This window comes from Apium graveolens, chromosome 4 (assembly GCF_009905375.1).
Source record: "Apium graveolens cultivar Ventura chromosome 4, ASM990537v1, whole genome shotgun sequence".
Lineage (NCBI taxonomy): Eukaryota > Viridiplantae > Streptophyta > Magnoliopsida > Apiales > Apiaceae > Apium > Apium graveolens.
Genome location: NC_133650.1, coordinates 268,074,378 through 268,146,466, shown reverse-complemented (window position 1 = coordinate 268,146,466; position 72,089 = coordinate 268,074,378). Strand labels below are relative to the sequence as shown.

Sequence of the window (72,089 nt, the reverse complement as noted above, 5' to 3'; positions counted from 1 at the left end):
CCAAGGACAAAAGCTGTTGATGTTAGGATTAGTAGCTTAGGACAATCTTGTAATGCTCTGATGTAATTTCAATTTCATGGATGTATTCTCTTAATATATTAATGGAATTTCTTATTCTTGCAAGATTCTATTTCTAAGATGTTTGCAATTTTACTGCACTATTAAATCCTGATATATCAATACTCTGATGACCATTTTACTTATTGATTTAAATTAAGTTCTGATTTTAAAATATCAGTACTTGTTTACTTGCTTTATTTTGGTCATTCTCACACTCAAAATTTTTCCAGAATATAGGTTTTGCAGTGAAAATAATTGAATAAGTGGGAACAGTTTAAATTTTGAATTAAAACTGACTTACCTCAATTAATGGGATTACTGGGTAAGTGGAACGGTTTTTCCTTGAAAAACTGCATGTGATAAGTAATGATTACTGTTTTCCCGTGCCCATTAACTATTCATTATTGCTGCATGTCTGACAGGTGTCCAACGGTTATTTTTTCTTAACCAAGTATAAGTAAGAGAAAGAGAAGATTATACAATCTTTTATTTACTTTTATACTTTATCTCTCTTTCTTTGCTTTTACTCTCTCTCATCTCCCGACGTTGGTTTTTCATACAAACATTTTATCAAACACCTAACAGGCAATCTTAATTTTCAATTTTTCTCATGACACCTAAGGATTTGATCATCGATGGAGCTAAGTTCGTTCCCAACAACTATGCTGCAATCCTAAATCATGATGAAGCTCCGTCTAAGTTGCATTTTATGCAAGATCTTCTTGCACACAGTGAAATTGTGTATGCATTGACCCAGCCTTCAGTCTTTTCAAGCCAACAAGTTCTGACGTTTTGGCGGACTGGGCATTTTGATAATGGTGGTGTTAATGGTACTCCCAGCATTGTTTTTGAAGTGGATGATTCTAAACATGTGGTAACTCCTGGAACAGTTCGTAAGGCTTTACATTTACCAGAAGGCTGCATTTTCTCAATACCAGAGGAACCAGCTCTACAGCAGCTCATGGCCAATTTGGGGTATGAGAAGAGTTTGGCCAAGCTTGGACAGTTGAAACGAGCACATATCAGAAAGGAATGGAGCTTTTTCTTCGAATGCATCACTAAAGCATTCGGCAATAAGTGTTCCAATTTTGATGCCATTACAATAATGAGTCAGCACATCGGGTATGCTATTATTAACCAAACTCATTTTGATTTTGCAAGTGCTGTGATAGGTTTTATTAGGGATAGAATGACAGAGGATAGGAATGTTGTCTACTTTGCTTGATTCTGTCAGCTTATATATAATTTCTGTTGTGTCGATGTACCCCAACCTACCACTGACTTATATCCACCTTTCGAAATTGCAAAACGAGCCTTTAATGACTTGGTAAATGCTGATCTTAAGAAAACGGTGGTTAGACCTTTACAGATTCCTCAGTTTATAAAACAGATCTTGGTAAATGCTGATCCTCAAACGTATAGATCTGTTTATCCTGATGTCCAACCTACCACCACATCTCAAACACCACACCAACCATCAGAACAAACCATAGATACATCTATACCTCAACCCTCTCTCTGAAATATATCTCAAAACATATCTCACACCTTCACAGACTGCTCAACCTTCATCCTCAGCACCTACTGTGAAGCCTTCATCTTCCAAGCCCAATAGAACAAAGACTGTTCCTCAGACACCACAGAAGAGAAGGAGGATTGTTCTGAGGGATGAGTCTGATAGTGAGGAACAGGTTTCTGCATCAGAACCTGTTGTTACAGAAGCTGAGAAGATTCCTTCTCAGAAGGATTCTGGAATTGGGGGATCTAAGCTTCTCAAAAGACTTAGAAGAATGACTTCTGCTGAACCTCCCAAGGAATTCCCACCTTCAAAGAGATACAAGAAACAGAGAGCTAAAAGGCTAGCTTCAGATGATGAGGAAGCAGCAGCTAAGGAAGGAGATCAGGAATCTCTGATCTCAAAAGAACCAGAATTTGCTGAAGCTACTGCATCACCTTCTTCATTTTCTCCAACTCAGGAAGCTGCTACAAACAAGGCAAACACACCATATGTGTCTCCTGTACATGAAACTTTATCTCCTGTAGACCCAGGCACAAGTGCTGAAATTGATATTCAAAACCTGGTTGTGCCTGAGGTTCTCTACTTAGAAGCTCCAACATAAATTAATCCATCAACAACACCTGTTACTGATGTTACTCAAACTCCAGAATTGTCTACTACACCTTCTCTGCATCTAGATGTTGATGATCAAAATATAGGTGAGCATCAGGATATGGTTGTTGATCAGAACTTGGAAACAGATCAACACTTAGATGATGATGCGGAAGCCTCGATTGCTTCTCATACTATTGTTTTATCAGAAGATACTGATTCTGTAAGTTCTGATGCTGCAAATGCTGATGATACTGGTGATGTTGCTCCTAATGCAGATGCTGATAAAGCTGGTCCTTCAGGACATGCACCTCCACAAACTGTTTCTAAATCTGAACTAATCAAGAAGTTTGTACGAGGAGAAGTACCAGTACCTTGGAGTGAAACTCCTAGAGGACAGGATTGGAATAAGGAATGGAACTCAGTTACTTTTGTTCCATCTGAAAAGATTCTTGCTGAGCACTTGGCCAAAGCTGATGAAATGTTAATTAATGATGATTTCAAGACACAGTTTCGAGTCACTGCATTGAGTACTAGACATCTGCAAGGTCTCCATTCAACTACTCATGCAGAGTTATGTCAAGTTAATGAAGAATTGCTCAAGCAAGATATGACTAGGACACTTGATGAGAAAAAAATTCTTTAAACATACCTTTGACATAGTTGCTTATATTGAGAAGACCCAAGAGAAGCAACAGTCTCAGATTGATGATATTTTGAAAAATCAAGCTTCTCAGCAATATCAAATCGATGAAATCCAAGCCTCAGTGGAATTGCTTGTCTCTCTTCTCTTACCTGCTGATGCCAAAAAAGGGGGAGAAAGTAATTAAGTCCAAATGCAAAACTGATCAGACACTGAAGGGGAAGGATGATGAAAAAGATGACCCGGGAAACTCTGGAATGGGTGGAGGTCATGGTTAAGGTAGAAGTTTTTCATCAAGAAGAGCTGAAATTACAAGTCACAGGACAAGTTCTGATGCTGGAAAAAGAATTACTTCTGCTACTGGTAAAAGGATAAGTTCTGATGAACTTTTGGATCTTGATGAAGAATTATCAAGACAGTTATTTCTAAAGGAGAATCCAGGAATGGACTTGGAAAGTTTGATGGAAGAAGAAGCTAGACTTATGTCAGAAAAAGTCAAATCTAAATCTGAAGCTTCTGTTGGTAAAAAGAAACTTCCAAAAGTCAAAGGCATTGTGATAAAGGAAAGAACAAATCCTGAAGCAACCAAGACTAAATCAAAATTGCATATAGATCCAAGGTCCAAGGGCAAAGAAAAAGTTGGTGAACCTATCAAGGTTTATGTGCCTCCTGTGAATGAAGAAATTACTGTTGAAGATGATGATCTTGCTCTGACTTCAAGAAAAATTTCTAAGACAACCTCTGACATGGCTCAAGTTGTTCAGGGTAAAGATAGAGTTAATTCTGATATCTCAAAGAAGCAAGTAACCTCTAACATAGCTCAAGTTAACTTGATATCAGAAGAGAAATCAAAGGAAACCTCTGACATTGCTCATGTTAAACCTTCAAATATACTCCTACCAGGATTCACCAAAGCCAAACAGACTCAACCTTTGAAGACTGCTGCAAGTGGTTTTGAAGCAAGAGTGGTTACTGGAAAGGAAGCAAGAGATAAAACTGGATTGGGTAGTGCTGATGAAAGAAAAATACAGAACACAACCAATGATCCAACTTCCTTAAGTGAACCAGGTATTGGAGCAACTCCTGAAAGATTGAATCAACTAGAATCTGTACAGATGGTTTACCATACCTACTTGAAAGAACACATCTTGTTGTACTTCATGATAGATGGTAGGGTTTATCATATAAGAGAAAATGCCATTCCACTGAAGTATTATGAAGAATTGGAGCATATATTATTCTTACTTCAAGTGAATGACAAAATAACAGAAAGTGCTGCAAACTATTTGAAGAATCAGATTCAGAGATAGAAAAGGCTTTATTATGTTAAGACTGATAACACATATCTTCCAAAGTACAGAGATCACAAGGGTGATATTGTTGAGATGAAGCCTAACTCTGCTAAGATTATAACTACCTTTCTGGGTTACAGGGCTGTGGAATTCAATCTTGAGTCTGACAAGGCGTATTTGATCAGACTGGATCAGGACATAAAGAAAACTAAAATTAATGATCTCAGGGCTGCAATCTTTCAAACTGGTGAAGATTCTGCAGAACTTAAAGATGCTAAAAGGAGGATGATTAATGAACTCGGATATGCTGAGAGATGTTTGTTGAAGAACTATCTAAGAACAACTCCTGAAATCAGAGAGATCAGAAGATGAAGCCTAGTCAAGATCTACAACTGCTCAAATTCTGATATGAATACAGTCTGAAGTTGTTATCAGAAGTTAAAGTTGGTAAAGCTTTAAGGACTGTAAGTTGTAGTTATCTAGTCAAATTCTCATGCATTTGTACTTAATGTTTTTGACATCATCAAATATCTGTTAACTTGTATATTATGCTAATTTACAAGTTGGGGGAGATTGTTAGATATATTTGATAATATCATGACTAATCTGATTTATGTTTAGTTTTCAGATCTTACTTAAACAGGACAAATCAGTACTTAACTGAAATCAGCACTTATACTGAAGTCAGAACTTAAGTCGTCAGTACTTAAGGTTCAGGAGATATTTATCAAAAGATAATATCAGGACTTAAAAGAAACGTTCAGATAAGGAAGACAGCTGATTGAAAGGAAAAGAAGATCGAGACAAACATATGAAGATATATGCATGAAGAAGGAATTCTATGAAGAATAGAATACTTGGAAGAAAAGATATCTGATTGATATATTTTAGGAAGCAAAATTATATTCCATATCAATTAGTGATTATCTTGTAACTGTGTAGTATATAAACACAGACATAGGGTTTACACTATTAGTGTTATCATTATCGAGAAGATTATTATTTGTAACCCTAGCAGCTCTCGTGATATTTGTTCATCACTGAGAGAGGACAGTTCCATACTGTAACAGAGTTTATTGTTTTGAATAAAGTTTGTTTTCTGTTACTTGAGTTATTAAAGTTCGATTTGATTGTGCTATACACTGTATTCACCCCCCTCTACAGTGTGTGTGACCTAACACTCTCCATACCCTAACATGTTGAAAGTCAATGAGATATCTTCTATGGCGGATTGGCGTCAACCCTTTTTGGAATATATCTTGCAGAACAAGCTGCCACAAGATAAAAATGAAGCTAGATCCATATCATACAAGGCAAAAAATTATTGTGTGCTAGAAAACAAGCTATACCGTCGGGGACTTGTAGACCCGTTACTTCTATGCATAGGCCCGAAAGACTCTCGTCTATCGATGGTTGAAGTCCATACTGGTATCTGTGGAGATCATTTAGGGGGTAAGAACCTAGCCCTCAAAATAGTGAGGCAGGGTCTTTTTTGGCCTACAATGCGAAGTGATTGTGAAAATTTTGTGCGGAAGTGTAAGTCATGTCAACTATACGGGTCAGTGTCCCATCAACCATCAGTAGAAATGATCCCAGTAACCAACCCTTGCCCTTTCTTTCAGTGGGACCTTTCCCAAAGTCTAAGAATCAAGCCCAATATATCGTCGTGGTCGTCGACTATGCAATAAAAAGGGTCGAAGCCCGACCTTTAGCTAAGATTCGCGAGAAAGAGATGATCGAGTTTTTAATGGAATACATTGTGTTCAGATTTGGGGTACCAAGAATCATTGTAACCGACAACGGAACTCAATTTGTGGGGGATAAGTTCACAGAAACACTCTCACAACTCAAAATAAAGCACATCAAATCTTCAGTTGCCTACCCCCAAGCCAACGGACAGGTTGAGGTGACCAACAGGATAATCCTACAGGGGATCAAAAAAAGGGTCGATGAGTTGCCAAGGCCGTGGGTCGAGGAACTGCCTAATGTACGCTGGTCTTATAGAACGACCCCCAGGAGCTCAACAGGAGTATCTCCCTTTAAGATGGCCTTTGGTTTAAAAGCTGTCTCACCAGTCGAAGTGTCTCTCAATTCCCCGAGGGTCGATTACTTTGACCCTGAAGCATCACAGGAAGGAATCCAACTTCACAATGTTCTTATGGAAGAAATCAGGGATGAAGCATCTAACAAAGTCCTCCAACAACAAGCGCGTATAACATCTTACTTCAATAAGAAGGTGAAGGTTAAGCAATTCTTAGTGGGAGATCTAGTCCTCCGAGAGTCAGCAACATCTCAGCCCTCCATAACAGGAAAGCTCAAAGCCCTGTGGGAAGGACCTTATCAAGTAACAGAGGTCGTTGTACCAGGAACCTATCGTCTGTTGACACTCGATGGTACTCCCATCAAGAATGCGTGGAACGCAATTCACTTGAAGAAGTTTTATCAGTAATCAGTTTGTTTGAAATGTATGAATCAAAATTACCTTTAATTATGCAAAAGCAGTTTTAGCGAAAAGAGGTTGATATGAGATCCCCGCTAAGACACCACTTTAAATTATCAATGCAATCTATTTTGTTCAAGATGTTGTGTAATTCGTAAGTATAAAAGCTCTCGTATAAAAACAAGTTTAGTTAGCTTAGGAAAGGAGATCTAAGTCCTACAAGTTCAAAGGATCAAATCCAGCAACGAGGGTTGATGCAAAAGAAAAACCATCGTATATCGAGACTATATAAAAAAACATACTTTTTAAGTAAAGTTAGAAGATCAAGATAAGGGAAAATCGATAAACAAATACACCAATGAAAAAAGAAGAGAAAAGAAAGACAAACAAGCGTAACAATACTATCACAAAATCAAACACGATTGCAAGAAAATAATGACCATTACGCAATTAAAGAACCCCTTTGTAGAACAAAATAACAAGTTTCAATATCATCAAAAACCAACATCAACAGTTAGCCTTGAGGCTAATTAAGACTGAAATCAGAATTATGCATACAAAAACAAGATAAATCGAGCATCTTCTTCAAAGGAGTTGACCAACACAAATCCATAACGTACTCAAATTGAAAAAAGACAGTTCAAAAAATACATCGATAGACGAGGCATCCCTCACCTTCAGGGGTCGGCACCTTTCTCCTTAGTCTCCTCAACAAAATCTCGGATATAATCGTCAAAACCATGGCCCTCGATGTCATAGCCAGCCATCTTCATACGGTTCAGGCATCGACCATACCCGTTACCGAGGGCCCCAACTATATCCTCCACACCCTTCTCTACCTCCAGTTTTAAGTTCAAATTTTCCGTTTCCAAAGCTTCGTTCTTCTTACGAAGAGTGGCGACTTCGACTTCTAGGGCCTCACGCTTCTTCGTCTCCTCACCAAGAGAAGTTTCAGCGCTCACCAGTCGAGACCCGACACCCTCCGATTCCTTTTTTAAGGAATCATTAGTCAACTCCAATTCACTTATCTATATTAAAAAAAATATGTAGCTATAAAATAAGCATATAATTAAAGTTAATTTAAAATAGAAAAGTATGTGATTCGCACTCCTTAGTCTGAAAAGCTGAGTTTGCCTTCGAAATCTCGGCAATGTGACTCCTGACATCAATCAAATCATTTTCAAGCTTCTTCTTCTCACCCTTCAAAATATCCCTCTCTTCTTCAAGCTTTGAAGAAGAATCTCCGCTTTCATCAGCTCTATACTCCTCAAGAAGGTGCACCATATCGGACAAAAAATGTCAAAACACAAACAAAAATAAAGGCTTCGACCAACGAGATCTATAATTACAGTATCTTAGAAATAGGTTAAATAAGCATCTAAAAAAGAAACGCATACCCTTCCAGCTCTCCCTAAACATCGATCAACGAGATCCGTTCTGGATCTCTTAGCATAAGCACTAGAATCTTGAGGCAGATTAAAAACATGAAAAGTTCGAAGAGGAACTGTCGAGCCACCAACCCATCTCTCTGTGGGGCGAATCTCAACGCGAATAACTTCCTTGCTCACCTCAGGGTCGACGGTAGGCTGTATAATTCTCCAATTCCCAATTATCGTCAAAGTCCTGTTCACGCCAGATCCCGCAACATCTTCACGAGCCTCTTTATCTGTGACATCTGGAATCTCAACAGCTACAGTTTTCGCCCTCTTCTGTGAAGGAGTCTCGACCCCCTCACAAGGGACACGTTCAGACCCCCCGACCACCTTGTTACCGTTCTCATCCAGAAGCTCAATAGAAATTGTTCTCGACGAAGTATTTTCATCAACCCTCGGTGCATCGACAGCTCCAGCCTTGGATTTCTTAACCAACATCATCATGGCCTTGTCCATTTCCACCGAAACTCCACGGTCCAAAAGCTTTCTCAAGGAACTTCCAGCAACTGAGATAAAACACACATAAAACCACATTAGCGGATGTATATAAAGAAAAAGAAAGGGAGAGGAGGAAACTTAAAAGGACAAGTAGCAAAAAGCTTACGATTATGCTCTTCAAGAAACTTAGAGTCCTTTAAATCGTTATGCGTAAAAACGGGTCTTGACCCCTGAAACCGATCGAGATATTCACTATCATACTTATCAAGATTATTCAAATACTCGACCGTTGACTGAGTTACTTTACGACAAGGCCTTACAAACTCTAAATCCTTACCTCCGATATAAACCCACTTAGGATGATATCCTAAGTTAGAGGATTTCACACTTACAATCTTGGGTCGCTTACTTTGGGTATCAAAATAGATCTGACCATTATGATATCGAACATAATAAATCGAAAAAAACAGTTTCACAGAAGGAATCATCTCCTTCTCGTTACACAAAGCTATAAAACCACTAATCTGAGCTACCGAGTTAGGCGACAACTGGGCGACCCCACATCCTATAGCCTCGTACATAGCTAGGTGGAAGGGGTGCATCGGGAGTCGAAGGCCATACTCGAACATAATTAAGGGGATACCGTGCATAACAAATTCCGGCATAACCCACATCCGTTCTTCGGGGGTCGGGATACGTAATCTATACCCATTTTTTAAATCAACCTAGGACTCTAGTTTGGTCATATTTAATCTATGGTTAGTAAAGTGACTTATATAATCAAGACTATTACCCTGGGGAAACTCAAGACGACCGAGTTCTAAGCTTTCGCGAAGAACTCTCTCTCTGTACTCCAAGGTACGAGGGCTGAGCGGGGGAGACTCTTTCGAAGCTACTTCGACACCAGAGAAGATCTCGTCTTCATTCATAAAGTCGAAGGATTTACACGAATTCAAGTTGGGAATCTCAAAATTATCTAAGTTTATGGCAGATTCTTCGTCGCCCTCATCTAAAGGGCGTTTCTCAGGATTGTGAAAGAGATTGGATGAACCAGAATTTGGGTTAGCCATGGAATTGAATAAAAAAAGGGGGGAACTGCCAAGATGTTAATGTCGACAACCAAGACTCAAACATAAAGGATACAAACCAAGAATTCGAAACTAAAACGTTAAAGATTTAATCAGAAGAAAACGTTAAGTTGCAGAAGACTTACAGGAATGGAGACGCCGGAGGAAAGATAGCCCTTTTAAAAATACTGTAGCACATGTTTGTTAAAAGAGAGGGAAGGTGAAAAGACTTCTCATACTTAAATCAATACATACTGGACTGCTAATCATTACACGTCTCCTAAACACACAACTAAATGGTGACAACAAAATAACAATAAGGAGGCATGCGAAAAAAAACATCTTAATATTTTATCTTTTAGCTTTTTTTCTATTTTTGTTTTTATTTTGTATTTTTTACAGGTCATAATAAGGAACTTTAGTAGCAAATCTAAAGATATTGCAATAATGTTCGCGGGGAGACAAATGTTGGGCCCGAGAATAAAAAAGGAGGAAGATGGACCATAGATAGCGACTTTAATATATAATTTTGTAATAAGAGCCCCAATAAGGGCCCAATTGTAAAGGAAAAAGCCCATTAAGGGTCCCCTATAAATAGAGACTAGTTGCCCTACATGAAAGGGGTTGGAAAAATAGTATCAATAAAAGAGTGTTGTTCCTCACTTAAATATGATTCAATGTTAGGATCAACTTCAATTCAATATGGTTCTTTTTTGACGTCATTTTTAATTGTATATGTCTCAAACATTGTAAAGTTTTTATAATATAAAAAATAATTACACGCACTTATATCGACTACTTTCGTCTACTACACTCATTTTATACATTAAATATTAATCGGTCCTACCACTTTACCCATTTTTTTTCTACTAAATTATAATTTTTTTAACTTCCGTGCCACAACTTCTACGTATGCTAATCAACGGGACGGAGAGAGTAGTTCTTAAAACACACTAAAAATATTTACAATATTATGCGTCATATGCAGATTGTAGTGGTAGAGCCGGCCAAACGAACGGTTTGGCTCGGCCCGATCGTAATTCGGCTCGCGTAAAATTTGTGTAACTCGGCTCGTAACGTGCCGGTTCAGAATTCGGCACAAATTGTGAATCCAGACGAACCGAACACGAACACAAATTTCTGAAACCGGAACCGGCCCGGAACCGGACCGGACCGGTCCGCCTAAATCATTAACGAATTGAAGGACTCAAACCGGAACGGCTCGGACCGCGGTTATTCGGCTCGACCGTTGAGTGTAGGCCACGCGCCTGCTATCCCGATCTTCCCTCCTGCTCAATTAATTTAATCTCCATTTCTATGGCCTGCTTTTAGTTTTATCTTTCATAAGTTGCTTGTAGTTGATGGTTGTTCAGCTATCATCATAATCATCTGGGTTTAACCGTGAAACAGGTGATTGTGCCAATGGTGTCGAGGTCTGAGAGGTAATGGTTGAATTTCTTTCTCAGCCCATTGTGTCAAGAACAATAAAGTGAACTTCATCTTCAAATGGTACTTAAAAGTGTGTGTGAATATTATTTTATTAACAATCATGTGAATCTGACTGTTAAAGTGAATTTCACAGACAAATTTACTTTATAAAATAAATAAGTTTTACTTGTAGTGTTGTATAGCCTGTGTTGGCGGCTACGCATCAAAGTAATATATTAAAAAAATATACAATTTGTGTGATCGGCTCGGCAGCCCGTCAAACTCGCCTAGCTCGTGTTATTCGCGAGCCGTCTGCGAACTCATGTTTGTTGGACCGGCCCGGAACCGGCCCGGCTCGTCCTATTACACGTGCCGTCTACGAGTTCACCATTAACCAAACCGGCTCGTCCAAAATTCGGCACGGCCCACACGGCACGCTCGTGTGGCCAGCTCTATGTAGTGGTCGATGAAAATAATGGTTGTAAATTTAAACGATATATAAATTAATAATGTTGGGGCCAATGAATTTTATTAATTTATAGAAATTATCAGATTATCGAGATTACACGTATATTATCGTTATTATATTGGGATTAAAATTTGTATTGAAAATATTAATTTATAACGGGCTATTAATTTATTGATTATTAATCAATTGAGATTCTATTATATTCAAAACGATTCAAAATTTCAAATTTCTTTCGGTTGATTTATGTCTATTATTTTGATATTTCTCATTATTTCAGTTCTTTTCAACTGTTACATCCAGACCAAATTTTTTAAATAGATTTTTATTTTTTCTTGAAATACATATTTTCTTTGAGTTAGGCAAAATACACTTGCTTAAGAAATATGAATCTCTGAAACTGAATTAAAATATTAATCTTTTATTTGATTTTATGTCTATTATTTTGATATTTCCCACTATTTTAGTTCTTTTCAACTGTTACATCCAGACCAAATTTTTTAAATAGATTTTTAATTTTTGTTGAAATACATATTATTTTTGAGTTAGGCAAAATACACTTGCTTTATTTGATTTTTGTGTGCTTTATTTTGTTTGAACTATATAGTGTGTTATGTTCTTATCAAATAAATTATGTTTCTTAATTATATACAGAATGCATTCTGAAGATATATGCATTGCTGATTGTGGTACAACTCATATGATTCTACAGAACCAAAAGTATTTTACCCAAATAACCAAAACCAAAGCTCAAGTCGGAACGATTTCCGGCGTATCTAATATAATCGAAGGTTTTGGAAAAGCTAGTTTCGTCCTACCTAACGGTACCCACATACACATTTCAAATGCATTATATTCTAGTAAGTCTACTAGAAATCTTCTTAGTTTTAAAGATATTCGACTCAATGATTTTCACATCGAAACTACCTCTGAGGCTGATAGAGAATATCTTCTTATTACTTCCGCTAATCCTAGCAACAAGAAAATATTAGAAAAGTTTCACTCACTTTCTTCAGGATTATACATGATGAAAATTAGAACTATTGAGTCACACAATGTCATTGCTTCCAAACTCATAGATCCAAAATCTTTTACTCTTTGGCATGAAAGATTAGGTCATCCTGGCGTCTCTATGATGCGTCGTATTATAGAGAATTCTACTGGCCATCCTCTTAAAGATTTTAAAGTTCTTTCCAACAATTACCTCCCATGTTCAGCATGTTCTTTAGGAAAATTGATCACTCGACCATCCCCTATTAAAGTTCAGCTTGAAAGCCCAACTTTTCTGGAAAGGATCCAAGGCGACATATGTGGACCTATACACCCATCATCTGGCCCATTTAGGTACTTCATGGTATTAATTGATGCCTCAACTAGATGGTCTCACGTTTGTCTTTTCTCAACTCGTAATGATGTTTTTGCAAAATTACTTGCCCAAATAATCAAATTACGAGCTCAATTCCCAGATCATTGCATCAAGTCAATTCGTTTAGAGAATGCCGACGAATTCACATCTGCAACTTTTGTCGACTATTGCATGTCTGTAGGAATCTCAGTTGAACACCCAATTTCTCATATACATACACAAAATGGGTTAGCCGAGTCTTTTATCAAAATACTCCAACTTATTGCAAGACCGCTGTTGTTGAAAGCAAAATTACCTACATCTATTTGGGGTCACGCAATACTTCATGCTGCTAATATTATTAGGATTAGACCAAATTCCTACAACCAATATTCTCCGCTACAACTGGTACTTGGTCAAGTTCCTAATATTTCTCACTTCAAATTTTTTGGATGTGCTGTATATGTACCGATTGCGCCACCACAAAGATCGAAGATGGGAGCTCAAAGAAGAATAGGTATCTACGTTGGTTTTGATTCCACATCTATAATTAGATATCTGGAACCTCTAACTGGAGATTTATTTACCGCAAGATATGCAGATTGTCATTTTGACGAGTCTATGTTTTCTCCCTTAGGGGGAGATAAACATTCGTATAAAGTTAATCCTGACCTATCATGAAATGCAATAGGACTATATTTTCTAGATCCACGTACCGGTCAATGCGAACTTGAAGTTAAAAGAATTATCCATATGCAAAATATTGCAAACCAAATGCCTAACGCATTTAACGATTCTAGAAATATAACTAAATCTCATATACCTGCAGTAAATACTCCAGCCAGAATAGATATACCAATTCAAAAATCAGATACTAAAGAATTGGTTACAGAATCAAAGCCACGCCTAAAGCGTGGTAGACCGGTCGGTGCAAAAGATGTTGCACCACGAAAAAGAAAAATAAAGAAAATTGTCCCTGAAGTGGCACATGCTCCAGAAGAAGCAAATACCCCTGAAGTGGTATTATCTCCTGAAGAGATTCCATCCTCTGAAGATATGGGATTAAACAATCATGAAATTTCAATAAATTATGTGCATGATATGAAATTATGGGATCGAAGTAAAGCCATAATTGATGATGTATTTGTGTATTCCGCAGCATTGGATGTAGACATAAATTCTGATCCTGAACCACAAAGTGTGGATGAATGCCGTCAAAGAAAAGACTGGCCAAAATGGAAAGACGCAATCCAAACAGAATTAAATTCATTGCGTAAAAGAGAAGTATTTGGACCTGTTGTCTAAACACCAATTGGTGTAAACCCTGTTGGGAATAAATGGGTATTTATAAGAAAACGAAATGAAAAGAATGAAATTATGAGATATAAAGCCCGACTTGTAGCACAAGGGTTTTCTCAAAGGCCTGACATTGATTATCAAGAGACATACTCGTCAGTGATGGATGAAATTACTTTTCGTTTTATATTAGGTATGACATCTAAAGAAAATTTGGAAACACGTCTTATGGACGTCGTTACTGCATACCTATATGGTTCACTCGATAGTGAAATTTTTGTGAAAATCCCAGAAGGGTTAAAAATGGATGAGTTCAAGAAACCTCGTCATATATACTCCATTAAACTTCAACGATCATTGTATGGACTGAAACAATCTGGCCGTATGTAGTATAACAGACTAAGTCGTTATTTGCAAAAGAATGGGTATATTAGTAACCAAATTTCTCCATGTGTTTTTATCAAAAAATCACAATCTGGTTTTGTGATTATTGCTATATATGTGGATGATTTAAATCTTGTAGGAACATCTACAGAGGTTAATGATGATGTCATATACCTAAAGACAGAGTTTGAAATGAAAGATCTTGGAAAGACAAAATATTATTTTGGGATACAAGTCGAGCACTTGTCAACATGAATTTTCCTCCACCAAACCACATATACAGAAAAGGTTTTGAACAGATTTTATATGAAAAAATCTCATCCATTGACTACTCCAATGGTGGCTAGATCTTTAGAGCCTAATAAAGATCCATTTCGACCACGAGAAGATGATGAAGATGTTCTTGGTCCTGAAATCCCATATCTAGGCGTGATTGGTGCGCTTATGTATCTTGCAAATAATACAAGGTCAGATATTGCATTTGCTGTGAATTTATTGGCTAGATTTAGCCCTGCTCCGATGGACAGGCATTGGAATGGGATCAAACATATATTCCGTTATCTTCGTGGAACAACAGACTTTGGATTATTCTTCCCGAAAAACTCGACATCTCAGTTAATTGGATATGCAGACGCTGGATATTTGTCAGATCCTCATTTTGGTAAATCACAAACTGGATATGTGTTTACATATTGCGGTACAGCCATTTCCTGGAAATCTACGAAGCAAACTACAATGGCAACCTCAACTAATCACTCAGAACTCATTGCAATTCATGAAGCCAGTAGAGAATGTGTTTGGTTGCGATCTATCATCAAGAATATTCAGGAATCATGTGGATTATCAGACATCTCTAGAAGTCCTACCATTATGTTTGAGGATAACACCGCATGCATTGATCAACTCAAGGAAGGATATATCAAAGGAGACAGGACGGAGCACATTTCACCAAAATTCTTCTACACTCATGAGCTTCAAAAGAATGGTGAAATTGATATATAACAAATTCGATCATGTGACAACCTTGCTGATTTATTCACGAAATCATTACCGAATTCAACATTTGGGAAGTTACGACATAACATTGGAATGCGTCGATTCAAGGATTTGTTACAACAAAATTTTGGAGAATGATTAGTTCTTCCAAGGGGAGATTATACTCTTTTTCCTTTGCCAAAGTTTTTATCCCATTGGGTTTTTCTTTGACAAGGTTTTAACGAGTCAGTATATGATCCATTCCAAAATAACAATCAAAGGGGAGTGTTGTAAATTGATTGTTATTGTCAAAGATTAAATAGTAAGGCTAGACTTAGACTTGGAAATCTTCACATTGCATTTAATTTCCTTGTCTCTTGTTTTGGCTATAAATAGCTTCGTTTGTGATGAATAAAAACACATCTCCGAGCAACAACATTCCTCGCATCTTGCATTCTTGTTTTATCAGCTATTCAACCCATTCATTTAATCCGGCTATTGTTATAATATAGTTAGTATTTTACAATAATTATAACATTATTCAACCAAAACTAACTTTCGAATTATTAAATTAAGGATCTAATTCAATAAAATAAGAAATAAAATTTTCGTTTGTTCTTAAAAAAAAATATTAATCTTAAATTCGTACTGCAATAAAAGTCTGACGATTTGTATGGAAAAAAAATTAAGGAGGGGGAGGTTTTAATAATTAAAGATCCTTGTTTCTTACATTGTTCCTTTCTGTACGTCTGCTAGATCTGCCCCTAACCAAATACGTAATTCAAGGTATGCCATTCTTGTAATCGTATATTGTTTCATAAAAATGTGTTGATTAAGTTTTTAATCATTTTGTTCCTGTTTCTAAATTTGTAAATTTATGCTTAGTTATTGTTTTCTCCTTTAACTCGCCAATTGACTGAACAGTAAGTTGATGAGAGTGAGAGAGAGATAACAGAGAGAGAGAGAGAGAGGAATTTAGTTGAGGTTTTATGAATTCCGGTAATGTTTGAAAATTTAAGTTAAAATGAGTTGTTATTGCAATTGTGAAGAAGATCTGTCGATATTTACGAAGTAGATCATATATTTCATATATTGCTCATGTTTATGGAATGTGAATACATTTTTTAGTTGTGTTTTTTTAAAAAGTAACTGTTCGATATAATAATCGAAGAAGATTGAAAAGTCTTGTTATGTGATCATGATGTTGAGCAGACTGTAAATAAATACTGCTAAGACAGCATTTACTGGTGAACCAGATGAATGACTTGCGGTGTGCATAGACATGTTTTATCCTAATGCTCGATAGATGCTAAAGGCTATGGATAAATTATCTTAGCTGTCTTCTAGTTTCCACAAACCAGAGATTAACATTTTTCAGAAAATTTGCCATTGTAATTTTGTTCATTTCCTTACATTTAGATGGTTGGGTATGTGGCGCACTTAACTTCTGCTTTGTGATTAATATGTTTTCCAGATGGTTGATCGTTATTGTGTCACTTTCTTTGTGGTGCTAGCCTGTATTCTCCGAGCATTTGATGCTAGTGCTGGTGATGCTGAACCAGCATATGCGTAAGTTCTGAGCCTCTTCTTTGTTTTAATTATATACAATATTATAGAAAGACATTTAGAGGCGATGTGGCGGTTTGAAAAGTATTAAGTTTAAAGTCTTTCTTTCTGTGTTCCATGTAGATCATTATCCCATACAACTACATGGTTGATTTGAGATGTGTTTAACAATATTTAATTTGTTCAAACTCTAAAACAAGTACTTTAGGATTCCAACAAATTAAACATTGTTAATATAATATGTATGTGTCTGTGCAGTGTATTTGTGGGTACGTGTCTGTGCAGTGTATTTGTGTGATACTGTGATGGTACACTGTTATGCTACCTTTCAACCTTAATGGCCATTACTATACAAAATTGTGTTGTTACTGATTATATACAAAGAATAATCTCTAACAGTGTGCAGAGAACTGATATTGAACACTCTTTTTCTTAATAAATGCATGATTGGATAATGGGTTGTACCATTTAGTTATGACTTGGTGATGCTTAGTGGTCATATGTTCTTTCTTACTTTGCATGGTTCTTTAAGTTTAGAATCCCTGAAGTACAGAGTATCTTTTTGTGTGGATGCATAAATGATATAAGGAGTGCGGTGTGACAAAGTTATATCTCTACAGGTCTTGTGTAAAACAATGTAAACAGACGGGATGTGTCAAGGAAGTTTGTCTTCCACAATGTAATTTATCTGCAAGTAATAACCCTCTGGATGCTAAATTGCACAAGCCAGAACCCGTGTATTTGAGGTGGAAACAATGGGATTGCCAAAGTGAGTGTCGTTACCATTGTATGCTTAACAGAGAGAAACTTAGAGCAGAATATGACCTTCCTCCTGTTAAATATCATGGTAAATGGCCGTTTACACGTGTGTATGGGATTCAGGTTTGTCTGTATGTTTTATGCTTCTATATACCTTCCAGAAAGATATTGTAGGATATTTTTGCTTTATGTTTAATGATTGTAAGCATCAAATTTTTGTGTTTTCCAGGAACCTGCTTCAGTTGTTCTCTCTTTGATGAACTTGGCAATGCATTTCCAGGGCTGGCTATCATTTCTCATCTTGTTGTACTGCAAGCTGCCCTTAAGACCACTTAAGAACCCATATTATGACTATGCAGCTCTCTGGCATATCTACGGGCTCTTAGCCTTGAACTCATGGTTTTGGAGTGCTGTTTTTCACAGCCGGTAAGCTTTTTCTGCTTCTTTAATTTCACTGGTTCATATAGCTTCAGTTATTGGTATATATTATAGTAAAGGTAACTATTTTGAGCGAATCTACTCAGAATTCATGAATTTTGTTAAGAATCACTCTACGCTGGAATTGATCAAGTCAATATAGTATTGTAGAAACTTGATTACATGGTAAGCTATTGCATGTAAGGAAGGTAAAGCCGAGGTAGAGAGAAGTGGAATAAGGTAATAGCCCATGCTTTAGAGAAAGAAGGAAGTGGGTAAAAGTGGTGTTTTCTTTTTTAGCAGTTACTATTCCACCCCAAGGTTCTTAAAAACCGGAAACTAGATGATGAAAGAAAGAGTTGATAGGTCTACACATATAATATATTCATATCATAGTACACAGTTCATACTTGTAAGGTATAAAAACGAACAAAGACGATACCGCCTAGGCGTCCATTAGGCGAATTTGGCTTTCTACTATATAGAGGTATATATTAGATATTATGTACTAATGTACATATATTTTGATTGATTTTAACAATAGGTGCATTTATGTAAAGATTAGATTATTTGATTGAAACAAATAGATTTTATTAACTTTTAATTATTTAATTTTGAGACTTTTGTTATGAGTATGATGGTTTAATGTTAGAACTTCATAAAATTAACCACATAAACACGAAAATAAGCAAAGTCAAATCACAAATTAAAAACAAAAAATTATTTTATACAACTATATATAGTTGAACGTGTAACTCACCTAATGTACGCCTAGGCATCGCCTAACTCGCCTAGGCGTTGCCTAACTCGCCTAATCACTCCCTAAATTGCCTAGGCGCCGCCTAATTCGTCTAACCTATTAAAATCAAGACGCTTTTCAATTTTTACCGTCTTTCCGCCTAGGCGACTGACTAGGTGACACCTAGGTGACGTTTTAACAAGTCTTAACTACGACACAGTTTCCCAGTTGTAGCATCTTATCCTTAATTAAGGAGAAGTAAACACCTCTCTGATGATGTAATTCCATGTTTAGGTTCTTCTATTGCTTCTTTCACCAAGCAGTATACAGCATGCAATACAGAAATAGCTTGAGAGAAGCTCCCTTGTCTATTCTCCCTCTTCTCCGAATGCAGTAATATGCATTTCCTGATTTAAGAATATTATCATTAGGGTCATCAGCACCCTTAACTTCTTTGTCTTCTTCCTCCTGGACCTCTCCTACTTCAAGTAAGCAATCTAAATCTTAATCTCTTCTTCTTCCTCGTGGATCTCCTCCACATCAACTAAGCACCTTGTAGATGATGATAATCCAGAAAAAGGCATGATTCCTCTTTTTGGTGACATTTGAGGATCAATGTGTCTGTGACCAAGAATATTATTTGAGGATCTTTTATTCTTTTAATTTTAATTCTTTCATGTCTTTATCTCAATTTGAATCTTCTTATGCACTTATAATAACCATGTCTGATACGTTTATGTGTTACTTTTTAAATTAAAACCCATCTTTTTTCTTTAACGCAACTATATGTTTTTAATCTGATTATAATAATATTAGTAATAATCTTAGTTTGAAAGGAGATTGTTCAATTTAATTATGTATATATATAATAGAAACAATTTTAGAATAAAAACTAGAAATTATTTTTTTTTTAAATTACTTCGAAATATAACACATATGGTATGCAAATCGATCGTTGAGAGATGGAGAAAAATACAGTGAAGTCGGATTTACAAAAAAAACTTACCGTTTAACGGGAAAAATTAAATTAAAAACGGAGGGGAAAAGCTGAGATTGTGTGTGGGAGTGTGCAGATTAGTTGGGTGTGGTGCTTTTAGGGGGACCATTAGATTAGATTGATCTAATGACTTAGATTAGTTTTTAGTTTTCATTTTAAGTTTAGTTTCTAATTGATCATTTGTCTATATATCTATATCCGAAAATTTATTTTTTATTATTTAAATCTGGCTGAGCCTATGATCTTATTTTCAGAAGTCCATAATTATTACTTTAATCCAGCCAGATCTATATTTTTTTTATATAACCCGAACCAATTCACTGACCTACTTCTAAGATTTTAGTTTTCATTTTTTTGAAATTAATTAATTTATTTTTTGACCAGGCCAGAATACCAACTAATTCAGAGTTTTATGTTAAAATCCAGCTGCAAGGACCGACAGACTACCAAACATGTAATAGTTCGGCTTTAATAGTGTAGTATAGATTAAAAATGTTCATGGGAATCATTGCTACCTAATTTAGTTGCTCAATGGTGACTGTTAGTCGTACTACCATTGATGATGTGGTCTGTATGATAAGTACACATAGTCAACCCTGTCATATATGATTTATGGTTCTATTCTGTAAAATAGAGGTCTTAACCTCATTAGTCTGGCATGGTTGGACTGCAAATGGAGTTCCTGTTAGGCTTTAGAAAATGAATTTTTGTCCAGGAGGTTTTAAACGGGAGGACTGTGATAACAGTAGTGCGGTGAAATTGATAGCTTAATCTGCTAAAAGGTTTAAGAATGGCCTAGTTGAGACAGGGTTCCGTAGCTAATGTTCTTGTGGAGAAAGGACTACTTAAGGAGAGGGCTTCGAACCTCATGCCTAGGGGTCTTACCTTGCTCTTGACCATGACTGTCTTGCTAGACTACATATGTGATGTGCAATGTAATCTTGATTTAATTGTCTAACTGCAGAGATGGTGATTACTAACTGGTTTTAGGGGTCGTTTGGTTCGTGGGGTTCTGGAATCAGGTATGGGTTTCGTTAATTCTAACTCCATACCTGGTGTTTGGTTGAGAAAAAATATATTTGAAACCCATTCCTCAAACCCCCAAGGTATGGGTTTTTCATACCCTAAGGAGGAGGTGGTATGAGGAATGAGTACGGGGAATGAAATTTATTTCTAGTATTCTCATTTATATTTAAGCAATTATATGTAATTCTTACTATAAAAATAAATCAATGAACAAAAAATTATTTTAATAATAATAAATTTAATATTTTTTAAATAATAATTATAAAAAAGTTTACAATAATTTAAACCATATATTATTCAAGCACTCAACCAAACACATAATATCATAAATATATCATAGATGATATTTCAACCCCATACCACCTTGACCCGATTCACGACTCTAATCCCATACCACTTTTTGAACAAAACAACCCCTAAGTAATTTAGTTGTAAGGCCGGTGTGGTGTTTAGGGGAGATTGTTGTAAATAGTACTTTGTTAGTACTAACACTTGAAAGGACAATGAACAGTGGAATACATAGGATCATTTGCCTACTTTTCCCTCCCAAATTCTCTCCTCTTTCCACAAAATCATGCAAATGTGTGAAAAGCTTAAAAGTTGTAATAAAACAAATAAATGTGTCACACATGACACAAGTAAGCCGTTATATTCTATTGGAATTAAAAAAGTTGTGGATTGCCTTTATTCCGAGATCTAGAGATTTTCTAAGACTGAATCCCCTCCCTCTCTCTACTCTTTATACGTATATACGTCGAAGTTCCTAGTACGTTTAAAATGGTTTATAAAATAATTAATTAAGTGGTTTAACCATTGTGTGGAATTGCAGAGATGTGGATTTGACCGAAAAGCTAGATTATTCATCTGCTATTGCATTGCTTGGATACTCGTTAATTTTGGCTATATTAAGAAGTTTTAATGTGAGGGTTGAGGCCGCCAGAGTAATGGTTGCTGCCCCGCTGCTTGCTTTTGTGACCACCCACATATTGTACCTCAACAATTACGAAATGAATTATGGTATTGTCTTATCCACTACATCTACTTATGTTTTACAAAAAATTCATTTACATTTAAAAATTATATAAATGAAAAACCTGGATGTACTTGTAAAGTTCTCTATCTCCACCAACGGGGAATTTCTTTGATTTAACAGGGTGGAACATGAAAGTTTGTGTTGTCATGGGTGTTGCACAACTTCTTATCTGGTCAGTATGGGCTGGTATCACTCACCACCCTTCACGTTGGAAATTGTGGTTTGTGGTCGTGGGAGGCGGCCTGGCGATGCTCCTGGAAATTTATGATTTCCCTCCATATGAAGGATATGTGGATGCTCATGCTCTTTGGCATGCCACCACAATTCCCCTCACATACATCTGGTGGAGTTTCATCAAAGACGATGCTGAGTTCCGAACATCTAAGCTCCTAGATAAGGTAAAATAAAAAAGTTTCTAAACAAATGCATCACCGAGTGAATGGGTCTCCAACGATCTCTTAGGGTCTATGAAAGTCCCAGAAGTGCATGCCTTTAACTTCAGTGTTTTTACTATCATTTAAAGAGATGCGGTAATTGGATTCTGCTGAAAGTCATTCACATATTAAAATGGGATTCCTTGAGGTTTGTAACACCACTGGTTCATTTTCTTTATAAGATGCAAGTTTGGTATCAAAGGAATCACTAGTAAGCTGTATCATGTGTGTATATTTGGCTGACAATTTTGCTGCTGAAACTTGTCAAGCACTTTTATAACACAAATAGATTCTAGATGTAATTTATATACTCCATTTGTCCACTTAATCCAGCATCTGTAGTATCTGCAATGCACTATATGTTCCAGTTTCATGTAGTTAGGAGTAAAGTTTTGGCACAATGTTTGCAAGTAGTCGACTCCATACAATTTATAATGGGTCATGATAATTTGACGTTACACTGTTTGAAATATCTTATCTAGTGGCACACCATAATGAAATACATATTACCCCCTCCGTTCTAACCATTTATTTACACTTTCTTTTTTTTGATGTCCATTCTAATTCTTTATATTTCAAAATTTTTCATAGTAAAGTTTTTATAATATAAAAAGTAAACTCATCCACTACTTATCTTCACTATATCTACTTTATAAATATAATATTAATCAGCATCACCACTTTATACACTTTTTAAAATTTTCAATCACTATTTTATCATTTTTCTTAATCTCCGTACCCAACTCAAATGTAAACAAATGGTTGGGACGGAGGGAGTATTAAATACAAAAATAATTTTAAATAGTTTTTTTTATTTATATGTTTAATATTTTTTTAAATAAAAGAACCCATCTTGCTATTATTATAGTATCTATTTATATTTGTAAAAAATAATAGTACATATTTATAAAACATTATTTTATTTTATTCTACTTGTGTCTATTATCTCAATTTTTTTTAAAAAATTGATGTAATATGAAGGAGGGGATCCAATGAGAATGACACAACGATTATAACTACGATCAAACATAACTATTAAGATAAAATAATTAGTCTGCCAAAAATGAAAATTGTGAAATCAGTGCCATGCAGAAGATATTATATTTTCAGTCTGTGTATAGTCTGAGGTCACTGCACACGGAAGGCAAATCTTGAAGAAAATTCTCATACACGTGGTTGGTTGACTGGTTGATTAGAATTGGTGAAACAGGTACAGAATTAAATATGCAAAGCTTGCTTGTTGAAGAAGCTGAGAATGTGCCTATATATTAACAAACCAAGAAGTAATTCAATGGGAAACCAGGTCCGAGAACAAGTTAACAATGGCAGAGTATGAAGAAGAAGAAGAAGAAGAAGTGAAGTTGTTTGGTTAGTGGGGAAGTCCATTCAGCAGTAGGGTCGAAATTGCTCTAAAAATGAAAGGAGTGAAATACCAACTCATAGAAGAGGATACCCGTAACAAGAGTCCTTTACTTGTCAAGTACAATCCTGTTCATAAGAAAATCCCAGTGCTCTTGCACAATGGTAAACCTATTGCAGAGTCCATTGTGATTATTGAATACATCGACGAGACATGGAAATCAGGCACCCCCATTCTGCCTCAAGATCCTCATGACAGAGGCCATGGCGCGTTTCTGGGCCAAATATCTCGATGACAAGTTGATGCCCATGTGGAAGGCTATGAGGAGCACTGGATAGGAGCAAGAGCAAGCCACTAAGGACACTGAGGAGGCCCTCAAAACACTTGAAAATCAACTCAAACACAACAAGTTCTTTGGTGGGGAGACAATTGGACTGCCTGACATTACTGCTATTTTTTTGAGACTTTGGTTTGGAGTTCTTGAAGAAGTTCTTGAGATTAAGATATTGACGCATGACAAGTATCCGAGAATACACAAATATATCAATGAGTATGTTGAATCCAGCATTATGAAGAAAAGTTTGCCTACTAGATCTAAATTACTCTCCCTTTTCCGAACTTATTTCAAACCCAATCAGTGATCACCCGCGCTACATCATCTCCACAAATTGTAGTATTGTTTCATTTGCTTTCTTATGCTTATGTACTGTTCTATGCAACACCTGCTCTGGCTCTTGTTTGATTAACAGATAATAAAGATTTTCATCGTGTGTTCAAGTATTCCTTGAAATAAATTACTAATTTGTGGTATGGATTTGTGTATCGTGTGATACATGGGAGAGAGCATGGGTCGGTTGTGGCAACTTTATTGATAAAATTTGGAACCGGAACCATGTATCATCGGTTCTAAAATCAAAACCGTAACCACAACTAAAACGCTGCCTTAGTTTCACTGTTTCAGTTTAAAAATCCGGTTGGATATACTTGATAGGTTTCGGTTACAAAATCTACCAATGTAAAAATGAGAAAATAGATACATGAGGAAAAGCAGGTAAGAACACGTTGAAATCGAGTTGAGATTCTTGGATAATTTCCTAGAAGAGGTGGCCAAACGGACAGTTGGCTCGCCCCGACTCGCCTCGGCTCACAATTTTACTCATCTCAAGTCGGCTTGTATCGGGCAGAGCACAACTCGACACAAACCGTGATACAAAACAAGGCGTTCACGAGTTCACTTAAAAAGAATCGCAAGTCGGCACGACTCGACACTTAAATCGGCTCGGCACGATGACTCGCATCGGCCCGTAACTCGCCTCGGCCCGCTCGTTCATTCGGCCAGCACAACTCGCCTAAATCGGCATTTAAGCTTGTATTATAGCAGAAATAAATTATACTGTTACGCCTAGATCTTCTTCGGACTGAATGAACGGTCTTCGGCCACTCGGGAACTGCCTTCGGCTGCTACCTAAAAGGGAAGAGAATACGAGGGATTGTCCCCCCGATTCACCTCCGATGTGAGAATAAGAATCTGGATGTAGAGTGGGTTTAAGGAATACAAGAAAATAGAGAGTATTTGAGAGAATGGGTGTGTGTAATTGTGTATTTTCTTACTTTCCTAGGGGTTTTATACCCGATTTCCTCATCAATGCTTCGTCCATTACACCTTAATGATGAAGATGAGTAAAAATGGGGCAATATGATTGTGTTATCCCAACGGTCGAAATAGAAGTGGGCCTCAATCTGCTGAGCTGAATGAGCCTTCGGTTCATGGACCTGTTGGGCCTTCGGCTCAATTGTATAATTGTCTAATGGCCCTTCTTTCGATGGGTCTTATTGGGCCCATAGCCAACATGTCCCTGTCCTTCGACTGGGCCTTCGGGCGGGCCGATGGACATCAATCTAGGACCATCTTGGGGTGAAGAAACCCTAGGACGACTGCTTCGGTCTTACCTCGATTTCTGTTCGTACATGTGGCAATGTCGTGGGTGCATTAATGTGATAGTTGTCTGTCATGTCGTTTCATAGCTCAATCTCCTCCGTTGAATTTTAACTATTTTTATCATGGTCGTCCATTTTAAAATATCCCCAAACGTCGCTTTTTTTTGCACCCAAACTCATTTAGGCGCCTATATAAAGAGTCACAGTACACCCTTGTGTTTCTTTTATCTTTTTCTAGCAACCAAACACTCACAACAGCAAAAACTCTCCAAGTTCTTTCAGTCACGGGCAGTTGCGACTCTACCTTTCCCAATCACCCCATTTTCGTCAAGCAGCATCTCCAAATTAGTAAGTATTTTCTTGCACATTTTATGTTTTCATGCAAGTTATTATGTGCTATTCTTTGCATGTGGGTTCAGATGTTGTTTTCTGGGCTCGATTTTTGTGTTTTGTGTTATTTTTTGTATAGGGTGTCCTTTCTGGGTAGGTTATAGGTCCTTTTATGGGGTTTTTGCTTTTTTAGGGGCACCCAATGGGTTTAAAGAGGGCTTGCGATTTGTTCTCAGTCAAAAACTCTCTTCGAGGGGTTTTTGATTGTAGAACAACCTTCGGAAGCCGACCCAAGGTGCTTAGTTCTTCCTTCTTCCTTGCCTGTTGAGTTTAAAGATGACATGCGAAGGGTTTTTGGGGCAAGAGCTTTCTTCGAGAAAAGTTGTCTGTAGAACATCCTTCGGGAGCCTACTCTGGGAATTTTCTTGTTCGCTCAGTTCCAGGACATGTACTCGGTCCCTTATCTTTTTATTTTCCTTTTTTCGTTTAATCCGAGTACATGGACTAATTTGTCTCTATATTTCCGAATACAGGGACATAGACCAAGCGAATCCTCCGGCTGAGACTTCTGTTCCAAGGGTGAACACTCTAGCTGAGACTTCCTCCATTTGTCTCGAAAGAACGGATCGAGCTCTCTTCGGCTCCGTGGCGTCGTATCCTGCGGCCAACAACCAATCGGAGCTGTCAAAGGACCGCTTGGGTCAGATGTACTTCGACTATTCCATCCCGCGGGGTTACTTTTGGATGTACGCCTCCAAGGACGACGAGCGGATCTATGATACTCCTGGCGTGCCGAAGGGGTATGGAGACTGCACCGTCGGAATATCCGAAGCGACGTTCAAGTGCGGCTTCAGAGTGCCGCTGTTGAAGATTCTGAGAAGGCTCTTAGCCAGATGGGAATTAATTTTGGGAAGATGGATCCGAATGGATTCATCCACATCAACTGCTTCCACAATAGGTTCCTTTAGGCTGCGGTTCAACCACTCACTCGGCTGTTCTGGTATCATTACAATTTCCGGAAGAACCCGAAGAGTCCGGGCTTCTACAATATTGCTCGACGGGCCAGCCGAGCGAATTGGACGGCCACCAACTCCAGCAACAAATCCACCCACACCCACTGGTGCTTCATCAGTGGGCCTAAGTTGGCCGAGATGTCGGTGTGGCGTGACTTCAATGCTTCGGCGCTCATAATGGCAAACTTGACAGAGGAGGAGAAGGACCTTTACGCGGCACATATTTCAAACTCGTTGGACTGGAGAGCATCAAACCGGCCCCACACTTTTTCCCGACGACTGATCTATCCACAAAAAGCTTCCACTTACCCAGGGTCCGAATGAGTTGTTCCTCTGGTGTAAGATCCTTCAGCCCGGAAAATATGTACTCAACCATGAAATCTGCTAAAGCTTGAGCTTTGATCGCCGTTCGTGGGACGAACTCGAGGTCGTATTCTCCAAACTCGATGGACCAAGCTACAATTCTACATAAAGCCTCTGGTCTTGTCAAAATTATCTTTAATGGTTGATCGGTGATAATCTGAATTTTTCGGCCTTGAAAATAGTCTCGCAATTTTCGGGAAATCATGACCAGCCCATATACGAATTTCTTGGCGTTGGGGTACCTTGTTTCTGCATCCTTGAGGATATGAGACAAGTAGAAAACAGGATGTTGGTTACCCTCATAATTTTTCACAAGTACTGCCCCCAGTGTTCTGCCGGACACATCTAAGTTGAGCTGAAGTGTTTTCTTCGGATCAGGCCTTATTAAGAGTGGTGCCTTGGTGAGATATTCTTTCACTTCCTCGAATGCCCTTTGGCATTCAGCCCCCACTCAAAATTCTTCGACCTTTTAAGCACGGAGAAGAAAGGAAGCGCCTTCTCGGCTGATCTCGAAATGAATCGCCGAAGGGCAGCCAGTCGGCCGGTCAGCTTTTGGATATCTTGATGCATTTAGGAGCCTCCATATTGATATTTTCTTCGATTTTCTCCGTATTCGCCTCTATTCCCCGGGAACTAACCATGTAGCCGAGAAACTTTCCACTTGACACTCCGAAAGTGTACTTGTTCGGATTGATCCTCATGTTATTTTTGCGAAGAGTCTCGAAGCACTCTCTTAAATCCTCGGCATGATCTTGAAATAGGGAATTTACGATCATGTCGTCCACATAATCCTCCATATTTCGATTGATCTGCTCCTTGAGCACTTTGTTCATCATTCGTTGGAATGTGGCTCTGGCGTTCTTAAGTCCAAAGGGCATTTTTATATAAGCATAAGTCCCCTTCGGAGTTATGAACGCTGTCTTGGGCACATCCTTGTCATTCATGGAAATTTGATGATATCCAGAAAAAGCATCAAGAAAATTAAGTACCTAATATCCGATCGTGGTGTCTATCAGTTGGTCGATGCTGGGTAGGGGGTAGTGGTCCTTCGGACAAGCCTTGTTGAGATCCGTGTAGTCCACACACATCCTCCACTTTCCATTGGATTTTTTAACGACCATCACGTTAGCCAACCAATCAAGGTATTCAATTTCTTCTATAAACATAGCTTCCAACAGCTTCTCCACTTCAGCCTCAATGACCTTCTTTCGTTCGGCTGCAAAAGTCCTCTTCTTCTGCTTCACCAATTTGGCCTCGGGCTGCAAATTAAGGCAATTATTAGCTGTATTGGGATCCAAACCAGGCATATCTTCTGGTCCCCAGACGAACACATCATGGCACTGCCGAATCACCGCAATAACCTTTTCCTTCAGATCTTTCTCCATATTTCTCCCTATTCGAACCATTTTGCTCGAATGGCCTGCATATAATTCAACCTCTTCGGTCTCGGCGATCGGAATTGAAAGATCCGCCCCGAACTTTTCCAACTCGATGTTCAGGGTCTCTCTGCTCCCACCGGGCTCCGCTTCGGCTCTTTTTCTCTTTCCAGTTTCATCTGGCTTCTCATAGGCCTGATCTTTCTCCAAGTCCTCCAACATTATTATCTGGGCGGTAATCTGATCGCCCCTCATCTCTTCTACCCCTTTCTCAGTTGGGAACTTAAGCTTGAGATGGGGTGTAGACTCTACTGCCTTGAAGGTTGACAGTAACGGTCTTCCCAAAATGGCATTATACGGATTCTCGATCCGAACCACGCAGAACTTCACTGGTTTTTTAACGATGTATGGAAATTTACCCAAAAGGACGGGACGAGTTATCGTACCTTTAAACTGTATTGGATGACCTCCGAAGGCGTAGAGAGGTGCTTCGTTGCAGGGCTCTAGCTGTTCTCCCGCCAAGTTCATCTTACAATAGGTTTTGTGTAACAGGATGTAGGCTGAGCTGCCAGTATCCACAAGCACCTTCCAAATTTTATTCTGCCCAATGAGAGGGTTGATGATAAGGGGGTCTTTATGTGGGCGAATGACGTCCCCATAATCCTCTGTACTAAAAGTCATAGGCATGTGGGGCTTCTCCTGGCCGAACTGATAGAGGTTGTACACTTGTCGTACGTACTTTTTCTTCGTCGTCTTACTATCTCTGTCCAGCACACTGCCCCCAGATATTGTCTTCACCTCACCCCTTATCATGTCCCTTTGTTCGAGTTCCTCAACTTCTGGTTCCTCCTGATTGTCCTTCGGCCCCAGTCTGTCCCTCAGATCTCGGACGAACTGATTGAGTTCGCCTACTTTGATCATCCGTTCAATAAGCTTCTTGAGGTGGTAGCATTCATTAGTATTATGCCCCTTATCTCTGTGATAATCACAGTACTTGTCGGGGTTATTCTTATGATTTGGGAATTTCATCTTGGCGGGCCTAATGAACCCAGTCTTGCCCTTGATCTCATGGAGAATCTTGGAGATTGGTGCATTCAGAGGAGTGAATACGGCCGAATCTCTATCTCGGCGTCGTTCGGCCCCACAATCAGTCTCTTTTCTTCCTTCTTTCCTACCATCCCTTCGGTCATTCCCAAATCTTGAGCTTTCGTATCTTTCTGCTCGCTTCGAGCGGTCATCCCTTCGGGATTCTTTGTAACCTCCAATACTTTCCATCTTTCGCCGAATGTTCTCACCCCTCATATATATATCATTTAGGGATTTGGGGGGAAAATCGTAAAGGGAGGAGCAAAGTTTTTTACCTTTGTAGGGTTCTAGCCCTGCCGTGAGGAAGCCCATAGCTTTAACTTTGCCCGGATTTGTGACCATTCCAGCTTCTTCCTTGAACAGAGCCAAATAATCCCCTAGTTCCTTGTTTTCCCCTGTCTACAGTGGACCAGGGCCTCAGTGTCCTTCGCCTTTCAACATAGATGCAAGTGGTACTTCAAGAACTTTCTCTTCAGTTGCTTATACGACCCGGTGGACCTGGGTTTGAGGGATTTGTACCACATCGAGGCTGATCCCTTCAGATAGGTCTTGAAGATTTTGTAGAGCATGATGTCATTATGCCCCATCCCAATCATCAGCAATTCATATTTTTCACAATGGTCCTCCGGATCGCCCTTCCTATTAAACTCACTCATCTTTGGGAATTGCCTTTCCTTGCCTGGGGGAGGTCGGTACTGCTCGATTTCTTCCATCACAATCGGTTCTCGATCGACCCTTCTGTCGCCGAACATAGCCTTTTCCAAGCGAGTGAGTCTGATTCGGGATCCGTCCAGTTGTTCATCTAAATCAGATGAAAAGTGTTACTTTGTTCGCTTCCTTCCGGGGTTCGAATCAGAGTCAGACTCATCTTCTTCGCCATACCCCCTGCGCTCCTTCCGTGATTTGGTGGTTTTCTCCGGCTTATCAGCTCGAAGTGCTTCATGCAGTGCTTTCTCCTATAGCTCATTTTCTTCCCTCTGGATCTGAAGGGCTTTCAGTCGTAAAGCATCGGCCTCTCTCTACTTCGCTCGGGCCACCGCTTCTTTTTCAGCTTGGTCATCTTTTGCTTTGCCCTTCTTTGCGGCTAAATTTTCTGCGCGGATCTTGAGAAGCAAATCCTCCTCTTCGGGAGTTAGCTTGATGACTCCGTAGGCATCCACCAGGAAGGACGTCTGCCCCCCATCGTGAGGAGTGAAACTAAGTAGTGGTGAGTGTTCGTGAATTGTGTTTGTCATTATCTCGTAATCTCGTTTGTGATTCTTGTATTCCCATATACGGTGCCAAATGTTATGCCCAGATCCTCTTCGGACTGAATGAACGGTCTTCGGACACTCAGGAACTGCCTTCGACTGCTACCTGAAAGGGGAAAGAATGTGAGGGATTGTCCCCCGATTCACCTCCCGTGTGAGAATAAGAATCTGGATGTAGAGTGGGTTTAAGAAATACAATAAAGTAGAGAGTATTTGAGAGAATGAGTGTGTGTAATTGTGTATTTTTTACTTTCCCAGGGGTTTTATACCCGATTTCCCTATCAATGCTTCATCCGTTACACCTTAATGATGAAGAGGAGATTGTTGGAATAGAAGTGGGCCTCAATCTGCTAAGCTGACTGGGCCTTAGGTTCATGAACCTATTGGACCTTCGGCCCAATAGTATAATTGTCTAATGGGCCTTCGTTCGATGGGCCTTATTGGGCCCATAGCCAACAAGTACTACTACTTTACTATGGCTTATATAATTTATAAATTTATTGTACAAGCAGTCAAGCATGTAACATACATAAGCATGTGGCATCTTTATGTATTTTATTTATAAAACATGCTGTATGTATCTATAATCGGCCTGCACAACTCACCTAAACCGACACTCAGCATATAAAAATAGATGCTTAAATTGTTCTTCAGACCTGCAAAATATACATAGCAGATGTATATCCCAAATAATTAGGTTAAAAAAACTGCCTCGGGTCAACAAACGTAATTATACACACATTATTTAAAAAAATGTAAATAACTCGCCTCGGCTCGCTCCAGCACTGCCAGGGTTCGCCAAGCGCATTTCACGCGCACGACTCAACTGCTATCATTTGTACCGTTGCGGTTAACTAGCGTAACTCATGTAATTCGCGGGCCATACACGAGCTCAGATTTATTGAATCGGCCCAAACTCGGCACAACTCGTCCATTAATATGTGCCATTCACGAGTTTTGAGCTAGCTAAACTGTCTCGCTGAAAAACTGGCACGGCTCGCCTGGCCCGCTCGTCTGGCCACCTCTACGTAGCAAATGCATGAATGCAGTATGCTACAATATCCGGCTCCATGCAAACTTGATATTCAGTATAGAAATACTTGTGTAGAGTGTTGCAAGTCCTCTTACCTTGTACACTGAAACTGATTTCACGGTATTAATTCAGAACTATATGAATCTCAAACAAAAGTCTTTGTGGTACATTTATTCTGAAGCAATAACAGTTTATAAATCTATTACCAGATGATTGAGGCCTTCGTAAATTAAGATATTATGTGGTTTAATAAGTTCAACGGACCAGTGACCACTGCCTGCTGCTGTGCAGGTCTGCTTTATCTGGGGTCACTAGGTTTCGAAATATATTTGTCAAACTTGACGACTGATATAAATTGTAATTTTATGACTTTCTAGTTGCGGGGTACATAAAAATTAAACCTGTTCCAGTTGCTTTTGACATGCACATCAAACCTCTTTCGAGCAAATCTTTTTCATAAACTCTAGATATTTTATTTAATTATGGTTACTCACAAAATTTTGAGTTTTATCTTGGGGACTTCCTAGTAAGGAAAAGAACCCGTGAGGAATTTAATCTTTTGTCAGCATAAACCCAAAAGATAACGCATGACCAGATAGTTGAAGTGATAACATGGACTTAACAAGAATAAGCATGTGAGCTTAATCTTCTGTATGTGCTATTCAATTTGCTCTGCACTGGAGCTGTTCGCGAGTTCGGCTCGTTAAGGGCTCGGTTCGGCTCGGTTCGTTAAGAACTCGAGCTTGAACTCGATCACAAAAAAGTATTTGTTAAAAAAATGAGCTCAACCCGAGCTTTTGGCATGTTCGGCTCGACCTCGACTCAGCTCGGTTCGGCTCAAGCTCGGCTGAAAAAATTCAAAAAAGTATTTTAATTATTATATACTTGATTATTATGAATTTTATTTATATTTTTTATAAATATTTTTCAATTATTGAACCATATGAATGTCAAAATATATATTTCAGTAATTTTTAAAAAATTGAGATATTAAAAATAATTTTTTTAATTAAATATTTTAATAATTAAAAAGTGATTTGACTACAACTTGTAACTCATATTTATTTCCTGATTGGTGTTTCGATTTTTTTTTAAAAATATTTATAAATGATCCAATCATACGGATGTTAAGATCTATATATTTTAGTAATATGACAAAAAATTTAGAAATAATATTTATTTGGTTTTTTTATTTTAACAGTCAACCGATGCTATGACCTGTATTTCTAACTAGTGTTTAGTCTCGTATTAATGTTTCAATTTTTTTAAAAATATTTATGAATAATCCAACTGTACGGATGTTAAGATTTATATATTTTAGTAATATGACAAAATTTTTAGAAAAAATAAATATATTTGGTTTGTTATTTTGATAGTCAGTCAGTGTTTTGACCTATACTTGTAACTAGTGTTTAGTCTCGTATTAATGTTTCGATTTTTTAAAAAAAATATTTATGAATAGTCCAACCGTACGGAGGTTAAGATATATATATATATATATATATATATATATATATATATATATATATATATATTAATGATACGGCAAAATTTTTAGAAAAAAATAAATATATTTGGTTTGTCGCTTGGCCGCCTACCAATGATGTCTTTCACATTTTAACAATTAACTGGTGTTTTGACCTATACTTGTAACTAGTATTTAGTCTCGTATTAATGTTTTGACTTTTTAAAAAATATTTATAAATGATCCAACCCTACATATGTTAAGATCTATATATTTTAGTGATATGACAAATATTTTAGAATAAAATAAATGTATTTGGTTTGTTATTTTAACAATCAACCAGTATTTTGACCTGTACTTGTAACTAGTGTTTAGTCTCGTATTAATGTTTCGATTTTTTTAAAAATATTTATAAATGATCTAATCCTACGGATGTTAAGATCTATATATTTTAGTGATATGACAAAAATTTTAGAAAAAAAATAAATGTATTTGGTTTCTTATTTTAACAGGCAACCGGTGTTTTGACCTATATTTGTAACTAGTGTTTAGTCTCGTATTAATGTTTCAATATTTTTAAAATATTTATAAATGATTCAACTGTACGAATGTTAATATCTATATATTTTAGTGATATTACAAAAATTCTAGAAAAAAATAAATGTATTTGGTTTGTTATTTTAACAGTCAACCGGTGTTTTGACCAATACTTGTAACTAGTGTTTAGTCTTGTATTAATGTTTTGATTTTTTTAAAAATATTTATAAATGATCCAGCCGTACAGATGTTAAGATCTATATATTTTAGTGATATGACAAAAAATTTACAAAAAAAATAAATGTATTTGGTTTGTTATTTTAACAGTCAACCGGTGTTTTGACTTGTACTTCTAATTAGTGTTTAGTCTCGTATTAATGTTTCATTTTTTTAAAAAATATTTATGAATAATCCAACAGTACAAATGTTAAGATCTATATATTTTAGTGATATGACAAAATTTTTAGAAAAAAATAAATATATTTGGTGTGTTATTTTAACAGTTAACCAGTATTTTGACCTATATTTGTAATTAGTGTTTAGTATTGTATTAATTTTTCAATTTTTTTAAAAATATTTATAAATGATCCAACCGTACGGATGTTAATATCTATATATTTTGGTGATATGACGAAATTTTTAGAAAAAAATAAATTTATTTTGTTTGTTATTTTGACAATCAACCAATGGTTTGAACAGTACTTGTAACTATTGTTTAGTCTAATATTAATATTTCAGTTTTTTTTTAAAATATTTATGAATTTTCCAACCGTACGGATGTTAAGATCTATATAGTTTAGTGATATGACAAATTTTTTAGAAAAAAAATAAAAGTATTTGATTTGTTATTTTAACAATCAACCAGTGTTTTGACCAGAATTTTTTACTTCAGCTCGTTTTGATGAAGAAAGCTCATGTTCGACTCGGTTCGACTTAGATCGATTTTGTTCGATAAAAACTCGTGTTCGGCTCATTCTTTAGCGAGCTCGAACTCGAACACGGTTTTTCGTTCGTTAAGAAAGCTCGACTCGGCTCGGTTCGTCAGAAAAAAATTAAAACTCGACTCGGTTCGATCAAAACTCAGCTCGACTCGGTTCGTGAATAGCTCTATTATGCACCATGTGAGCTTCTATACTATATTTGTAAAATTTGCTGATATTTCAATATTTATATTTGTATCGTACATTTTTTTAACGTTTATATTTTACTTCTATAAATACTGAAATTCTCAGCTCATATTATTCGTTCTTTTTTTCACGAAAAGAATTTTTTTACAAAAAGATGAATCAAAATAATATTCCATCTTTAAATTTTCAAAATTTAAATACTCAATTTTCATATCCATATTCAAATCCATATTTTTTAAACCCGCAAAATTTAAATTTTAATACTCAAACTCCAAATTCTCAATACCAATTTAGTCATTCTCAGAATTCTCAAAATCCTTTTTTATATCCTCGAAATCTTCCATACCACTTTTCATTTCCTCCATATTAAAATTCGTGATGAACGTACATATCGACAGCTATAAAATGATTTGGTTGAGCATATCTCAGTTCGACGACAATCGTTAATTTTTTATATTGTATCTTTCTAATTTAATTCTTTTCTTGTGTGATATTTTTAATGTACTATTTTTTTCATGAATCATTTTATAATAATATGATGCATTTTATATGAATGACATGCCTTTTTTACTAATAGTTTTAATATTTTTTTTAATAATTTTTAAAGATATAAATGTTGTTAAATTGAACTAAAATATCATAAACAAAAGTATATTATAAGATGAATATAATCGGTCCTAGAAATTGTGATAAATCGCTTGTTATTGGGTGGGATTGACCACTTTTTTTCACAAACCCATTTGATTTGAGGCGGCAAGTAGCGGAGCCCATAAAAAGGGGAAACCACAGTGGATGCTCTAACAACTTGATTATTTGGTTTTAACTTTATGTACTACCTAAAGAGTAGCCGAGTCGGCGGGTACTCAACTCCTGTCCAATAGGAATTCCGAATAATCGGGTTCAAATGATTTTATAAAAAACAGTGAAAACTCCGAGTAATCAAGGTCAAACGAGAGTTTGACTTTCTCCCGAAAAATACCAAACTTGAAATTATATATATTTTGTTGTGAATTGATTGTCACATGGTCAAATATGTAATAGTAGGGCTAAACTTAGGTGTAGAATTTTTACAATTTGTATTAATTGCATGTCTCCTTTCACTTGCTATAAATATAGCTTGAATCAGTGAATGAAAAATGCACCTAGCGATTCTTTCTCTGCTTCTTCTGCTTCTCATATTGCTCTCTCTCCGGTTAAATATAGTAGTTATTTAGCAGCTCTTTTATTACTATAACCAGTATTTTATAACACGTTATCAGCACGAAGCCCTGTCGAAACTGAGAAGGTATAATTTTAATTTAAATATGCATATATATGAGTAGACGTGGTTACACCCTCTACATATAATTTTTATATATCTATGACCGAAGTAGACGTGGTTATACCCTCTACTAATAATTTAAATATATATGGCCGGAGCACCGCCTATTAAAATTATTTTACGGTACCATTTAATTTTGGGTAATACCGAAGTATAGTGGGAACCTTAATTTATAAATTGCATAACTATCGGATAATAACTTTTTGCCCCTAACTAACTTATGCAGGATTGTCCATTTTAATTTATTATTGGTCGGAGATAATCTGCATACGCAGACGTCCGTATGGCGGGTGAAAATCCATTTGTCATTTTATATATAGATTTATTTATAATATCAATGATAATAATGATATATACATTGATTATTGCGTATTTATTAACGCACCCGATTAACTAGGATTTTATGTAATATTTACATTGATGAATTAAAATTTGATAATTTTTCGTGTTAATTCAGATTTAGTATGACAAATATTACAAGCTTGTCGTTCGTTGTCTTGGACATTTCTGGCGATAATTATTTATCATGGGTACAAGATATAAAGTTGCACTTGGGTTCAAAGAAATTAAGCGATATAATAAAGGCAGAAAATAAATCCACAACCGAAGAAAACTTTACCTCTATAATTTTTCTCCGACACCACATGCATGAAGATTTAAAATCTGAGTACTTAGAAGTCGAGGATCCCTTTATTTTATGGGAAAATCTAAAGGATAGGTTCGATCACCAGAAACTAGTTTATCTACCTGCAGCTGAAAATGATTGGGCTAATTTAAGACTTCAGGATTTTAAGAGTGTCCGAGCATATAGCTCTGCTTTGTTCAAAATAAGTTCTAGGCTTATTATGTGTGGTGAGAAAGTTACGGAAAAAAGAAAAATCGATAAAACACTATCAACTTTTCACCCCAACAATATCAACTTAGCAGAGATGTACAGGGAGCGCAAATTTACTAAGTTCGGGGATCTTCTATCAACTCTCCTCGTTGCTGAACAGAATCATGAATTCGTGATTAAGAATCATCAATCCCGTCCAACAGGATCTGCCCCATTACCTGAAGTAAATAACATGTCATTCCAGCAGAATGTACGTGGAAAAGGGTATAGAAGTGGACGGGGCCAAGGGCGGTACCATGGACGAGGTCGGAGCCATGGGCATTTTCGTCCATATAACAACTCTAGTCACCGGAAGTGGCAATCTGAATCACAGAGTAAAAGAAAGGCACCACGAGGAGGAAAAACTGAAAATGTTTGCTATAGGTGCGGCATGAATGGGCACTGGACACGTAATTGTCATACCCCAGATCATCTTGTTAAGTTATACCAATCTTCTCAAAACCTAACGAAACTCCCATATGGGAGGCTGAAGATTAGTTTCATATAATTATTATAGTATTGTGTATTGTGTGCTTTATTTTGTTTGAACTATGTAGTGTGTTATGTTCTTATCAAATAAATTATGTTTCTTAATTATATACAGAATGGATTCTGAAGATATATGCATTGCTGATTGTGGTACAACTCATACGATTCTACAGAACCAAAAGTATTTTACCCAAATAACCAAAACCAAAGCTCAAGTCGGAACGATTTCCGGCGTATCTAATATAATCGAAGGTTTTGGAAAAGCTAGTTTCGTCCTACCTAACGGTACCCACATACACATTTCAAATGCATTATATTCTAGTAAGTCTACTAGAAATCTTCTTAGTTTTAAAGATATCCGACTCAACAATTTTCACATTGTTAGGGCGAAATCACGCACTAATATTCACGCAAGTATACGCGTTCGCAAGTAATATAGAATACTTTCTAGTTCGTTCCCACAGAGACTCAGACTAAATTATTGTCTAATTAAACTCACTCACCAATGTATGATTACTTCTCAATATTAAGACACTAACACTTAAGATTGTTGATTAAATATTAACTATAATTAACTACTTAATTAATCACTTACTTAACACTTCAAATTATCAATAATAAAACACTCATGAGATCACAACTTCATTATTACTTCCTTCAATAGCCATTGTTATTACCATTAGCATGTGACAGTGATGATATTAATCGAATAACACGAAACTGATAAAAGCCAACTTTTATTGTACTAATACCATTCTACCAAGCATCCACAATTAAGATAGAAGTTGAATAGTCATCAATTATGTTGAGTTCCTATATGTCTACAGAAATTGACAACACAACAATTTAAGCACAAGTTATTCCTTTTGATTACATAGGGTAAATAAAACTGTTAGAGTTACCCACTAATCATGCACAACATACATGAACCTATGCTAGCATGGCAAGTTCTAAATCTCAAGATCCACCGTCGCTTCACAAGAGATTAACACCCTATCTTATATGTTCGCGACGCACATAAGACGAATACGCACAACCAATACTAGATATCATACAATCATCACACACTAAAGTATTAAACAATTAACTAAAGAATTCCATAATAAATCCGTTGCAACCCCATGATCACGATTAGCCCATAATAGCACTTATCGTCATCATGGGTTCATATGAAATCATGATAAACAAACACAAGAAAATAATAACTAAACTAATTATATTAAAATAGAGTACGTCACAAGAGTAAATAAGTTCAAAGTAAGAAAACTAGCATCCAACATTACAATGAAACAAGAATCACAAGAAAATATGCTTCCTCTTCGTTGCGGTGTGCTAAATCGGTCTTCTTCCTTATCTCCTTCGCTCCTTGCGTAAAAACACAATCTTCTTCAATCCCCACTTGTGAAAACGTCTCAAATCTACTTATATAATAGTCCCATAAAACTCAGATTACATAGAAGTGGAAACCAAACAGAAGTAGAAGTCCTGAAATAATATATTTTTTTCCCCGACCCTGCGCGGCCGCTCAGCATAGCTGAGCGGGCGCTCAGACCTCTACTGGAAAAAATCTGATTTTGCTCCGTTTCTTCGCCGTAATCTGCCCGTTTCTTTCCTCTCGCAATGGTGAACACATGCCAAGGCTTATTCTTGATGATTCCTCCCCCAAAATGCAACTAATACCCTGAAATGCATAAACACTAGAAAAACGCATCAAATACACAAAATACTTGATTTCAAGACACCAATTTAAGCCATTTTAAGACGTTCTAAGTGGTATAAAATGCCACTTATCACACCCCCAAACTTAAATCGATGCTTGTCCTCAAGCGTCACAGACTCAAAAACAAATAAAAACATGCATGAATGCAATCTATATGAAAATGCAGCGATCCCCCTTTCTTCAATTAACCAACCAAATTGCAACATCTTAACAAATGCAGTTAGACAACTAAAGATCAATAAACTCATGCAAACGGACATACAGCCAGAAACGTGGTGTGTGCAAATGCTTAACAGATGTGCTTCAGAACTAGACCAATTATTATGACTTGACTATCCTCAAGGCAATCACATGATTATACAGAGAATAAAAATTCTAGGCACAAGGTGATATTCAACACTACAAGAATTCTGGAGCTTATTACGGAATCGTGCTTTTTATTCACAACACAAATGCTTAATTGACCGTGCAATGAGTGAGGTCCACAAAAGACTTATACAATGGTTTCCATGTAACGAGCGTTAGGTTAGCGGATCCCAGAATCTAAAAGCCTTAGGTCACTAGGCACAAAGTCCCCTAAGAACTTAATAACTCGAATACCAAAGAGCCCACTCTTGATCAATTATGCATAAACTAAATATTATTATTATTATTATTATTATTATTATTATTATTATTATTTTAACTTCTGAGCAAGTGCGTTTCGCTCCATCTTGCTCAACCCTAGACTACTCGCACCATATGTGAACCGGCTACTAGCCATTTGACGCCTAGCCACAACTAGCAACGAATTCCAAATTTTTTTTTTCCTTCAATTTTTTTTTCATGCCTTTATCACTAAGAACCTATTATCAAATTCTAAGCATAATAAATAGATTGACCTCGAAAACAACTAAATCATAACAACAATCTAGCCCTTACGCATTCTCTAAGATTTAGTGGAATTACAAGTGTTTCTAGCATGCATATCAACCTACACGACTTAATATCACTTTAATGCTATCACTACACTCGCATCAATATCACAATTCAGTCGATAAATCATTGCAAAAGGGATCATGGTAAATGCATGAGCTACATGACATACATAACAAAAAAAAACTATATGGCATAAATTATGCAACTATATGAACTAAGCTATCATGAATATGCAGCTATATGACACACACACAATATTCCTTAACTACCACCCCCAAACTTAAAATCTTCACTGTCCTCAGTGAAGGTAGTAGAAAGGAACACATGGTATACCTACTCGGAGTCATCATCATCATCACCCTCAGTGGGTGGAGTATCAGGCGGCGGGTATGCAGAGTCCTCACCAAAAACTGGCCACTGGATATCAGCTCCAAGGCCCCGAAAAGCAGTCCCTAACGCAAGGGTGAGCTCCTGAGCAAATCTGCTCTGCGTCTCGTATATAGCATCCATCCGCCGTGTAAGCCTCCTATACCGGGCATCAACCATCCCAGCACCCTCCTGAGCTCTCGAAGAACTAGCCTCATCACGCCCTGGCCTAGCCATAGTAGCACCTCGTGCTGGACGCCCTCCTGGAAGATGATAACCCAGCCCATGCTCCTCAGGCTCACCACCGGTCCACTCCTGCATCCCATTCAGCGTCCCAGAATCAATCGGAGCTGCCGGCAACTGCAACTGCTCATGAGCCGGCCAGTTCACTCCCACTGCTTGACATAGCTTTGTAACCGTGGATGCATAAGGGATGTTCATATGCTTCGCTCCCCTCAAAAACTTCAGAATTCCTTGGTAGATAAACTCACCAAGGTCAACATAGTACTCCTCATTCAGAATTCCCCACAATAATTGTGCTCTCTCAACTGTGACCTCGTGTGCATGCGAAGAAGGCAAAATATTAGCACAAATAAATGCATTCCATGCACGGGCATACCTGTTCATGGCGATCGCCGGAAAGTGACGATACTCATTAGTGCCGGTCCTGAAGGTCCAAACTGTGCCCGGTCGACAGAGAGTCGCACAAATCAAATCCAAGTCAAAATCCTCAGCAGTCTTTTCATTCCAGTTCTCCTCCTCGGGTTTCCTCTCTCGCTGGCCAATCACAGGCGAATCGCCGCAGGGTGATAATCAACTGTCAGCCCTCGGACCACAGAAAACCCATTCTTTTCGGCCTTCGCGTTTGTGTAGAACTCGCGAACAACGCTCTTCGGTACCGCCTCGGGTGACTCACAAAAAGCTATCCACCCCTTCTCTACAATCATGGGCAGCAACTCACCATCCCTCCCTGATGGTAAAAACCCTCTCTCCTTCAGAATCGGCTTCCCCAACAGCCTAGTATACTCCTCCTCCGCGACTCTGTCAGTTAACCGAGGCCTTGCAGCAGTACCCCTCGATGAATCAGCAATAGGAACTGTGCTGCTGCTGTCAATAGTGCATGCTCTCTTGGGTGCCATTTGATTCGTGAATAAAAGTGTGTGAGAACTGAGTTTTGGTGCTTGGGAGAGAGTTTAAGTGTAGGAAGTTTGTGGGAGATATGTAGGATAGGTGTATGTATATATAGGGTGTGGAGTAGGTTAAATTAGATTAGGAGTGGGGTTGAGGGATAAAATCATGGGGTAATGGGAAAAGAATTCGTGGGTTTATGGGCTGTGATGGGTTTTTGTGTTTTTGTTTTTTTTTTTTCTGAACTGTAAAAAAAATTCTGGTACTCGACCCCTGAGCGGTCGCTCAGCAAAGCTGAGCGGGCGCTCAGCTTGCTGAGCGGTCGCTCAGCTTGCTGAGCGGTTGCTCAGCAATGCTGAGCGGGCTCTCAGGGGGTCACTGGAAAAAATTTTTCAGCCCCTGTTTTCTGATTTTTTTTTGTGTTTTTGGATAGGTTATTAACTTCTAAGGGTTCCTGTAACAACAATTCATGGGTTGCCTCCCACGCAGCGCTTCTTTTTCGTCATTAGCATGACGTTTCGTACCCTTCTCAAGTAGTCAACAAAATGGCACTAATCACTTCTCGGTTTGCCATGTCCCCATAGTAGTGCTTCAAACGCTGACCGTTAACCTTGAATTCTTGGTCCGGATCATTCTCAAAAATTTCCACCGCTCCATGTGGAAACACAGTTTTGACGATAAAAGGCCCAGACCACCTCGATTTCAACTTCCCTGGAAAAAGTCGGAGCCGAGAGTTGAATAAGAGAACTTGTTGCCCCGGCACAAATAACTTAGGATGTAGCTTCCTATCGTGCCACCTCTTCACCTTTTCCTTATACATTTTGTTATTCTCGTACGCTTGAAGTCGAAATTCATCAAGTTCATTAAGCTGAAGCATTCTTTTCTTACCAGCTGCATCTAAATCCAGGTTCAACTTTTTCAATGCCCAGTAAGCCTTATGCTCAAGCTCCGCAGGTAGATGACATCCCTTACCGTACACCAACTGAAACGGGGACATACCAAGTGGAGTTTTGTATGCTGTTCTGTAAGCCCAAACAGCTTCATCGAGCTTTAAAGACCAATCCTTCCTTGACGGACAAACAACCTTCTTTAGAATGCGCTTTATCTCTCTGTTAGACACTTCCGCTTGACCATTTGTTTGCGGATGATAGGCAGTAGCTACTCGATGATTCACATTATAACGCTGCATCATAGAAGTGAACTTACGGTTACAGAAATGCGATCCTTCATCACTTATGATTACCCGAGGTGTTCCAAACCTTGTGAAAATTTGCTTATGAAGAAAATTTAGCACTGCCTTTGCATCATTTGTCGGTAAAGCCTTAACTTCGACCCATTTTGAGACATAATCGACTGCCAGCAAGATGTACTGATTATTACAAGACGAGATAAAAGGCCCCATGAAATCGATTCCCCAAACATCAAAGACCTCGACTTCAAGCATCACATTTAATGGCATCTCATCCTTCCTTGTCAAATTTCCCACTCTTTGGCAACGATCACACCTTAAAACAAACTGATGAGCATCCTTGAACAAAGTAGGCCAAAAAAAACCTGCTTGCAGAATACGAGCTGCCGTCTTCTCACCACCATAGTGTCCACCATAAACCGTGGAATGGCAGTCTCGTAATATCCCCTCCGTCTCACAGAACGGGATACATCTCCTGATGATCTGGTCAGCTCCCTGTCTAAACAAATATGGTTCATCCCACATATACCACTTCACCTCATGCAGAAACTTCTTCTTTTGAGCGGATGTCAAATTAGGAGGCATTACATTGCTGACGAGATAGTTTACAATATCTGCAAACCATGGTTCTTCCTCCTGAATTACAAACAACTGCTCATCCAGAAAAGATTCATTGATTAACGTCCTATCTTGTGAAGTAGAATCGGGATTCTCCAACCCAGAGAGATGGTCAGCTACTTGATTCTCAGTACCTTTTCTATCCTTGATCTCTAACTCAAATTCCTGAAGTAAAAGCACCCAACGAATGAGTCTCGGCTTCGAATCTTTCTTGGAAACCAGATAGCGAATAGCCGCATGATCAGTGAATACTGTTACTTTCATACCAAGTAGATAAGATCGAAATTTCTTGAAACCAAAGACTATAGCCAAAAGCTCCTTCTCAGTAGTGGTGTAGTTCAATTGGGCCCCATTTAAAGTCTTACTCGCATAGTAGACCACATGGAAGAGATTTTTCTTGCGCTGTCCCAGAACTGCACCTACCGCATAATCACTCGCATCACACATCATCTCAAACGGTTCTGTCCAATCTGGTGCTGTAATAACTGGTGCAGTGATCAAACTCTTCTTGAGAGTCTCGAATGCTGCCAAACATTCATCATCAAATTTGAAAAGCACATCTTTCTCAAGCAAATTGCACAACGGCTTAGATATCTTTGAAAAGTCCTTAATGAATCGCCGATAAAAACCCGCATGACCAAGAAAACTACGGATTCCTTTCACAGAGTTAGGTGGGGGAAGATTTTCAATGACTCCCACCTTGGCCTTGTCCACCTCCAGACCCTTGTTAGAGACCTTATGCCCAAGAATAATGCCTTCACGCACCATAAAATGACATTTCTCCCAATTGAGCACCAAATTAGTTTCCACGCATCTTTTGAGTACGGCGCGCAGATTATTCAAACATTCATCATATGAATGTCCAAAGACGGAGAAGTCGTCCATGAACACTTCGACGTTATTTCCAATCATGTCAGAGAATATAGCCATCATACATCTCTGAAAAGTGGCCGGGGCGCCACATAACCCAAACGAAACTCTGCGAAAAGCAAACGTGCCAAATGGACAAGTGAAGGTAGACTTTTCCTGATCCTCTGGTATAATACAAATCTAATTATACCCTGAATAACCATCCAGAAGACAAAAATACTCATGACCCGCCAACCTGTCAAGCATCTGATCAATAAATGGAAGAGGGAAGTGATCCTTCCTTGTGGCTTTGTTCAATTTTCTATAATCCATGGATACTCTTCATCCTATAACTGTTCGAGTGGGGATGAGCTCATTCTTTTCATTTGCAACTACAGTGATACCTCCTTTCTTGGGTACACATTGTACGGGGCTCACCCACGAGCTGTCAGAAATAGGATAAATGATGCCTGCATCCAGCCATTTCATAATTTCTTTCTTCACCACCTCCTTCATGATGGGATTCAGTCTTCGCTGCTGTTCCACAGTTGGCTTACTACCTTCCTCTAGCAGAATTTTATGCATACAATATGAAGGACTTATCCCCTTGATGTCTGCTATGGTCCATCCAATAGCCGATTTGAATTCTCTCAAAATCCTTAAGAGCTTGTCTTCCTCACTACCTGAAAGGTCAGATGAAATAATAACAGGTAACGTAGATGAATCACCTAAAAAAGCATACCTCAAGTGTTCAGGTAATGGCTTGAGCTCCAAGGTAGGTGCTTCCTCTATTGATGGTTTGAGCTTTCCTTCAGCATTCTTAAGGTCAGAAGTACCAAGAGATTCAAATGGCATGTCCAGCTTTCGCTTCCAGGGAGAAGCGTTTAGATATTGTAATTGCTCGTTGCCATCTTCATCATCGCTGTCAAAATCCCCCACTAAGGCCTTTTCCAATGCATCAGACATTAACATGCGATCGAGTTCCGAAGTAATTGCAGAATCAATCACATCTACTTTTAAGCACTCCTCATCTTCTGTAGGGAATTTCATTGCCTTGAATACGTTGAAGGTCACATCCTGCTCTTGTACCCGCATAATAAGTTCACCTTTTTGCACATCTATCAAGGTACGACCAGTAGCCAAGAAAGGTCTTCCCAAGATTATGGGAATCTTCTTATCTTCCTCAAAATCCAGAATAACAAAATCTGCAGGAAAGAAGAGCTTATCCACCTTGACGAGCACATCCTCCACTATGCCCCTTGGGTAAGTAATGGAACGATCAGCCAATTGTAGAGACATGTATGTGGGTTTTGGATCAGGCAGATCCAACTTTTTAAAGATCGACAACGGCATCAGATTAATGCTTGCTCCCAAATCACAAAGGCACTTGTCAAAAGTCGGATTGCCAATGGTGCAAGGAATGGTGAAGCTTCCTGGATCTTTCAGTTTTGGTGGTAACTTTTGCTGCAGAACAGCGCTACATTCTTCCGTGAGAGCAACGGTTTCAAGGTCATCCAGTTTCACCTTCCTTGATAGAATAGTCTTCATAAACTTCGCATAACTAGGCATTTGCTCCAGAGCCTCAGCGAAAGGTATATTGATGTGAAGTTTCTTGAACACCTCCAGAAACTTCCCGAACTGTCTATCCAGCTTTTGTTGCTGCAATCTTTTAGGAAAAGGTGGTGGAGGATAGAGCTATTTCTCCCCTGTATTAGCCTCAGGCAGAGTGTGTTCAACAGTAGTCTTCCTTGGTTCCGCCGCTTTCTCCTTTTGCTTAGATTCTTCATCACTAATTTCAGCTTCTCCTTCTTTTGCCTTTTCAGCATCAACAACTTTTCCAGACCTTAAGGTAATAGCCTTGACTTGCTCTTTAGCTTCCTTCCTGCCTGGTACTTCCGTGTCACTGGGAAGAGTGCCAGGTTGACGATTGAGCACTGCATTGGCTAATTGACCGATTTGATTTTCCAAGGTCTTGATAGAAACCGCCTGACTCTTGCATAACAGCTTAAGTTCCTCAAAATCAGCACTAGTAGGTGCAGCCGTACTTCCCTGTTGAGGATATGATTGCCTTGTAGCATACTGCTGTGGTTGCTGGAATCCAGGTGGGTTAAACTGTTTACTCACTCCTTGCTGATATGGTGGCTGAATAGCATTCTGATTATTCCCCCAGCTGAAATTTGGATGATTTCTGTTGTTAGGATGATAGGTTGCTGGCACAGGCTGCTGTTGTCGCTGATAATTATTCACATACTGAACATATTCGTTGACCAGAGAACACTGATCCGTAGCATGAGAACCTGCACAAAGCTCACAAACCATAGCTATTTGATTAACTCCATATGTAGCCAAAGAATCAACCTTCATTGATAGCGCTTGGAGCTGGGCTGCAATAGCGGTGGTTGCATCAACTTCCAGAATACCTGCTACCTTGCCTGACGTCATCCTCTGAGTTGGGTTTTGATGCTCATTTGCAGCCATCGTCTCTATAAGATTATACGCCTCAGTATAGCTTTTAGCCCATAAGGCGCCTCCAGCTGCTGCATCGAGCCTGGGCCGAGATTGGGCCCCCAAACCATTATAGAAACCAGTGATCACCATCCAATCCGGCATTCCATGATGTGGACATTTTCTCAACATTTCCTTGTAGCGTTCCCAAACCTCGCACATAGATTCAGTAGGTTGCTGCGCAAACTGAGTAAGAGCACTCCTCATAGCAGCAGTCTTTGCCATCGGATAAAACTTCACCAGAAACTTTTGCGCAAGATCTTGCCACGTAGTGATGGACCCAGCTGGTTCAGAATGTAACCAGTCTTTAGCCTTGTCCCTCAGTGAGAATGGGAAAAGCCTCAACTTGATAGCCTCATCAGTCACGCCATTATACTTAAAAGTGCTGCAGATCTTGACAAAATTCCTTATGTGCATGTTGGGGTCTTCAGTTGCCGCTCCTCCAAAAGAAACAGAATTCTGCACCATCTGAATAGTGCCCGGCTTGATTTCAAAGGTGTTAGCTTGAATAGCCGGATGAAGGATGCTTGACTGAATGTCATCAATTTTAGGCCGAGAAAAATCCATAAGAGCTGGATCAGCTTGAACAATACGATCTCCCATGTTTACTGGTTCTTTCCGCTCAGTTCCTGAATCCGAATCCTCAAAATCTAACTTCTCCGTAATATCAAGAACTTCGTCTGTCTCCTCAGCTGTATCTAAAGTCCTCTTGCGAGCACGAGAACGAGTTTGCATAAACGCTTGCTAAAGTACCTGAAACACAACCGGAAACAATAAGTAACTACTACGTCCTAATCACTGAGTCCTAATGACCAATGATGGTAAGTACATAAACTAAACAAATACGCCGAGTCCCCGGCAGCGGCACCAAAAACTTGTTAGGGCGAAATCACGCACTAATATTCACGCAAGTATACGCGTTCGCAAGTAATATAGAATACTTTCTAGTTCGTTCCCACAGAGACTCAGACTAAATTATTGTCTAATTAAACTCACTCACCAATGTATGATTACTTCTCAATGTTAAGACACTAACACTTAAGATTGTTGATTAAATATTAACTATAATTAACTACTTAATTAATCACTTACTTAACACTTCAAATTATCAATAATAAAACACTCATGAGATCACAACTTCATTATTACTTCCTTCAATAGCCATTGTTATTACCTTTAGCATGTGACAGTGATGATATTAATCAATAACACGAAACTGATAAAAGCCAACTTTCATTGTACTAATACCATTCTACCAAGCATCCACAATTAAGATAGAAGTTGAATAGTCATCAATTATGTTGAGTTCCTATATGTCTACAGAAATTGACAACACAACAATTTAAGCACAAGTTATTCCTTTTGATTACATAGGGTAAATAAAACTGTTAGAGTTACCCACTAATCATGCACAACATACATGAACCTATGCTAGCATGGCAAGTTCTAAATCTCAAGATCCACCGTCGCTTCACAAGAGATTAACACCCTATCTTATATGTTCGTGACGCACATAAGACGAATACGCACAACCAATACTAGATATCATACAATCATCACACATTAAAGTATTAAGCAATTAACTAAAGAATTCCATAATAAATCCGTTGCAACCCCATGATCACGATTAGCCCATAATAGCACTTATCGTCATCATGGGTTCATATGAAATCATGATAAACAAACACAAGAAAATAATAACTAAACTAATTATATTAAAATAGAGTACGTCACAAGAGTAAATAAGTTCAAAATAAGAAAACTAGCATCCAAAGTTACAACGAAACAAGAATCACAAGAAAATATGCTTCCTCTTCGTTGCGGTATCCTAAATCGGTCTTCTTCCTTATCTCCTTCACTCCTTGCGTAAAAACACAATCTTCTTCAATCCTCACTTGTGAAAACGTCTCAAATCTACTTATATAATAGTCCCATAAAACTCAGATTACATAGAAGTGGAAACCAAACAGAAGTAGAAGTCCTGAAATAATATATTTTTTTCCCCGACCCTGCGCGGCCGCTCAGCATAGCTGAGCGGGCGCTCAGCTTGCTGCGCGGCCGCTCAGCAATGCTGAGCGGGCACTCAGACCTCTACTGGAAAAAATCTGATTTTGCTCCATTTCTTCGCCGTAATCTGCCTGTTTCTTTCCTCTCGCAATGTGAACACATGCCAAGGCTTATTCTTGATGATTCCTCCCCCGAAATGCAACTAATACCCTGAAATGCATAAACACTAGAAAAACGCATCAAATACACAAAATACTTGATTTCAAGACACCAATTTAAGCCATTTTAAGACGTTCTAAGTGGTATAAAATGCCACTTATCACACATCGAAACTACCTCTGAGGCTGATAAAGAATATCTTCTTATTACTTCCGCTAATCCTAACAACAAGAAAATCTTAGAAACGTTTCACTCACTTTCCTCAGGATTATATATAATGAAATTTAGAACTATTGAGTCACACAATGTCGTTGCTTCCAAACTCGTAGATCCAAAATCTTTTACACTTTGGCATGAAAGATTAGGTCATCCTGGCGTCTCTATGATGCGTCGTATTATACAGAATTCTACTGGTCATCCTCTTAAAGATTTTAAAGTTCTTTCCAACAATGACCTTCCATGTTCAGCATGTTCTTTTGGAAAATTGATTACTCGACCATCCCCTACTAAAGTTCAGCTTGAAAGCCCAATTTTTTTAGAAAGGATCCAAGGGGACATATGTGGACCTATACACCCATCATCTGGCTCATTTAGGTACTTCATGGTATTAATCGATGCCTCAACTAGATGGTCTCATGTTTGTCTTCTCTCAACTCGTAATGATGCTTTTGCAAAACTACTTGCCCAAATAATCAAATTACGAGCTCAATTCCCAGATCATTGTATTAAGTCAATCCGTTTAGATAATGTCGGCGAATCCACATCTGTAACTTTTGTCGACTATTGCATGTCTGTAGGAATCTCAGTTGAACACCCAGTTCCTCATGTACATACACAAAATGGGTTAGCCGAGTTCTTTATCAAAAGACTCCAACTTATTGCAAGACCGCTGTTGTTGAAAGCAAAATTACCTACATCTATTTGGGGTCACGCAATACTTCATGCTGCTAATATTATTAAGATTAGACCAACTTCCTACAACCAACATTCTACGCTACAACTGGTACTTGGTCAAGTTCCTAATATTTCTCACTTCAAAATTTTCGGAAGTGCTGTATATGTGCCGATTGCTCCACCACAAAGATCGAAGATGGGAGCTCACAGAAGAATATGTATCTACGTTGGTTTTGATTCCACATCTATAATTAGATATCTGGAGCCTCTAACCGGAGATTTATTTACCGCAAGATATGCAGATTGTCATTTTGACGAGTCTATGTTTCCTCCTTTAGGGGGATATAAACATTCAAACAAGGTTAATCCTGACATAACATGGAATGCATCAGGATTATATTTTCTAGATCCACGTACCGGTCAATGCGAACTTGAAGTTAAAAGAATTATTCATATGCAAAATATCGCAAACCAAATGCCTGACGTATTTAACGATTCTAGAAATATAACTAAATCTCAAATACCTGCAGTAAATACTCCAGCTAGAATAGATATACCAATTCAAAAATCAGATACAAAAGAATTGGTTACATAATCAAAGGCACGCCTGAAGCGTGGTAGACCGATCGGTGCAAAAGATGTTGCACCACGAAAAAGAAAAATAAAGAAAATTGCCCCTGAAGTGGCACATGCTCCAAAAGAAGCAAATACCCCTAAAGTGGTATTATCTCCTGAAGAGATTCCAGTCCCCGAAGATACGGGATTAAACAATCATGAAATTTCAATAAATTATGTGCATGATATGAAATTATGGGATCGAAGTAAAGCCATAATCGATGATGTATTTGTGTATTCTGCAGCATTGGATGTAGACATAAATTCTGATCCTGAACCACAAAGTGTGGATGAATGCCGTCGAAGAAAAGACTGGCCAAAATGGAAAGACGCAATCCAAACAGAATTAAATTCATTGCGTAAAAGAGAAGTATTTGGACCTGTCGTCCAAACACCAATTAGTGTGAGCCCTGTTGGAAATAAATGGGAATTCATAAGAAAACGAAATAAAAAGAATGAAATTATCATATATAAAGCCCGACTTGTAGCACAGGGGTTTTCTCAAAGGCCTGGCATTGATTATCAAGAGACATACTCACCAGTGATGGATGGAATTACTTTTCATTTTATATTAGGTATGGCATCTAAAGAAAAATTGGAAACACGCCTTATGGACGTCATTACTGCATACCTGTATGGTTCACTTGATAGTGAAATTTTTATAAAAATCCCAGAAGGGTTAAAAATGGATGAGTTCAAGAAACCTCGTCATAAATATTCCATTAAACTTCAGCAAGCATTGTATGGACTTAAACAATCTGGTCGTATGTGGTATAACAGACTTAGTTGTTATTTATAAAAGAATGGGTATATTAGTAACCAAATTTCTCCATGTGTTTTTATCAAAAAATCACAATCTGGTTTTGTGATTATTGCTGTATATGTGGATGATTTAAACCTTGTAGGAACAGCTACAGAGGTTGATGAAGCTGTCATATACCTAAAGATAGAGTTTGAAATAAAAGATCTTGGAAGGACAAAATATTGTCTTTGTATACAAGTCGAGCACTTGTCATCGGGAATTTTCCTCCACCAATCTACATATACAGAAAAGGTTTTAAACAGATTTTACATGGATAAATCTCATTCATTGACTACTCCAATGGTGGTTAGATCTTTAGAGCCTGATAAAGATCCATTTCGACCACGAGAAGATGATGAAGAAGTTCTTGGTCCTGAAATCCCATATCTAGGTGCGCTTATGTATCTTACAAATAATACAAGGCCAGATATTGCATTTGCTGTGAATTTATTGGCTAGATTTAGCTCTGCTCCGATGGACAGACATTGGAATGGGATTAAACATATATTTCTTTATCTTCGGGGAACAACAGACTTTGGATTATTTTCCCGAAAAACTCAACATCTCAGTTGATCGGATATGCAGACGTTGGATACTTGTCAGATCCTCATTTTGGCAAATCACAAACTGGATATGTATTTACATATTGCGGTGCAGCCATTTCCTGGAAATCCATGAAGCAAACTACAGTAGCAACCTCAACAAATCACTCAGAACTCATTCCAATTCATGAAGCCAGTAGAGAATGTATTTGGTTGCGGCCTATCATCAAGAATATTCAAGAATCATGTGGATTGCCAGACATCACAAGAAGTCCTACTGTCATGTTTGAGGAAAACACTGCATGCATTGATCAACTCAAGGAAGGATATATCAAAGGGGACAGGACGAAACATATTTCACCAAAATTCTTCTACACTCATGAGCTTCAAAAGAATGGTGAAATTGATGTACAACAAATTCGGTCATGTGACAACCTTACTGATTTATTCACGAAATCATTACCAAATTCAACATTTGGGAAGTTACGACATAACATTGGAATGCGTCGACTCAAGAATTTGTTTCAACAAAATTCAGCGAATGATTAGTTTTTCCAAGGGGAGATTGTACTCTTTTTACTTCGTTAAAGTTTTTATCCCACTGGGTTTTTCTTTGACAAGGTTTTAACGATGCAGTCTATGATCCATACCACAATGACAATCAAAGGGGAGTGTTGTGAATTGATTGTCACATGGTCAAATATGTAATAGTAGGGCTAAACTTAGGTGTAGAATTTTTACAATTTGTATTAATTGCATGTCTCCTTTCACTTGCTATAAATATAGCTTGAATCAGTGAATGAAAAATGCACCTAGCGATTCTTTCTCTGCTTCTTCTGCTTCTCATATTGCTCTCTCTCCGGTTAAATATAGTAGTTATTTAGCAGCTCTTTTATTACTATAACCAGTATTTTATAACATATTTTAATTTTTTCTAAAGTATTAACATTTATTAGAAATGATATATGATTTATTATTAAAACTTTTGTTTGATGATTCTGTTAAAAATTATAAAAAATAATCTATATTTGAATTTTATTATTTCAAGTGTGTTATTAATCTATTAGTATTAGTAGATAGTTTTATTTTTTATTAGTAGATAAATATATATGAGAGCAAAATTGATAAAAAAACAGATATCTGATTACTTATCCAAGTACTCATTCTGATTCCTCTCTGAGTTCTAAATACTCATTTTTCGGAACTGTTAGGTCCCAATTTGTTTGTAGAAGGGGGGGTTGAATGCAAACAATACCGTTTCGTCGAATAAAATGCGGAATAATATTGTGAAACAAAATTCAAGTTAAATAAAACTTTTATTAAACTTGAAAGGTGTTACAACTACGGTATCGGTTACAAGGGATTAATCTCAAATCAATTATTACAAATTTAGAATAAATTCGACATGAACTTTTTCTATTTTTGTAATTAAAAGATCAAATGCTAAAAGCGATTTGAGATTAAGTTCTAGGGATTTTAATCCGCTAGATAGATATACAAGAACAAGATAAGTAATTCTAGTGGTTTGGATTTAACATTAACAAACTAGAATATTTGATCTTGAATAAGCAGATGGATGATGAAATATTTTTCTTTTGTTCTCTGCTGAGTTCTCTTGTTCTGTATGAATGAATGATTGAATGAATATCATGAATTGCTGCTTCTGCTTCTATTTAACAATCCAACCGAGAGGAAAAGAACTGGAATGACAATCCTTTTTAGCTTGAAAGACTTTCGGTGAGACAATCTATTAGAGCTAGCAAGACAATTAAAATGAACTAGCAAGACTTTCGGTATGACTATTGATTGTCATACCGATTGTCATAGTAGTACAATTGAAATTGTTTTTCTGAATACATAATTGATTTTAATCTAATTGAAAATTCTATCAATACAATCAACTGAATTAGCAAGACATTCGGTATGACTATCAATTGTCATACCGATTGTCATGCTAGTACAATCAGTTGTCTTTTTAGAATTATCACAGATTTTAATCAATTAACATTCTGAAAATCCTTAATATTAATTCTAAATTAATTAATCAATTTAATTCAATTAATCAATAAATTAATCCTTGCAGATATAATTTATTCTCTTAATTAAATTATATGACTTAATTAATTAATAGTGAATTAATACTATCCCTGAGCAGCATCCATTCTTCTGACAATCTTCTGAAAGTCTCTGAGACTTATGAATCAATTCCGTCACTTCAATGCTGACACTCGATGTACTGTCTGGTTCATGAGTGACTAACTTTCGTGACGTTTCTTCATGTCTTGACTTTGTTGTTCTGATTGAATCCTTGTAATAAATGATACCTTGACGAGATCTCTGTCACTTGATTAAATCCACGATCTTGATTTATATCACTGAGGCATGATCAAATTCTTGAACTTCTTCCAGTGAATCTTCAAGTCTGCAGATGAACAATGTTTCTTTATTCTTTGACAGATGTTACTTTGTGAGATCTCTCTGATGCTTGATCCACTATTTACTTATTACATTCTTATTTGAGTTGAGTTAAATACTCGAATAAACGAGTAGGCTATGACATATGCCTTTCAATCTCCCCCTATTTGCTTGTTAGACAATAACAACAAATACCTAGAGGATAACTCAACTAACAAATAAGAAAAAGATATAAACAGTAATGTAAAGTAAATAGCAGAAAAGTTCTGGATTATATTTAACATTTTCCAGATTCCAAATGAAATTTACAAGTGAATACAAGATAGATGTTCCTCTAGCCTGAACATATAACTACATTAGACTATCTTGATTCATAACGCTCTAATCATATTACATTGAGTTTTGAGCTAATTGACTTTAGTTGTCTTCTCTTCTGACTTCACCTTCTTCTAAATCTTGAAGCAATTCCTTGTCAAAAACACGATCCTTTTCTGAAGTGAAGCTTGCAGGTCTGACTGGTTGAACTCCAACTGTCTTCAACTTATTCTTGAGTTGATTGTACCTTTTAACATTCTTCTCACAATAAGCTTGAATCAAGTCAGCAGCTTGAGTCTTCAACATGGATGAATATCCAGCAGTTCTCAAATGATGTTCCATCCAGACCAGATGCTTAGCTGAGTAGTCTTTAAGAGATTGTACATCGAGCTGACAGATTTGAAGACAATCAGACTTAAAGAATCTCACTTGATGAGGATTGTTGACCACTTGAGGACTAGCCCTGCTGGCAAACTCTTTAAGCCTTTCCCGAAGAACTTTATTCAACTCTGAGCTTCTTTTCACTTTGTTTAAAAGAACCCAAATCTCTGACAACGAACGATTCTCAAATAGATGAAGTGACACCTTGAATGATCCTTCACTCTGACAATATACAAAAATGCTCATCTCATTTAGGGATCTATCAAAAGCAGCTGTGATCCTTGAGACTTCAGTCTTGATAGCATTCATGTACATGTCATTGTTAGGATTTGAGATTTCCAGCTTGTCAAGAAGATGTAAGAACTGCCTATCATTGTTAGTGCATAGCTGAGGCATATCGAGTACTCTCCTAGCTTCATCCCACTTTCCACCAATCTTCAGTCTGACATCTCTTCTCCTTTCTTGAGCTTTAATGTCATGAAGACGTTGCTTTTGAAGAGTTTCTGTTCTTTGTATGTCTTTTCTCCTATCAATGATCTGTGAGACCTTCTTGAGTTCAGCTTCTTTTCTTTGCATCTCTGACTGCTCTTTCTGAAATTCTTTCTCAAACCTAGGATCCACTGTATCTTCTTCTTCCCAATCTTCAAAGTCACTTTCTTCTTCAGCTTCAAATAACCCATCTTTATCTTCCTGAATTGGTTCAGTGGGAATGTCAAAAATATCGAAGTCATCCTGTTCTCCACTGTAGTAGGCATCATCAGCCTTTCCTTTATCTCCAGCAGAAGTATCTTTTTCTTTCCCTTTGGAACTACTCCCTTTCTTCTCCCCCTTAGTTGAGGGATCCTCTGCTGACTTTCCTTTGAAACCTCCACCACTTCCAGAGCCTGATCCTCCACCAGACGGTCCTTCAAAATAAGCTCTTTGTTCTTCATTAGGGCAATGAGAATTCTTGATCATGTAATATAAGTGCTTCATGCCTTCATTTAGATGTTCCATGCCCGTCTCTATCTTTAGAAATTTTGAGTTGTCCAGTGAATGATTCATCTCAATGAGGTCTTCAAGAGAAGTCATTCTTGTATGTAGGGAGCAGAAGTTGGATATGTCATCAGCTGATAAATTTGGAGTGTCCTGAATAGAATTGAGCTTTGGTATTACAGTAGTCTTTAAATCTGAGATGTCATTCCTTATGATTGCAAGCTGATTGTCGACAGAGGTGGAAGAAGAAGACCGTTCAACCACTTGTGCTTTGAATGCTTGAGCTTCAGCTTGACTTTTAGCAAGTTCTTCTTTCAGGGCAGCAATCTGAGCTAACAGGTTGACAGTATCAGTGTCTGTGTGTGCTCTCACCTGAAGTTCACTCGTATTTGGTTCACTCATCTCACGTGCATGTGTTTCTCTCAATATGATTGCTCGTGAGGAGTCTTCCAATTGCTGTCCTTGGGTACCTGCATTAAAAATCACCCTAGCCTCTTCAAGAGAGGTCAGTGGTGGTGCAATGGGAATTCGCGAGTCCCGATCCTCAGTCAATGCTATCAAATCTTTTGGAATAGATGTCTGAATTGCTTCAGGGATAGATTGACCGAGTTGCCCTCCACTTTCTCCAGATAAATCTGCGAGTGGAGAATCCCATAAGGGAGCCAGAGTTGTTGGATCTGGGAGGGGAGAAAATGACTCTATTAAAGATGGCGGAGAGTCAGATTTTCCCTCTGAAGCATGTGACTGCTCTTCTGCCGTAACTATGGCAGGCACTGTAACCGACTCTACGTGCACTCCTCGCTGGGTGTCCTGAGTATTATCTGGGGAAGTGTATGGTTCCATTGTGAGTAATGGAATTGTGCTTGACTCAGTACAAGATGCCATGGCCCGATGGCGAATTTCAATAGATGCATCCTGTTGAGAGAATGCCTCTAGTAACTGTTCATTGGCCATTTCAAAGTCCATGTCCTGTTGGGAGGACAAGAATGGGCTTTCAGATGCCTCAGAATAGGTTTTTCTTTTCTTAGGAGGAGGCAGAGCTGAGGGTTCACTCATATTTAACATTGTACTACTTCCTAGTGATCTTTTGGGTAACATTTTAGACAGTGGGGGAGAGGGTGAGATAGAATGAGACTCTGTGTTTGGCTCTATGACCTGGGATTGAAGCTGTGGTTCTACAACTTCATGGTCAGTCCTATCAACCACTGAGGGTCTGTTAACAGAAGTAGGAAGAGAGTGAGAGTGAGAGTGAGGAGTTACTACCTGTAATGGAAGAGCCTGGGTGGCTTGAACCACTGGAGGTTGAGGTTGCTGTTCATGGCCGGGAAGATTAAAAATAGGCAAGGGAATATAATTGGCCATGAAAGCAGATACAAGTACTGGTACTTGCATAAATTTGAAGGTTGTGTCTTGGCGAGTGTAAATCTTTTTGCTAACTGGTGGGGGTTCGGTTACAGCAGAGTTAGCAAAAAGTGCTTTGTGTTCAGGGGTGAGTAGATGATCTGCTATGAGCATAAGAAAACGAGCATAGTAACATGATACCCTACGATTTGTAGAATGATCACGTAAAGCAGAAGTTAGACGTCTCAAGAGAATGGGAAAAAGTAGTTTGCCAAAATTGATCCTTTGATTGAAAACAACCGCAAGACCAATATACTGCAGGGTGGAAGTAATGTTATGAAAATTAGATTTTGTGCAGTTGGCAAACACTTTGGAAAGTGTATCGAAGAATATATCCCATTCAGACACCAAATTTGATTTAGAAAGTTTGGTTAAATTGATCACCCCCTGATAGTGAATGGCATTGAAAAAATTTGTGATATCATTTTCAGAGGGTAAATTACAGAAACTGTCTAGTGGAAAATTTAAAGCACGATTGACGACTGTTTCATCAACTACATACTGTGTGTTTGCGATGGTGAATGAAAAAGATTTTGAATCATCGGCCACAGTAGAAGTTGTGCAAATCAGTCTAAGTAGATCGACGTTTAAAATCACATTTGATTTAATAGCAGAGCTAACAATCGAATGATCATTTAAAAATCTAATCCAAGGCTTAAATTTTTCAACATCACATTTTTCCGGATTGAAATAACCAACTTGATTATGCGCGACAATTTGGAAATTGAGAGCCATTTTTTTTTATAAAATAATAATAAGACACAAGCTTTTCAGAATTTTAAGAATAATATTAAGAAAATTCGAATTAATTAAATTAATTTAATAATTCGAATTAAATTAATTATAATCGAAAAATTTAGACAGAAATGTATCTCGTTAAAATTCTTAAATCACTAACACAGTTTTGACACACCAAAAGACACAAATAAGAAATTAAAATTAAAATGGAATTTGAAGGGGCAAACTGATTTTAATTTGTTTTTAAGAAAATTTCAGCAGCACCTCTTTATGTATATACTTGTATGTATATATCACAAAGTGATGATTTAGTGTGCTGAGTAAAAACTCGAGCAAGGAAATAGCAGGTTTTTGGTTTGGTTCTTGTTCGAGGAGAGAGAAGAGAGAAAAAAGAGAGTGAAAAACTGTTCAAAATTCTTGAAAATGAACTGTTAGTTGGAAAATGATTTAACACAACACAGCAAAAGCCTTATATAACAGCTGGTATGACAATCCGGGATTGTCATACCGATTGTCATACCAGGCAAAAGAAGGAAAATAAAACAAATACAAATAAAAATAAATAACTGAATGAGTATTAACATTGTAACTGGTATGACAATCTGATAGTCATACCGCTTGTCATACCAGTACAAAATAAAACAATATAATTCTGATATTAATTTTATTACTGGCATGACAATCAATAGTCATACCGATTGTCTTGCCAGTTATAAAATTAATCTGATTTTAAAATAAGCAGTCATTATTTACTAAAATGACTTTCAGCAAGACAATTTCAATTGTCTTGCCGATTGTCTTTCTAGAATAAGATAAAATAAGCATAACAAATTTATATTTTCATGTTTACTGAAATGATTTTCAGCAAGACAATTTTAATTGTCTTGCCGATTGTCTTTGCAGTAGAAAAACAAAATGAATATGTACAGACAACTATTAATGTACTGAAACTTTATTACAAAATAGTAAAACTGAAATAAATACTTAAAATTTTTACAGAAAATAAAGACAATATTTCAGAATTAATTATTTTTATTCCAAAAATAGATTTCTGTTGAATTTTAGCAAATAAAATTCATAGAAAAATATTTTTAGAGGAAATAAAATATTCTGAGATATTTTTAAATTAACAAGTAGAGTAAATAACATAGATAAGATAATGTATATTACATAGAAATAAGCAAGAAATATGATAAAATGATAAAATAAATTTGCAAATGAATTTTTCATTCATGAAAAATTCATTTGTAAATTCATTCAAGAACAGATTCCAGATATTAATTAAATTAATCACTAAAACTATTTAACATGCCCAATTTACCAACTAATCTGGTAAATGTGGATTCGTCAAGTGGTTTAGTGAAAATATCTGCTATTTGTTCTTCTGTTGGAACAAAAAATAGTTCAACAGTACCATTCATGACGTGCTCTCTAATAAAATGATACCTGATGTCAATGTGCTTTGTCCTCGAGTGCTGCACAGGGTTGTTGGTGATGGCTATTGCACTTGTATTGTCACATAAAATAGGAATCTTGTTCAATACAGAGCCATAGTCTCGTAGTTGGTTCCTAATCCACAAGATCTGAGCACAGCAGCTTCCAGCAGCAATATATTCAGCCTCGGCCGTTGAGTTGGAAACTGTTTGCTGTTTCTTGCTGTACCATGAGACTAGCCTGCTTCCTAAGAATTGACAACTTCCTGAGGTGCTTTTCCTATCAACAACACTTCCTGCATAATCTGAATCTGTATATCCGACAAGGTTAAAACCAGATTCTTTAGGGTACCAAATACCTAGATTTGGTGTTCCCTTAAGATATCTTAAGATTCGTTTAACAGCAACGAGATGAATATCTCTAGGATCCGCTTGGAACCTTGCACATAGGCATGTAGCATACATAATATCTGGTCTACTTGCAGTAAGATAGAGTAACGAGCCAATCATACCTCTGTAGCTTGTGACATCTACCTTAATGGAGTTTTCACATGGTCCAAGCTTGACAGCTGTAGTTGATGGAGTCCTTGCTGATGCAGAATCCTCTAGATTGTATTTTTTGAGGAGTTCCTTGAGATACTTGGATTGACAAATAAATGTTCCATCTAACCTTTGATTTACTTGTAATCCAAGAAAGAACTTCAGCTCTCCCATCATGCTCATTTCAAACTTGCTGTGCATTAACTTAGCAAATCTCTTACAGAGATTATCATTAGTAGACCCAAATATTATATCATCCACATAGACTTGGACTAATATAGTATCATTCTTATGTTTTTTAGAAAAGAGAGTTTTGTCTATGACACCTCTAATAAAGCTATTTTCAATAAGAAATTCAGAGAGAGTGTCATACCATTTTCTTGGAGACTGTTTTAGCCCATAGATAGCCTTGAAAAGAAAGAAGACAAAATCCAAATGATCTGGATCTTCAAAACCAGGAGGTTGCTCTACATATACCTCTTCATCCAGCTTTCCATTCAGAAAGGCGCTCTTGACATCCATTTGATAAACTTTAAAGTTTGAAAATGCTGCGAATGCCAGAAATATCCTGATGGCCTCAAGTCTAGCCACTGGAGCATAGGTTTCATCATAATCAATACCTTCAGCTTGAGAATACCCTTTAGCTACCAGTCTTGCCTTGTTTCTTGTAACCACACCATCTTCATCTAGTTTATTCCTGAATACCCACCTTGTACCAACAGCTTTCTTGTGTACAGGCCTAGGTACCAGTTTCCAGACTTATTGACTTTCAAACTGATTGAGTTCATCTTGCATAGCAATCACCCAATCTGGATCAGTTAGTGCTTCTTCAATTTTCTTAGGTTCCATCTCAGAAAGAAATCCTGAGAACAGACACTCATTTTGAGTAGCACGTCTAGTTCTGACTCCAACATCTGGATCACCAATAATCAACTCAAAAGGGTGAGCTTTATTCCAGACTGTCTGTCTTGGAAGATTTGATCTTGATGATTCGCCTTGAAATTCATTGTGATGTTGTGTCCTACTAGATGATCCTTCAGCATCTCCCCCTGAGTTGTTGCCATGTTGACTTGAAGATTCTCCGTCAGTAGCAGTGGTATCTCCATTGTTTCCAGAGTTTCCATCACTATTACCTTGAGTATTATCAGGATTAACAGGTTCTTCAACAGCAACAACCTCAGGTTCTTGACCATGTTCTGACTCTGAATCTGACGTATCATCAAACTTCAGTTTCTCAGAAGGATCTTCAGTTTGGATACTAGGGAGTTTAGTGTCATCAAATGTAACATTGACACTTTCAGTTACTTTGTGTTGATCAATGATATACACTCTATATGATCTTCTTCCATATCCAACAAAAATACCCTCATATGCCTTTGCCTCGAACTTACCACGACGATCATCTCCATCCTTGAGCACGAAGCATCTGGCACCAAATACATGAAAGTATTTGATAGAAGGTTTCTGTTCATTCAAAATCTCATAAGGAGTTTTCATGAAGTCTTTGTTGATTAGAGTTCGATTCTGAGTATAACATGCAGTATTGACAGCTTCAGCCCAAAAGTACATTGGAAGACCTGATTCATTTAACATCGTTCTTGCAGCTTCAATCAATGTACGATTCTTCCTTTCTACCACTCCATTTTGCTGAGGGGTTCTAGGAGCTGAAAATTGTCTGGTGATCCCTTTGTCTGTACAGAATCCATTTAGAAGTGCATTCTTGAATTCTGTTCCATTATCTGACCTTATTGCTCTAACAGGGACGTTAGAATCTAACTCAATCATCTTGATATGATCAATCACAACTTGTGGTGTTTCATCCTTAGAGTGAAGAAATAAAACCCACGTATACTTGGAATAGTCATCAACTATCACAAGACAGTAACACTTCTTTGACATAGAAAGGATATTAACTGGACCAAATAAATCCATGTACAATAATTGCAGAACACCAGTTATGGAAGATGTGTCAGTGCCTTTGTGACTTGCTTTCTTTGACTTTCCTTTCTGGCAAGCCTCACATAGTCCTTCTGGAGAGAATTCCAGCTGAGGCAGACCTCTTACCAATTCTCTTTTGACAAGAGAATTCATTGTCTTGAAATTGAGATGGGAAAGTCTCTTGTGCCATAGCCAACTCTCATTTGACGATGCTTTTGCATAGAAACAATTGACTTCAAGATTGCTTCCAGAGTTCATGTCAGCTACGAACAGATTTCCTTTCCGTATTCCCATTAAGGAGGGTTTTTCACTTTTCTTGTGCAGAATCTGACACTTCAGCTTGTCGAATAAAACATTGTAGCCATTGTCACAGAACTGACTAATGCTAAGCAGATTGTGTTCAAGTCCTTGCACAAGATATACATTTTCAATGATAACATTTCCAGCTTGCAAACAGCCATATCCCTCCGTTAAACCTTTGCTGTTATCTCCAAAGGTAACCACTGGGCCAGCTTTCTCAACCACATTTGATAGCAGGGCTCTATCTCCGGTCATATGTCTTGACGATCCACTGTCAAGAATCCACACTACCGGTTGTACCTGTTTAATGCCCTGCAATACAAATGGATTAGAACTTCTTCGGAACCCAAGCTTGGCTGGGTCCGGCATACTTGTAAAATTGGCCTTTATCAGGCAAAACAACATTCTTAATTTCACTATTCTCAACATTCTCAATGACTGAACATTTGACCTTTAAAACAGCCTTATCAGATTTATGTTTAGGCTTAGGCACAAATGTCTCCTTTCTAGCTTTAGGAGGACTAGCAGTCTTAGACCTATCATGCTTTCTATTATTCACATGCTGACGAGGAGTAGTCTTATCATTAGAAGCATGCTTACCATTAAAATAAGCAAACAACAGATTAAAAGCACAAGACATACAATCAGGAACACCACATGCTTTATGAGAAGGATTAACAATAGGCAACTTATGCATGGTAGACATGGCATTTGTGCTATCCAACTCATGTGTGTCTGAGTTAGTCTCAGTTGCTTTCACAACCTTGACTGGAACTTTTGACACACTTGACTTGGAGACAGCTTTCCCATTAGCATTATCTTCAGCACGGATTTCTTCTTGAATAATAAAAGAGGTCTCATCAAATGGTTCAGCAATTGATTCCTTATAGAGGGGTTCATCAACACCCTTAAGCACATGTGGTACTTCCCTGCCTTTAGCACATACATGAGGAGGGGAGTTTATGCCTAATTTTCCAATAGCAGCATTGTAATCATAACCTATTCCATGTGTTTGATTAACAGCTTGCTTATTGTAAAACTCTTTGGACTTCGAACAAGAATTAAAGTAAGCTTTAACCTTAGCCTCAAGACCGGTGATCTTGTCTTTGAGAATAGTTTCGAGTTGTCTATAACAGTCAACTCTATTCTCTAGAAAAGATACTTGGTCTTTAAGTTTATCTTGATTAATGTGCACAAGTCTTAATTCATTGACCTCTTTCTCAAGGTCTTTGATTTGTTGATTTAATAATTCATTATCACGACGAGCACAATCTAAGTTACCTCTTAGATGATAAACCATTTCAGCATCAGAAAGTTTTACCTCTTTTCTTGACGATGAGGTGCTTGCATCACTAGCCATGAGAGCAAGATTCCCAACTTCTTCATCTTCACTGTCAGTATCATCCCAGCTTCTTCCCTTTGCCAGGTACGCCCTTTCAGATTTACTCTTCTGATTAGAATCGTAAGAGTTCTTCCTTGCTTGTTTTGGCTTCCTGCATTCTGTGGCAAAGTGTCCCAACTCATTACAGTTGAAGCATCGAATGGTGCTTCGATCAACCATCCCTGTTTTATACCCACCACTGCTGGTGTTAGAGGATGAAGATCCACCTTTCTGGAATCTGTTGTAGTTGGACTTGTACTTGAACTTGGGATTCCTTTTGAATCTGACATTTGAGAATCTCTTGACAATCAGGGCCATTGATTCATCCTCAAATTGCTCCAGTTCTTCCAAGGAATAATAATCATCTCCTGATTGATTTGTAGTAGGTGAATCAAATTCTGCTACTATCACATTATCTTCAACCTTGGAAGACTGTACCATTCTATCTGACTGTTGAGATTGTTGTTGATATAGTGGTTGTTGTTGTTGTTCATCAGCTACCAGAGCAGTAGACGTGCTGACCACTCTTCCTTTCCCGTAAACTTCCTTCTGCTGAATCTGCTCCAACTCATAAGTCTTTAACACACCATAGAGCCTTTCCAAAGAAATCTCACTCAGATCTCTTGCTTCTCTTATGGCAGTGATTCTATGTTCGAGATGAGTTGGCAGTGTTAAAAGGAACTTTTTATTGACCTCCCTGATGGAATAGTATTTACCATTAATGTTCAGGTTGTTGATCAATGCATTGTACCTCTCAAACACTTCAGTGATTCCTTCTCCTGGATTGGATTTAAAGTATTCATACTCAGAGGTTAGGATTTCTAGTTTGTTCTCCCTAACTTCCTCTGTGCCTTCATTAATAATCTCAATAGTTTCCCAGATATGTTTAGAATCTTTACAATTCATCACATGTCTGTTCATTAGGGGATTAAGGGAATCTACTAAGATTAATTGAAGGCTAGCATCCAGGGAAGCTTCTTCTATTTCAGCAGGAGAGAAGTCCTCAGGATCCTTCACATAAGTTCTCGCTTTGGTGATCACCACATCATTCTCTATTACCTCTGGTTCAATAACCATAGGAATTTTTGGACCCTTCTTCAACACTTGCAAATATTTGGGATTAGCAACCTGTAAAAACAGTAGCATCTTCTTCTTCCACATCACATAATTTTCTTTATCGAAAAGTGGAATTTTAACGGTTCCAACTTTTTGTGTAGTCATTATGAATTTTTGAGTGAATAAAAATTCAAGAAGTGAAAGAAACACAAAAGTCTAGGATCTTGATTTGTACGTTAATCAGAAGGCTCTGATACCAATTGTTAGGTCCCAATTTGTTTGTAGAAGGGGGGGTTGAATGCAAACAATACCGTTTCGTCGAATAAAATGCGGAATAAAATTGTGAAACAAAATTCAAGTTAAATAAAACTTTTATTAAACTTGAAAGGTGTTACAACTACGGTATCGGTTACAAGGGATTAATCTCAAATCAATTATTACAAATTTAGAATAAATTCGACATGAACTTTTTCTATTTTTGTAATTAAAAGATCAAATTCTTGAACTTCTTCCAGTGAATCTTCAAGTCTGCAGATGAACAATGTTTCTTTATTCTTTGACAGATGTTACTTTGTGAGATCTCTCTGATGCTTGATCCACTATTTACTTATTACATTCTTATTTGAGTTGAGTTAAATACTCGAATAAACGAGTAGGCTATGACATATGCCTTTCAGGAACAAAACCAAGTCAAACCGATTTTTGATTTTCACAACCTTGCTTTTAAGCCTACCCTAGCTGTCAACCTGATATCACGTAATTTAAAAATTACGGATATTTATTCTTGTAATATAATTGTAAATTTTTAAACTAATATCAATATATTTTATTAGGAATCAAACCTTAATATTGATGATAAATAAATCACATGGCATAATCATGTTAAGTCAAATTATAACCTTCAACGGCTAGCCATCCTAAGGGATACTCGTTGAAAGAGTAGTCCATCAACTGATGAGGTTTTTGTTCTGTGAGGTTCTTGTCAAAGATAACAATGTTGTTATTCATTAAGAATTCATGTTGACTCAATGGATAATCTAGAATAGGGTGGTTAATTGTAAATAATCGATGCCATGTAATTCTAATTAAGTGAAATGAGTTACCAACTGCTAAGTGAAGCTACAACATCAATGGCTAACTACATTAACCCATTAACGGCTAATCCAGTGACTGTCAACGACTAAGGGAACTCATATAGCTGGTGATAGTGACGTGATATTGGTCAAGTCCTGAGCCTGGCACAATACATGGGTTGATGGGAATCTCAGTAAAGAAAATGAAAGCCAAGATAAACTTTGCATGTGATTTTGGATTCTAAAGAAGAAGAAATATTCTATTTCCATGCATGAAAAATTGGAGGGATATTCAAAGTAATATATCAAGATAAAATCTAGTCTAATTTGTCAAGTCTCACAGGAAAGAATGTAGAAGCAATCTTGCTGGGACTAGAAGATTGTATTATGTATTGTCTAGCAAGCACTGTAACTTAGTATATAAACAAAGTTGTAGCATATGTATCACTTAAGAAATAGATTTACAATCTCAAGAGCAAAAGAGAGAGATCCTCCTCTGAGTGAAACGCTTTAAATTGCAGCCATGAGATTACTTTGTAATCGTAACAAGTTATTTCTTCAATATAAATCTCAGGTGGCAAGTCGAAAAACAAATCACCTGAAAATTTTGAATATCCGTGTTCAATTTTTATTTCCCAAATACAAATCACTGTGAAAATTTTAATTTGTATTCAACCCCCATCCCTTCTACAAATTTACCTAAGTTGATTGTTAGTGAATAATAATTCCTATCAGGGCAAGTCTTCAACAAACAGAAGATTTAAAGATCTTGAAGTTAATTCAATCAATCATGGTGAAGAAAGAGGTAGATGCCCAGTTTCTAGAGTTGAACAAAGAATTTCTAAATCTGTTTCTCATAACAAAAGACAATAATTCAGAGATAATCTCAGGAAGCAGTCATTTAATCACAAAGTCGAGGCACACGATCTCATGATCTTTGTTCACCTTTCAGTCGTTTGAAACTTATATTGCAAGATTATTTTTATTTTATTAATTTAGGTTTTATCATATCAATATTTTTGGAATCGATGATAAACTTATTACATGAAAAAAACTTCCTTGTGCGAATATTGAATATTTTAACGGGATATAAATCATTTATAAGAAATTAGAGTTTTTAAAAGAAAAAAGGGGGACGGTCTACAACAACTGTTTGTTGTAGACCCGCTATGCAACAAACGGTTTCTAGACCGTTGGATGGAGTAATGGACGGCTGGGGTGAAGATAACAAGGTCCACGGACCGCGGACAATGTCAGCGGTTCGTGTGTACGGACTGCGGACATTGTCCGCGATGAGGATTGTTATTCCTAGTGGACTCACAATGAGATTTACAGAAGGGGGGTTGAATGTAAATCTCAAAACTTTTTCAAGTTTTGAGCAGTTTCTAAGACTAAGTGTTTTGATGAACAAATGTGTGTGAATTGCTTTAAGCTAATACAAACAAATATATATTCAAGCACAAATGTAAAGAACACAAAGAACTTAAAAACTTTTCTGGTGGATATGTTGTTCCACCAGAGATGTGTTATTTCAGAAAATCTGTGAATCAAAGAATTGATCACAGCTGCGTCCTAGTACAAACTAGATGATTTTCTCTCTGAATTTTTCTAAACAGCTCTGGAAAATTCACACTCTAATTACTAGCTGCTACTTGGTTTATATAACACCAAGTTTACAAGTGAAGACAAAACTGTAGAATACAATTAAAAGATTCTTCACATGTTTCTTCTTCATTTCTCTATCCAATGCAATTTAGGTTTAGCTGTGAATCTTTGAATACTTCCTTGTTTGCACCAGAATGGAAATGCTGCATTTTCTTGATTCCTCCTAGAGGCTGCCACATTCCAGTTTGTCTCTGTCAACCCATGTGCCTCTGTCAGCTTATGAATTGTCACTATCAACTGCTATTAAACTTAGCATCCGTTGAAACTTTTATCCGTTGATGGCTTTATCCGTTGAAGCATTAACAGTTGAAGCTTTTATCCGTTGATGCACTCATCCGTTGATGGATGTTATCCGTTGAAGCTTTAGAGACATCCGTTGAAGCTTTGTTTCTCATCCGTTGAAGGCCTTTAATATCAGTTGATACTACCTCACTTATACAAAATTACAAGGCATGAAATATTTATAATTAGCCCTCCTATTTGCATATCCACTAGTAGTCAACATGACTTATAATTTCCCACAACATCTAAGAATTACAACTTAAGTACAGAGAATGAAATGTGCTACAATACTAAACTTATTTCTAAGTAAAGCTACTCCTTCAACGGATAGCCAGAATGGTCTTATCCGTTGAGGCTACAAACACCAGATTTTTACTTAAGTATTTTGTTGAACTTATCATCAAACTAATACACATATTCCTAATAATCTCCCCCTATTTATGTCTACTAGAACTGTAGGCATAAATTTGGGTTTAACTTGATGATAACAAAACACTTAACAAACATATGAACTGAAATAAAGTAGAAATTCAAAAGTGCTGCAAAGGTGTATATACTGATATAGAATTGAAGAATTATAGTGTTTCCAAGGGTGTTCCTTTAGCCTGAGCAGATTAATTCTTTTTCCTTTGATTCCTTATTTTCTTCCCTAGCCTCCTGTCATTCTCCTCAATTTGGAGTTGGAGTTGTCTTTAGAATTTAGCTTCATCTTCTTCATTGATGTCCAACTTAGATTGCATATCCTTGAGAGTTTCATTACTGGCAATCTTGAGCTGATCTTCAATTCTGAAAAATCTTCCGACTCCTTTATTGTCTTTAAACTCCATCAACCAATGAGGTAATTAATGAACTGTAACTCCATGCTCTGGGATGAGTAATATTCTAGGCAAGGCATTGGACTCCCACCAAGTTTTCCTTATGTTGGCAATCTTGTTGAGAATCTCAGTTTTGGCAGTTCTGGTAAAGCCAGAATCCCTTTTGATAGCTGAGTAGACTCTAATCAAGGTAGAATAGCCTTCATTCAGAATTCTGTAAAGAGGCCAAGTCCTTTCCCCACTTCCTTTATATTTGAACACTAGTCTTTCTGGAAGCTGTCTGTAGGCATCTATTCCCCTTACTTCCTCCAGCTCATCCAGATAGAGTTCAATGTCTGTAAATTCCTTTATGTCATAAATGTGAACATAATCATCCTTTGAGGCTTGTGGCTTAGGCTTGAGTTTCTGAGTGAATTTGATTGAGGTTAGGGGAGGTGTTGATTTGATTTTTGTTTTCTGTTTCTTTGATGGTGGAGAAGTGGTTAAGAAGGTGGGCAATTTGATCGTGTCCCAATCAATTAGTTCCTCCTTAGGAGTGATTGTTTCACCATGGATGTTTATGAAGGGGTCAGGCACAATGGATTCAGGAATAGAAGGTAGTGGTTTGGATTTTGATTGGGTTTCTTCAGTTTCATCTACAATCTTCATTTTTGCATTGACCTTCTTTATGTTCCCTTTCTACCATTCCTTTCTTTCCTCACTTCTTTCTTCCACATCATCACTAAACATGTCCCTCATACCTACATCTTCACCCTTGTCTTCAATTTCTTTCTTTTCTCCAGCTTGACTTGACTTTAGCTATTTTTCAAGCTTTGCTTGTGCTATTTTGTCAGCCTTTAGCTTTTCAGCTTCTTCCTTCAACCTTCTGGTTTCTTCCCTCTTGGCTATTGAGAATTTGGGATGTCCTTGTATCACACAGATACTCTTTCCCTCTCCGAAGATAATAGCCATGTTCATTCTTTCAACCACATCCTTGGTCTCCTTGTGCTTTATAATATTACCACCTAAAACTTTATCTTCATCAGGCTTTGGAAGAGGAAAATCCACTCCTTTCAACTGAGCAAGACTTAGAGGATTCTTTGTAGAGTCCTTGTTGGATCTGTTGTTGGGCTTGAGAATCATAGGTTTCAGATTCTTTGAAGAAGTCTCTCTACCCTTATTCCTCCTTGCTGGCTTGAGCTCCATAATGATTGGCTCCACCTTTGTGCTATGCTTCACAGATTGTGATTTTGAGGTTGTAGAGCCAAACACTTGTTGCATCCTTTCATCAATTCTCCTCCTTTGCTCTTTGACTTTCATCTCAGATGCTGCTATCTGGATTAGATCAAATCCATCAAGCTTTCCTCTGATTTGAGGTGTTGGAGAAGTGGTGATGGCAGGAACTAGCACTTTAGATATTTGTACTTTTGTTGATGGCTCTCCTTCCCCTTCCCTTTTATTCTCCCTCTTTTTATTATCATCAAGGATAGGGGTCAAGCCTTGTGCTTTTGCCAGCTGCAATAGTAGACTTGTCTGAGATTGTTGATTTTGAAGAATGGTGACCACAGAGTTTTCAATGACTTGAACTCTGTCTTCCAACTTGGCCAGCCTCTTGTTAGCATCAGATTCTCTCCTCAGTCTCAGCAACAAATCTTGCATTGTACCATAAGGCATGACTGAATCCAACTACTCAGAACTGTAGGATTTCAAGTCAGCAATATCCTTTTTGAGTTCATCCACACTCAAATTATGTCTGATGTGCTGCAACTGCAGGAGATGCAGAGAGTCTAGATGAGCTTGAAGAATAGCCTTGGTACCAGCATCTGAAGTTTCCTGAAGGGTCTTTTGAATAGCCATGACCTGCTTGACCAAAGCTACACCAAACTGTCCTGGTGTAGATTTCTTTGTCCATGCCCATTCAGGTAAATTTGGAACAGAACTTGGGCCTTCATCTCCCCCTAAGTTCATGCTTCCATCCAAAGAAACAGAGTCATCATCATGAGAATTTACTTCAAATCTCACCAGCTTGAGAAGGCATCCTATTAACAGCAGCTTTATCTCTTTGAAGAGATTCTGAAGTGTGCACTATGTTCAAAGTCTACTCTGCCTCCACATTGCCCTGAGCAGCCAATAGTTGAAAGGATGAAACAGGATGAGTAAAAGTGTCAGCATCCAAGGAAATGTTATCAATTACATCTTTGTAATGTTGCTGAAATTGTCTTCCCTTTTCAGCATTATCCACAATCATTGACTCACTAGCAATGGCTGGATCCACCCTTATAGCTTCTGTACCTGCTTTTCTCTCATTTTCTCTATATTCTTGCATCAGGGGCTCCCCCTGGCTCACACACACCCTCACCCTCATCTACTAAGGTGGCACTCTTCTCACTTACTTTTGCCATGCTGGAAGAAATAGCATACATATTTTGACTCTCAACCTCTCCTTTTGCCTGAGAGCAACCCAGCCTCTCACTCAAATTATCACTCCCTTCCCTCAATCCTAGAAGGGATTGTACAGTAACCATGTCTTTTACACTTGGAATTGATTCAGATATATGTGTAGAGACTATCAACGGATATGGAGTATCCATTGAAGTAGGAACTGATGGTATCAACGGATAACTGCTGTTAAGCTTATCCGTCGAAGAACAACCACTTTTCAACGGATGAAAAATATCCGTTAAAGAAGGAAAAGAAGTAGATATTGAAAGTGACATAATTGTTGAATCTGTGTGGATTAATTTTAAGTGAGGTGACACGGATTCTTCAACTAAGTCTGAAAGAATTGGCTGATGATCCAACAAATCATCTAAAAGATGATGATCACCAGGATTTGAGTAGGGCTCCTCCCTGAGTTTTAAAGAGGGAGAATCAGGAATTGATGTGAATATCATATCCACATCCAGATATGGTGATGGAGAATTTGGTGATTGATGTGTGTCTATTATGAGAGAATGGGGCTGTGACTCCACATTTGCTGGAGCTACATCAAGCCGAATTTGAGAAGGCAAAGATACAGGTGGATGTATCTGTGCAGTGTGTACCCCCTGTGTTGAAACTAGGGTTTTAGCCTTCTTTCTTTTTGAAAAGGCTTTGATAGGTGAATGTGTGGCTTCAGTGTCCCTCCCTCTTTTGTTCTGTGTCCCTGGTTGGGGACTATTTTCAATAGCTGCATCCTTT

At 37.6% G+C, this 72,089-nt stretch overlaps 3 protein-coding genes, 1 non-coding gene and 1 pseudogene across 4 annotated transcripts; all 5 read left to right on the top strand.

Moving 5' to 3' along the window:
- The first annotated feature begins 14,738 nt into the window (after positions 1-14,738).
- LOC141719613 (secreted RxLR effector protein 161-like) lies at positions 14,739-16,304 on the top strand. The gene is made up of 2 exons (XM_074521992.1): positions 14,739-15,197; positions 16,263-16,304. Exons 1-2 carry the CDS (start codon positions 14,739-14,741, stop codon positions 16,302-16,304), a joined length of 501 nt encoding a protein of 166 aa, XP_074378093.1.
- LOC141720956 (uncharacterized) lies at positions 16,008-22,708 on the top strand. The gene is made up of 6 exons (XM_074523672.1): positions 16,008-16,163; positions 16,852-16,946; positions 17,564-17,825; positions 17,932-18,128; positions 21,711-21,898; positions 22,035-22,708. Exons 2-6 carry the CDS (start codon positions 16,852-16,854, stop codon positions 22,319-22,321), a joined length of 1,029 nt encoding a protein of 342 aa, XP_074379773.1. The 5' UTR covers positions 16,008-16,163; the 3' UTR covers positions 22,322-22,708.
- A 787-nt stretch (positions 22,709-23,495) lies between these two features.
- LOC141717129 (glutathione S-transferase U8-like) lies at positions 23,496-24,527 on the top strand (annotated as a pseudogene).
- Positions 24,528-37,011: 12,484 nt separating this feature from the next.
- Positions 37,012-37,929, top strand: LOC141719612 (uncharacterized). The gene has a single exon (XM_074521991.1). It carries the CDS (start codon positions 37,012-37,014, stop codon positions 37,927-37,929), a length of 918 nt encoding a protein of 305 aa, XP_074378092.1.
- Positions 37,930-47,306: 9,377 nt separating this feature from the next.
- Positions 47,307-47,413, top strand: LOC141722472 (small nucleolar RNA R71). Its single transcript, XR_012575492.1, has one exon. It is a non-coding gene; the product is annotated as a small nucleolar RNA R71 (small nucleolar RNA).
- Positions 47,414-72,089: the final 24,676 nt, after the last annotated feature.

Coding starts and splice junctions, on each gene's coding strand:
- LOC141720956 (XM_074523672.1), top strand. CDS start 16,852: ATGGTTGATCGTTATTGTGTCACTTTCTTTGTGGTGCTAGCCTGTATT. Junction 18,129..21,710: donor AGTGCTGTTTTTCACAGCCG/GTAAGCTTTTTC, acceptor GTGGAATTGCAG/AGATGTGGATTTGACCGAAA. Junction 21,899..22,034: donor CAATTACGAAATGAATTATG/GTATTGTCTTAT, acceptor TTGATTTAACAG/GGTGGAACATGAAAGTTTGT.
- LOC141719612 (XM_074521991.1), top strand. CDS start 37,012: ATGACAAATATTACAAGCTTGTCGTTCGTTGTCTTGGACATTTCTGGC.
- LOC141719613 (XM_074521992.1), top strand. CDS start 14,739: ATGGTGGCTAGATCTTTAGAGCCTAATAAAGATCCATTTCGACCACGA. Junction 15,198..16,262: donor ATGAAGCCAGTAGAGAATGT/GTTTGGTTGCGA, acceptor ATTTATGCTTAG/TTATTGTTTTCTCCTTTAAC.